This window comes from Hordeum vulgare, chromosome 4H (genome assembly GCF_904849725.1).
Source record: "Hordeum vulgare subsp. vulgare chromosome 4H, MorexV3_pseudomolecules_assembly, whole genome shotgun sequence".
Taxonomy (NCBI): Eukaryota; Viridiplantae; Streptophyta; class Magnoliopsida; order Poales; family Poaceae; genus Hordeum; species Hordeum vulgare.
This window is the reverse complement of record NC_058521.1, coordinates 572,509,153-572,580,007: the sequence shown is the minus strand read 5'-3', so window position 1 is coordinate 572,580,007 and position 70,855 is coordinate 572,509,153. Positions and strand designations below refer to the sequence as shown.

Below are 70,855 nucleotides of genomic sequence, written 5' to 3'. Positions count from 1 at the left end.
CCGCGCGCCTCTGTCACGGGTACTCACCGTGGAGGAGCGCCGCATCCAGGCGAGGTGGGATCGTCGCCTTCTCATCGCCGAGATGGACGAGCAGGCCATGGAGCCATGGAGCCAGCGCTTCCCACAGGACGTCGACGAGCCTGAGTTCTGGGAACGACAGAGGACGATGCCGCGGAGTGGACGAAAAGGCATGAGCGAAAGGCTGCAGCGCTAGCGCAGTACGACCTGGGGGAGGTGTCGACATGAAGCAACAACGATGGTCTATGGGATGACGCCTTCCTCACGCCGGACTACCCCACCGAGGAGAGCGATGAGGAGGAGTAGTTTATCTAGCTTATCGTTTTCGTTCATATCGTTTGGACTTAATCTATCTTAACAATGATATGAATTTTTTATCGCTAATTTATTATTGTGTTTTTATCTTCAAAAAGTAAAAATTATGTTTGTGTTTGGCGGGTGCGTTTTAAATTTGCAGCGCGTGCTGGAACGGCAGCGCCGGGCCGCATTTCGCGGTGCCTGCTGAAGCGGGCACGCTACCGCATGCAAAAAAGGTATTTCGGCGTTGCAAACAAAAATTAGCGCACTATGCCGTAGCATCGCTTGTTGAAGGTGCTCTTAAAAAGACCTATATTTAAGAGCATAGAGAGTATAATTTTTTCTTGAAAAAAGAGGATTACCTCGTCTCTACATCTGAGTGATACATGCAGCCATTTCATTAATTATTCACAAAGACCTTCCAAAATAGTACATCAGGTATTGTGAAGTCACCATCTTATCAAAAAATGTTGTTAATCCTATCCACTTGATGAAGGGATGCCGATAGTCCGAGCCGGATACGAAACAAACATCACACGAAAGCCTACATCTAAAGTTCGAGGCCCCAACCAAGCCACATACTAGGTTTGTGATACAAACCGGTCTGACGCACCCTCATGTGTCGTCGCGTCTTCCAGGAATCCATCTTCAGAGCAGAAACAAACGCATCCACTTTGTCACGCCTTTGTGCCATTGACGCCACCATGACGCCAGACAATGTCCTCCTCGTGCCTGAGTCCATTTTCGTGCATCGAATGTCGAGTCACCACTGCGCCAAGTCGTCGAGATCCACCATCATCAATATGTAAGATGAAGCACCGCTCCACCAAAGAAGTCGTCCACTGGTCCCTCGAGGCCGTGTACACCTCCAAGAATGACACCCCCAAAGGGGAAACAACACCAGAGCACCGTCGTCATCCGATCTACCGATCTAGGGTTTCCCGAGAGGTAGCAAAAAGAGTTCTGGAGCTTCTCCACGGTGATGCATTCAAGAAGGTAACAACAAAAAAGAGTGTTGCATCGCCGGTCTTGGCAACAAGCCGAGGACGAACTTTTCACCGGGATCTGCTCAACGAACCTCCATCAAGCGTTGTGTGCACGGGTCACCACCGCTCTTAGCTATCGTGCAACGAGCAGGCTGCACCAGCCAGATCAGATCTATCCGGAGGCCAGACCACTCATGGCACTCACCCGTCCACCAGGTCCTCCATGCCGTCACCATCGACCAGAGGTCAGATGGTCCGTCGTCATCGCCAAACACAACCAATGTCGCAAGGTCAGTCGTTGCGCCCGTAGGCATTGCCACCGGAGGCATAGTCAGACCCCACTCAAGGCATGGACGCCAGTCGTGCCGCCAAGGCCGGATCGGCCGCGCCTCCTCACGATGCACGGCTTTGCACCATCTCCATGGCGCATGATAGAGGGAGGCCCCCGCCACCACCGTCGGCCCCATGGCTATAGGCAACCGGTGTCCTTCGACGGCAGTGGGGGGAAGAGGGAAGAAAGGAGAGTCCCCGACGGCTAGGGTTTCGTCCCTGCCCGAGTAACCCGAACGGGGGTGACGCTGGGGCTTTTTTTCTCTCGGTCAGAGGGAGTATGTGGCATGGCAAAAGTTCCAATGGTGGCATGGCAAAAGCTATATTGAAGGCCTGGCAAAAGATACAATTTGCCATGATCCCGTTGAAAATGAAAAGTTCCGATGAAATATGAAGTATAATTTGCCATGGATGTAAAGTAACAAATCGCCATGGCATTAAAAGTAAATTTGTCAAGGCCCATAGAAAGTGAAGTTGTCATGACATTTTTTTAACACGAGTGATTATATTGACATCTATGTAAAAGTAAATTTGCCAAGCCAATACAATATTTTTCCATGGCAAATAAAAAGCAAAATTTGCCATGATAATAAAAGTAAAATAATTTCTCAAGAAGGTATAGGTAAAGTTGCCATGTCATAAAGGTAAATTTGCAATGGAAAAAAGAAAAGGTAAATTGTGCCATGCTAATAAAAAATGCCATGCTACAAAGTAAATCATCCATATACTTAAAAGGTAAAATGTTATGATGACCAAAATTTCATACATCTATTGTGTGACTATTTCAAAAGATGTTTCAAATCGAAAAGTGCTCTTCTACACCCGAGCTCGTAAAATATTTTAAAAATGTTAAAAAAACTGAATTTTTTTACAACAAATTTGACAAATGTTTTAGTAGCTTGCAAAATTTCAATATGAAATAACACTTTTTGAAGTCGTGGCAAAAAAACAAAATTAGTGCTCCAAAATGCTTTTGAAAGTAGCATTTTTAGAGTTTTCGATTTTTTTTTGCCATGAATTCCAAAAATATGATTTCATGATGAAATTTGACGAGCACTTAGAACATTTGTCAAAGTTTGCCTAATTTGTTTTAGAATTTTTTGAACATTTTTGTAATATTTTTTGAATTTACTGTTCACCCGAGCTCATATGAGCCCGGGTGCAAAAACATCACGTCCAAATCGGAAAGTGCTCTTCTATACGTATGAGATACACTTTTTAAACAATTATTTTTTTGCCTTGTGAGCAAAAGCATGAATTGTTGGAACGGGGGCATACATGCCAAAGTTAGACATTGCAAAAATGGTAGATCCCTAAGCTAAAAAAACACATGGCAAAAAATATTGTAGGAATGCATTTGGACTTGCCATGAGTGCAAACTGGGATTTGGCCATCACAACTAGATATTGTGAATTGGCCTAGTGTGTACATGTGTTTTGTAACTCACGATTTCCTATATGTAGTACTGTAGTAGTGTATACCATCGGGGTGTGAATGTTTTTGCCTAGTATGTCAAATTGCTTGTTTATTAGCAAAAGGATTTCTATGTGTGAGACAAATCATTTTTAAAAATAATTCTCCATTTTGTTGGCCCCATAAATGATATTTTTTGTGAAGGTAATGCCTCAAATAAGTTTGGAAATTGGGATTTTCTTTTTCGTCAAAAGTAGGACACATCAGATGGTCAATGACCAAGTTTCCATAATTTCAGAATATAATTTCTATATTCCATCTATTTAGTGGACTTGTAGTGAATTTCGATAAATTGTTCAAATTTGAACTACAAGTATGATGTAGTTTAGCCCAGAATTTTTATAAAAAAATATTATGCTCTAATATTGGTGGTTGATCCACTTGGGACAACATAAGTTCAAATTCATAACCATTTGGTATGAATGGTCAATACTGTAAATTTCACCCAATTTGGAAAAAAAATCAAAGAAAGTGAAAAAAGCATAAAATTAAAATGCATTTGCATTGATGCATTCTATGTTACCTAGTTCTTGAGAAAATCCTAAACTTGCAATACAACCATTTTTATTCTTTTTACAAATTTGGACTATGTAGTATGAACTTGAGTGGATTTCAAGGCATATGACCATGGCCATGGCCAAATCCATGGCATAGTTCATTATAACATGTCGAAATTTAGCACATCTATGATATTACCATTGTGAACAATGTTTCCATAGGAATTATGAATATATTTTTAATAAAAACATAATTTCCCATTTTGTTGGTCCTAGAAATGACTTTGTTTGTGAATTGAGTGCCTCAAATAAGTTTGAAAATTAGGCCTTTTCATTTTTCATCAAAAGTAGGACACATTGGATGGTGAGTGACCCAGTTTCAATAATTTTAGAGTATTGTTGCTATATTCTATCTATTTAGTGGATCTATAGTGAATTGTAAAAAATTGTTCAAAATTTAACTACAAGTATGATGTAGTTTGGTCGTGGATTAAAACAACATTGTATGCTCTAATTTTAGTGCTTGATCCATTTCAACAATAAAAGTCCAAATTCGTATCCATTTGGTATGAATGGTCAACACTCAAGTTTGACTCCAATTTGGAAAGGCTAAAAAAAACTTGATATGCATTTGCATTGAGCCATCCCATGTACCCTCGCTTGTGAGAACAAACATAAATTTGCAATATAGCTAGTTTGGAAAACAAACTTCATAAATCCTAAATATAGCTAGTTTGGACTATCTGTGTGAATTTTTTTGCATTGTTTGATTGAAAACACCTAATTAATGAAATGTGGGTCACCGCTTGTCACATACATGCAAACATGACATAAATTGGACATTCAAACATGCAAGCAGGCTAAATTTCATCCAAAGCTTATAATTTTTTACAGTCATAAATCCTAAACATAGCCACTAACAAAATAACACTAGTTCATAAACCTAATCTATTGATCGTCGTTGTCCATGTCGGAGCCGTTGCCGAGGCCTAAGGAGTCGTCCTCGTTGTCCTTCTCATCCACCTTTAATACGTCTCAAATGTATCTACTTTTTCCAAACACTTCTGCTCTTGTTTTGTACACTAATTTGCATGAATTGAATGAAACTAACCCAAACTGACGCTTTTTCAGTAGAACTGTCATGGTGTTGTTTTTGTGAAGAAATAAAAGTTTTCGGAATCGGATTAAACTTTCTATGGATTTTTTCGAGAAAATAAAAGAACTATTGGAGCGAAGACCTACCAAAGGGGGCATGTGTTAGTGCCAAGACAACGGGACACGCCCACTCCCGTAGGGTGCGTCCTGATGGCTTGGGGCCACCTCATGGCTCCTCCGACCCTAATTCCAGTCCTATAAATTCACAGTTATGGAGAGAGAAAATATGAGAGAAGTTTTTATCGTGTTTTGTGAGATGGAGCCACCAACAGCTCCTGTTCTTCCTTGGAAGGACTGGTCTGCAGTCCATTTGGGGCTTTGGAGAGGGGAATTCGTCACCGTCGTCATCACCAACCCTTCTCCATCAACACCGTTATGAAGCACCACCAGAGTGAGTAATTCCTTTGTAGGCTCATTGAACGACGATGGGATTGGATGAGATTGAGCATGTAATCGAGTTATTTTGATAGGGATTGATCCCTAGTATCCATTATGTTTTGAGATTGATGTTTGTTTGACTTTGCTATGCTTAATGCTTGTCACTAGGGCCCGAGTGCAATTATTTAGAAAATGAACCTATCATTTTATGTGTGAATATGAAAGTGTTTGGATCTTGTCCTGCAAGTTGTATGCACTTATTACATGTCATGATCCGTATACCCCAATGTGACAATAATTGGGATTCTTTCTCGTGATTGTCGTAGTTTGAAGAATTCATATATTCACCATGTGTCAATGCTTTATTTCGGTTCTCTATTAAAAGGAAGCCTTAATATCCGTTAGATTTCCTTATGGGCCCCACAACCATGGGAGGGTAGGACAAAAGATGTCATACAAATTCTTATCGCAAGCACGTATGATTATATATGGAATACATGCCCACATTACATCGATGAATTTGAGCTAGTTCTGTGTCGCTCTAGTGTGTAATTTTTACAGGATTAATGTCATCTAAATCATTATCCATCATCGATCAATATGCCTACACTTTTCATATACTGAATCTTGCTAAGTTACTATTGTTCTTGCTACTCTTACATTCACTACAAAATTGTTGATGTTACCGTTGTTACTACTATTTTGCTGTGCTATTAAAATCTTCGCTGCAGAAAGATATCACAGTTGTGCTTGAATTGATAACTCAACTGATAAGATCAATAAATATTCTTTGGCTCCCCTTGCGTCGAATCAATAAATTAGGATGTAATACTACCCGCGAAGACTTCATGATCCCCTATAGTTGTGGGTTATCAACCTCCAACTTGTCGTTATCGCTAATCTCGCTCACTAGGTCAATGATGACGTCCCCCACCGAGGCTACGACCACCTGTTGCAGCCCCGATGTGTCAACTGGGTGTTTTTTTTTGCCCCATCATCGATTCGTGCAATGCCAGGAGGAAGCTTGACACATCTGCAGGGTTGCCGAGCCCGTTAACCACAACCCCCTGTACTCAGGATTTTTTTCACTGTTTTGATCCTTAAGGCGTAAGTTCATCATGTAACGAACTCGGTTCGAAAGTATTTCACGTTTTGACCCTTTTGGAAACGCCACATTCCGTGGCGTTGCAGCCCTGTTATGAAACGCCAGTCTACTGGACGTTGCGGGCCTCGTGTGCAACGCCAGTCTACTGGACATTGCGGCCCTTCCCAGAAACGCCAAGGTGGCTGGCGTTGCAGGCCTCATAAGTAACTGCCCCGCGGCCCCTTCGTCCACCTCCACTTCTTTCTTCTTCCTCTTCCACGAAAAAGCTCTCCCTCCTCCTCCAGATCCCCCCCTTCGATCTCCCTCCTCCCCCAATCGTTTTGTTGGTTCTTTGGGGCAAATAGAAGAGGCCGGTAAGCTCCTCCAATCCCTCCAATTCGTTTTTGCAATGATTTTGTATTTGTGTAGATTTCTTTTGCACTAGGTGTACGTATGTTTTGAAGTAAAATTTATTTTGTGATTGTTAATAGGTGTAGTTTTGTGATTGTTAATAGGTGTCTAGGTGTAGTTTTTGGTGGCTATATGTATAACCTAGCTTTTGTTCATATTATCCGCATTAGGTTTATGCCTAGGTTTAGTTCATATTATTCGAAGAGGCCGGTAATAATTTTCTTCTTATTATGTAGGATGTTTCGCCCGATCAATATCCAGGTCTTGATGACTACTATGAGCAGAAGCATCGTGCGGTGCTAGTTGAAAGAGGAGAGGTAATTATGATTTTGTTGATGATTATTTTTATATACTCCATGATTTGTATATTTTGACAAGTTGAGTCAATTAACAAATTATGCCTTTGTTTGTTTGTTCCTCCACTACTTCGTTTGAGGGGGCACAACCCCAATGAAGCTCTTGTATATGACCCTCGTTACGAGCCATATTTTAGAAGAATGGATCTTCTTCAATTTGTGCTCAACTTTAAAGGCACACCACCATGGTTGAACGACACTGCCCTAACAGCACTTACGGATCGATCGAGGCCGGAGACGCACTCTTTTCACCTTCCTCTTGGTGAGATGAGCATAACCTTGGAGGATATTGCTATGATCTCCGGGCTTCCTATCGAGGGCAGGGCTCTTACAGGGAAGGTTAGGGCGGCCGGGTGGCGACAACGGGTTGCAGCATTGGTTGGTGTTGAACCCGAGCCATGGACTGATGAAACTAGGAAGGATCCTAGGCCATCCGGTGTGTTGTTTTCTTGGATACAGAGACATTTTCACAGATGCCCAAGGGATGCTAGTCCGCTTGTTGTGGAGAGGTTCGCGAGAGCTTATCTCAATCTTTTGACCCAAGTGGTCTTTCCTGATGGCACTGGGGACACAGCCTCATGGATGTTCTTGGATCCGCTTCGTGACTGGGATGTGAAGTGGAGTTGGGGTTCGGCGGCACTAGCCTTCTTGTACCGTCAGGTATGGCTGGATATCATGCATTTCCATTTTATTCAATGGGATATGATGCATTTTCATTTTATTAAATCTGTAGTTGGATGGAGCATGCATGAGGAGTAAGCCGACGTCTTGTCTTGGAGGTTTCGTCTGGGCCCTACAGGTTTGGATGTGGGAGCGTATCCCTGTTGGCCGGAACTTCAGCCTTGCTCCGGAAGAACCCTGGAAGTACCCGTTTGACGGGGACGAGGAGCGATACCCCACTATCGCACACACATGGGCTAATGTCCAATGGACGAGTATCGCGGCTATGGGGCGGTATAAGGCATACATAAGCGAGCTTGACATGCTAACTTACGAACAGGTAAATGCTTTATCAAATTTGCTGATTTTTTTCATGGATGGTTGAGTGACTTGTTGTTATGTAGGTTAATTGGAGGCCGTACAAGGTACTTAGGCAGTATCCTCTGAGCAACATGTGCCTTCGTGACCAGCATCTTTGGCGTGTGCGGTGCCCGATGATATGCTTTTATGCGATGGAGTGGCATCTTCCTCATCGTGTTTCTAAGCAGTTCGGGGTACAACAACGCACCCCGCCGGATTACGTCGAGACAAGTGTGAAGCTACATAAGTAAGTCTTTTGTATCACGTGTTTCTCCTGTTGATCAATGTCTAACATGAAAAAATGTAACTGATGTAGTATTCTAATGCTTTGTAGGACAAAACGGCAAAGCAATAAGACTGTAATCAATTGGGAGGAGCACCACATTACTTGGGTGGACATGTGGAATGCTCAGAGACAACATCGAGTTGAAAATGATGAAACACCCGACACTGACGAGGCGGCATACTTAAGGCATTTGGAGTGGATGCGTACAGAGTACAGAGTTATCCATAAGGTTGCCTGGACTCGTTCCGATTGCTTGGACTTACTGCCGAGTGAGGTTGCTGATGCTGCATTCAACAATTCAATTAGGGAGACAGTTGGAGCGCATCTTGACTATGGTCCTCTCCATGACCGAGTGGTACGTCCCTCCTTTAAAATATAAACAAGTTTCATTTATTCGTGGATGGTATGTCACATGTGTTTTATCCAGGGCACGGAGCTATGGAGATGTATCAACGAGAGTAACGTGGTCCTTGCCCGTGCCCCATGTCCACAAACGGACGGACTTGTTAGAACTACTTTGCAGGTTGGATTCCTTGTTAACCTCTGTTTCGTCGTACCTTTGTTAGCATATAGACATGTCATTATCTTTTCGTTGCGCAGAAGGTCGCCAATTGGTGCCGCACACTAGCGGCTTTACTTTCTTGCCACGGTGTTTCGTCCACCGATGTGAGGGCACGTGCGCAGTACACGATGGATGTGCAGTCTTCCGCTGGTCCGTCTGCCAGCCGGCCACGGGCCTCTTCCGCTTGTCCGTCTTCGAGTCGAGCACATGTTTCTTCTAGCCGAGCACATGAAGAGGAGATTGAAGAAGAAGTTGAGTCCGACAACGAGGCTGCGGATCCGGACTTCATTGAGTTTGGGGCTTCGCAGATGGACGATGCTCCTCAGCCAAGTCAACCCACTCAGCCAACGGAAGAAACACGTCGAGCTAGCTCAAGGAACATCAGACGTCCTGGCTGGCAGAACACTCCAGAGGGCTACGTTACTAAGGGCAAGATGGCTGCGAAGAGAGGGAGGAAGTGAAGTGTTATGACCTATGTTATGATGTTGTCCTATGAAATATGATGTCTGTTGAACTATGTTTGTTTTCTGTTGAACTATGTTTGTTGAACTATGTTGAACTATGTTGAACTATGTTTTCTGTTGAACTATGTTTGTTGAACTATGTTGAACTATGTTGAACTATGGTGTTATGCTGTGAATTATGGTCTTAAACTATGTTTGTTGAACTATGTTGAACTATGGTGTTATGCTGTTGAACTATGTTTGTTGAACTATGTTGAACTATGAAATATGTATGTTGATAAAAACAGTGACAAACTCCTGTTTTGGGGTACTGGACTAAGGAAACGCCACGCTCCCTCGCGTTTTAGTTTGGGTCTGCAACGCCAGCACCTCTGGCGTTTCAGCTCTGGGTGCAACGCTGGCCAGGACCCCAGCACCGCGGTACTGGACTAAGGAAACGCCAGGCTCCCTGGCATTCCTGGTATGGTCTGCAACGCCAGCACCTCTGGCGTTTCAGCTCTGGGTGCAACGCTGGCCAGGACCCCAGCACCGCGGTACTGGACTAAGGAAACGCCAGGCTCCCTGGCGTTCCTCGTATGGTCTGCAACGCCAGCACCTCTGGCGTTTCAGCTCTGGCTTGGCGTTTCTCTCTTTTTATTTTTCTCAGACAACACTTTCACACACACATCATACATAGCTCATTTAGCACATTCACACAAACTTATCTCATTTAGCACTTTCACACACACATCATACATAGCTCATATGCAATACACATCATACATAGCCCATTTAAAGTTCACGTCGATAGATGCATAATAGGTTCTTAAAGTACATAATAGTGGATTTCATAGTTAAATAGCACGCAAGGGAACAAGGTTCAACATATAGGGTTCAAACATGAAAGCGTGCATGACAAATAGAAGCCTCCCGCTCTACTGCGTCGAGCAAGGCCCCTTCCCCTTTTTCTTCTTCCTCTCTTCCTCCTCTTTGTCTTCCCTTTTGCGCATTTTTGAAGCCTCTTCCAGCACCCTCTCCATGAAGAGTTCCTCCTCCCGCTCTCTCTTTGCTACACCCTCTGCGTAAGCAATCTTAAATTTAGCTGCCCATTCATTGTGACGTTGCTCCAGCGCCTTCTTGTCTTTGTCCGCCATCCTTTTCTCATAAGCCTTGTGCTCAAGAAACATTTTGAGGTCCTCCTTCCTTCGTGTTGTGTCCTCTTCGTACTGGCGCTCCCTCTCCATCTTCTTTGCTTCGGCTGCGTCCTGCTCTCTCAACTTCTTTGCAGCCCTCTCCATCAACCGCTGCTCCTCACTGGCTGCATCCTTCTCCGCCCCCCACTCCATTTTCTCCTTGTTGGGTTGATACGCCGCCATACCTACATAAAAACATCAAGGTTCACGGTTAATACAACAACATAGAAAGTTACGGAAATGATCGTCGTAGGTAATAACATCAAAACACCTAGGCATGAAAAACATGATAGATTAACTTACGGAAATTCTCCTCGTAGGTAACCGAACATTCCTCTACCACCACCCGAACCTCTACCCATAAAACCAGCACGTCTACCACCGCCGGATCCTCGTCCCATATAAAGGCCACCACGTCTACCACCGTCGGATCCTCGTCCCATAGAAAGGCCACCACGTCTACCACCGCCGGATCCACGTTTTCGGCGTCTTGCTTCTAAGCCATCAAGTATCTTGCACTGAACTATCGTGCAGTCATCAGTAACGTGTATGTCGGATGTTCATAGCATCCACAGACGACGCTCGAGGTGCAGCACACCGAGTGGTGCATTAAGGACATAAGCCTTCTGCGTAGCAACGAGGACAATCCTCGGTTTTACAGACTCAGTCTGCAAAGGTTGCTACTATCAATTTTCAACTAAATTTTCTCTAGGAACATATAAAAACAGTAGAGCTATAGCGCAAGCTACATCGTAATTCGCAAAGACCATTAGACTATGTTCATGACAATTAGTTCCATTAATCATATTACTTAAGAACTCCCACTCAAAAAGTACATCTCTCTAGTCATTTGAGTGGTACATGATCCAAATCCGCTATCTCAAGTCCGATCATCACGTGAGTCGAGAATAGTTTCAGTGGTAAGCATCCCTATGCTAATCATATCAACTATACGATTCATGCTCGACCTTTCGGTCTCATGTGTTCCGAGGCCATGTCTGCACATGCTAGGCTCGTCAAGCTTAACCCGAGTGTTCTGCGTGTGCAACTGTTTTGCACCCGTTGTATGTGAACGTTGAGTCTATCACACCCGATCATCACGTGGTGTCTCGAAACGAAGAACTGTCGCAACGGTGCACAGTCGGGGAGAACACAATTTCGTCTTGAAATTTTAGTGAGAGATCACCTCATAATGCTACCGTCGTTCTAAGCAAAATAAGGTGCATAAAAGGATTAACATCACATGCAATTCATAAGTGACATGATATGGCCATCATCACGTGCTTCTTGATCTCCATCACCAAAGCACCGACACGATCTTCTTGTCACCGGCGCCACACCATGATCATCCATCAACGTGTTGCCATCGGGGTTGTCGTGCTACTTATGCTATTACTACTAAAGCTACATCCTAGCAAAATAGTAAACGCATCTGCAAGCACAAACGTTAGTATAAAGACAACCCTATGGCTCCTGCCGGTTGCCGTACCATCGACGTGCAAGTCGATATTTCTATTACAACATGATCATCTCATACATCCAATATATCACATCACATCGTTGGCCATATCACATCACAATCATACCCTGCAAAAACAAGTTAGACGTCCTCTAATTTTGTTGTTGCATGTTTTACGTGGTGACCGAGGGTATCTAGTAGGATCGCATCTTACTTACGCAAACACCACAACGGAGATATATGAGTTGCTATTTAACCTCATCCAAGGACCTCCTCGGTCAAATCCGATTCAACTAAAGTTGGAGAAACAGTCACTTGCCAGTCATCTTTGAGCAAAGGGGGTTACTCGTAACGATGAAACCAGTCTCTCGTAAGCGTACGAGTAATGTCGGTCCAAGCCGCTTCAATCCAACAATACCGCGGAATCAAGAAAAGACTAAGGAGGGCAGCAAAACGCACATCACCGCCCACAAAAACTTTTGTGTTCTACTCGAGAAGACATCTACGCATGAACCTAGCTCATGATGCCACTGTTGGGGAACGTCGCAAGGGAAACAAAAATTTTCCTACGCGCACGAAGACCTATCATGGTGATGTCCATCTACGAGAGGGGATGAGTGATCTACGTACCCTTGTAGATCGTACAGCAGAAGCGTTAGTGAACGCGGTTGATGTAGTGGAACGTCCTCACGTCCCTCGATCCGCCCCGCGAACAATCCCGCGATCAGTCCCACGATCTAGTACCGAACGGACGGCACCTCCGCGTTCAGCACACGTACAACTCGACGATGATCTCGGCCTTCTTGATCCAGCAAGAGAGACGGAGAGGTAGAAGAGTTCTCCGGCAGCGTGACGGCGCTCCGGAGGTTGGTGATGATCTTGTCTCAGCAGGGCTCCGCCCGAGCTCCGCAGAAACGCGATCTAGAGGAAAAACTATGGAGGTATGTGGTCGGGCAGCCGTGAGAAAGTCGTCTCAAATCAGCCCTAAAACCTCCGTATATATAGGTGGGAGGGAGGGGAGGAGGCAGCCTCAAAACCTAAAGGTTTGGCCGAAATTGGAGGTGGAGGAGTCCTACTCCAATCCTACTTGGAGTAGGATTCCACCTTCCCACTTGGAAACTCTTTCCACCTTGTGTTTTTTCCTTCTCAAACCTTATGGGCCTTAGTGGGAACTTATTCCAGCCCACTAGGGGCTGGTTTATATCTTCCCATAGCCCATGAGACCCCTTGGGGCGTGACACCCCTCCCGATGGCCCCCGGCACCCCTCCCGGCACTCCCGGTACACTACCGATGAGCCCGAAACTTTTCCGGTAATGCACGAAAACCTTCCGGTAACCAAATGAGGTCATCCTATATATCAATCTTCGTTTCCGGACCATTCCGGAAACCCTCGTGACGTCCGTGATCTCATTCGGGACTCCGAACAACATTCGGTAACCAACCATATAACTCAAATACGCATAAAACAACGTCGAACCTTAAGTGTGCAGACCCTGCGGGTTCGAGAACTATGTAGACATGACCCGAGAGACTCCTCGGTCAATATCCAATAGCGGGACCTGGATGCCCATATTGGATCCTACATATTCTACGAAGATCTTATCGTTTGAACCTCAGTGCCAAGGATTCATATAATCCCGTATGTCATTCCCTTTGTCCTTCGGTATGTTACTTGCCCGAGATTCGATCGTCAGTATCCGTATACCTATTTCAATCTCGTTTACTGGCAAGTCTCTTTACTCGTTCCGTAATACAAGATCCCGCAACTTACATTAAGTTACATTGCTTGCAAGGCTTGTGTGTGATGTTGTATTACCGAGTGGGCCCCGAGATACCTCTCCGTCACACGGAGTGACAAATCCCAGTCTCGATCTATACTAACTCAACGAACACCTTCGGAGATACCTGTAGAGCATCTTTATAGTCACCCAGTTACGTTGCGACGTTTGATACACACAAAGCATTCCTCCGGTGTCCGTGAGTTATATGATCTCATGGTCATAGGAACAAATACTTGACACGCAGAAAACAGTAGCAACAAAATGACACGATCAACATGCTACGTCTATTAGTTTGGGTCTAGTCCATCACATGATTCTCCTAATGATGTGATCCCGTTATCAAGTGACAACACTTGCCTATGGCCAGGAAACCTTGACCATCTTTGATCAACGAGCTAGTCAACTAGAGGCTTACTAGGGACAGTGTTTTGTCTATGTATCCACACAAGTATTGTGTTTCCAATCAATACAATTATAGCATGGATAATAAACGATTATCATGAACTAAGAAATATAATAATAACTAATTTATTATTGCCTCTAGGGCATATTTCCAACAGTCTCCCACTTGCACTAGAGTCAATAATCTAGTTCACATCACCATGTGATTCCAACGAATCCAACACCCATATAGTTATGGGGTATGATCACGTCTTGCTCGTGAGAGAGGTTTTAGTCAACGGTTCTGAAACTTTCAGATTCGTGCGTTCTTTACAAATCTTTATGTCATCTTATAGATGCTGCTACTACGTGCTATTCGGAAATGCTCCAAATATCTACTCTACTATACGAATCCGTTTCACTACTCATAGTTACCCGGATTAGTGTCAAAGCTTGCATTGACGTAACCCTTTACGACAAACTCTTTAACCACCTCCAGAATCGAGAAAAATTCCTTAGTCCATTAGTTACTAAGGATAAATTTCGACCGCTGCTAGTGATTCAATCATGGATCACTCTGTGTACCTCTCAACATACTTTGAGTCAAGGCACACTTCAGGTGCGGTACACAGCATGGCATACTTTAGATTCTACGGCTAAGGCATAGAAGACGACCTTCGTCTATTCTCTTTATTCTGCCGCGGTCGGGTTTTGAGTCTTACTCAAATTCACACCTCACAACGCAACCAAGCACTCCTTCTTTGCTGGTCTATTTTGAACTCTTTCAAAAACTTGTCAAGGCATGCATCTTGTTGAAACTTCTATTAAGCGCCTTCGATCTATCTCCATAGATCTTTGATGCTCAACGTTCAAGTAGCGTAATCCAGGTACTCCTTTGAAAACTTCTTTCAAACAACCTTGTATGCTTTACAGAAATTCTACATTACTTCTGATCCACAATATGTCAACCACATATACCTATCAGAAATTCTATAGTGCTCCCACTCACTTCTTTGGAAATACAAGTTTCTCATAAACCTTGTACACACCCAAAATCTTTGATCATCTCATCAAAGTGTATATTCCAACTCCGAGATGCTTGCACCAGTCCATTGAAGGATCACTGGAGCTTGCATACTTGCTAGTATCTTTTAGGATCGACAAAATCTTCTGGTTGTATCACATACAATGTTTGCTCAAGGAAACCGTCGAGGAAACAATGTTTTGACATCCTACGTGCAATATTTCATAAATAATGCATCAACAACTAACATAATTCTAACAGACCTTTAGCATCGCTACGAGTGAGAAAGTCTCATCATAGTCAACTGTTTGATCTTGTCGAAAACATCTTTGCGACAAGTCGAGCTTTTCTTAATAGTGACTTATCACCATCATTGTCTGTCTTCTTTTAAAGATCCATCTTTACTCAATAGTCCTATGACCATCAAGTAGTTCTTCCAAAGTCTACACTTTGTTTTCACACATGGATCCTCTCTCGGATTTCATGGCTTCCAGCCATTTGTCGGAATCTGGGCCCACCATCGCTTTCTCCATAACTCGTGGGTTCACTGTTGCTCAACAACATGACCTCCAAGACAGGGTTACCATACTACTCTGCAGCAGTACGCGACCTTGTCGACCTACGAGGTTTGTAGTAACTTGATTCGAAGCTCAATGATCATCATCATCAGCTTCCACTTCAATTGGTGTAGGCGCCACATGAACAACTTCCTGCGCCCTGCTACACATTGGTTGAAGTGATGGTTCAATAACCTCATCAAGTTCTACTACCCTCCCACTCAATTCTTTCGAGAGAAACCTTTCCTCGAGAAAGGATCCGTTTCTAGAAACAAACACTTTGCTTTCGGATCTGAGATAGGAGATGTACCCAACTGTTTTGGATATCCTATGAAGATGCATTTATCCGCTTTGGGTTCGAGCTTATTAGACTGAAACTTTTTCACATAAGTGTCGAAGCCCCAAACTTTCAAGAAACGACAGTTTAGATTTCTCTAAACCTCAGTCTATACTGTGTCATCTCAACGGAAATACGCGGTGCCCTATTTATAGTGAGTGCGGTTGTCTCTAATGCATAACCCATAAACGATAGTGGTAATCCGATAAGAGACATCATAGTATGCACTATACCAAATAGTGCGTGGCTATGACGTTCAGACACATCATCACACTATGATGTTCCAGGTGGCATGAACTGCGAAACAATTTCCACATTGTCTTAACTGCGTACCAAAACTCGTAACTCAGATATTCATTTCCATGATCATATCGTAGACAGTTTATCCTCTTGTTACGACGAACTTCACTCTGAAACGGAATTGAACTTTTCAACATTTTAGACTTGTGTTCATTAAGTAAATACTCATGTATCTACTCAAATCGTCAGTGAAGTAAGAACATAATGATATCCACTGCGTGCCTCAGCACCCATTGGATTGCATACATCAGAATGTATCACTTCCAACAAGTTACTATCTTATTTCATCTCAATGAAAACAAGGCCTTGCTCATGTGGTATGATTTGCATGTCACTAGTGATTCGAAATCAGGTGAGTACAAAGATCCATCAGCATGGAGCCTCTTCATGCAATTTATACTAACATGACTCAAGCGACAGTGCCACAAGTAAGTGGTACTATCATTATTAACTCGTATCTTTTGGCACCAATGTGTAACACTACAATCGAGATTCAATAAACCATTGAAGGTGATTATTCAAGCAAATAGAGTAACCATTATTCTCTTTGAATGAATAATCGTATTGCAATAAACACGATCCAATCATGTTCACGCTTAACGCAAACACCAAATAACAATTATTTAGGTTCAACACCAATCCCGATGGTAGAGGGAGCGTGTGACGTTTGATTATATCAACCTTGGAAACACTTCCAACACGTATCGTCACCTCGCCTTTAGCTAGTCTCCGTTTATGCCGTAGCTTTCATTTCGCGTTACTAATCACTTAGCAACCGAACCGGTATCCAATACCCTCGTGCTACTAGGAGTACTAGTAAAGTACACATCAACATTATGTATATCACATATATACTTCTCTCGACTTTTGCCATCCTTCTTATCCACCAAGTATCTAGAGTTGCTCCGCCTCAGTGACTGTTCCCCTTATTACAGAAGCACTTAGTCTCGGGTTTGGGTTTAATCTTGGGTCTCTTCATTAGTGCAGCAACTGTTTTGCCGTTTCACGAAGTATCCCTTCTAGCCCTTGCCTTTCTTGAAACTTAGTGGTTTTACTAACCATCAACTATTGATGCTCCTTCTTGATTTCTACTTTCGCAGTGTCAAACATCGCGAATCACTCAAAGATCATAGTATATATCCTTGATATGTTATAGTTCATCACGAAGCTCTCATAGCTTGGTGGCAGTGACTTTGGAGAACCATCACTATCTCATCTGGAAGATCAACTCCCACTTGATTCAAGCGATTGTCGTACTCAGACAATCTGAGCACACGCTCAACGATTGAGCTTTTCTCCTTTACTTTGTGGACAAAGAATCTTGTTTGGAGGTCTCGTACCTCTTAACAAGGGCACAAGCATGAAATCACAATTTCATCTCTTCGGAACATCACTTATGTTCCGTGACGTTTTACAACGTTTTCGGCGTCTTGCTTCTAAGCCATCAAGTATCTTGCACTGAACTATCGTGCAGTCATCAGTAACGTGTATGTCGGATGTTCATAGCATCCACAGACGACGCTCGAGGTGCAGCACACCGAGTGGTGCATTAAGGACATAAGCCTTCTGCGTAGCAACGAGGACAATCCTCGGTTTTACAGACTCAGTCTGCAAAGGTTGCTACTATCAATTTTCAACTAAATTTTCTCTAGGAACATATAAAAACAGTAGAGCTATAGCGCAAGCTACATCGTAATTCGCAAAGACCATTAGACTATGTTCATGACAATTAGTTCCATTAATCATATTACTTAAGAACTCCCACTCAAAAAGTACATCTCTCTAGTCATTTGAGTGGTACATGATCCAAATCCGCTATCTCAAGTCCGATCATCACGTGAGTCGAGAATAGTTTCAGTGGTAAGCATCCCTATGCTAATCATATCAACTATACGATTCATGCTCGACCTTTCGGTCTCATGTGTTCCGAGGCCATGTCTGCACATGCTAGGCTCGTCAAGCTTAACCCGAGTGTTCTGCGTGTGCAACTGTTTTGCACCCGTTGTATGTGAACGTTGAGTCTATCACACCCGATCATCACGTGGTGTCTCGAAACGAAGAACTGTCGCAACGGTGCACAGTCGGGGAGAACACAATTTCGTCTTGAAATTTTAGTGAGAGATCACCTCATAATGCTACCGTCGTTCTAAGCAAAATAAGGTGCATAAAAGGATTAACATCACATGCAATTCATAAGTGACATGATATGGCCATCATCACGTGCTTCTTGATCTCCATCACCAAAGCACCGACACGATCTTCTTGTCACCGGCGCCACACCATGATCATCCATCAACGTGTTGCCATCGGGGTTGTCGTGCTACTTATGCTATTACTACTAAAGCTACATCCTAGCAAAATAGTAAACGCATCTGCAAGCACAAACGTTAGTATAAAGACAACCCTATGGCTCCTGCCGGTTGCCGTACCATCGACGTGCAAGTCGATATTTCTATTACAACATGATCATCTCATACATCCAATATATCACATCACATCGTTGGCCATATCACATCACAATCATACCCTGCAAAAACAAGTTAGACGTCCTCTAATTTTGTTGTTGCATGTTTTACGTGGTGACCGAGGGTATCTAGTAGGATCGCATCTTACTTACGCAAACACCACAACGGAGATATATGAGTTGCTATTTAACCTCATCCAAGGACCTCCTCGGTCAAATCCGATTCAACTAAAGTTGGAGAAACAGTCACTTGCCAGTCATCTTTGAGCAAAGGGGGTTACTCGTAACGATGAAACCAGTCTCTCGTAAGCGTACGAGTAATGTCGGTCCAAGCCGCTTCAATCCAACAATACCGCGGAATCAAGAAAAGACTAAGGAGGGCAGCAAAACGCACATCACCGCCCACAAAAACTTTTGTGTTCTACTCGAGAAGACATCTACGCATGAACCTAGCTCATGATGCCACTGTTGGGGAACGTCGCAAGGGAAACAAAAATTTTCCTACGCGCACGAAGACCTATCATGGTGATGTCCATCTACGAGAGGGGATGAGTGATCTACGTACCCTTGTAGATCGTACAGCAGAAGCGTTAGTGAACGCGGTTGATGTAGTGGAACGTCCTCACGTCCCTCGATCCGCCCCGCGAACAATCCCGCGATCAGTCCCACGATCTAGTACCGAACGGACGGCACCTCCGCGTTCAGCACACGTACAACTCGACGATGATCTCGGCCTTCTTGATCCAGCAAGAGAGACGGAGAGGTAGAAGAGTTCTCCGGCAGCGTGACGGCGCTCCGGAGGTTGGTGATGATCTTGTCTCAGCAGGGCTCCGCCCGAGCTCCGCAGAAACGCGATCTAGAGGAAAAACTATGGAGGTATGTGGTCGGGCAGCCGTGAGAAAGTCGTCTCAAATCAGCCCTAAAACCTCCGTATATATAGGTGGGAGGGAGGGGAGGAGGCAGCCTCAAAACCTAAAGGTTTGGCCGAAATTGGAGGTGGAGGAGTCCTACTCCAATCCTACTTGGAGTAGGATTCCACCTTCCCACTTGGAAACTCTTTCCACCTTGTGTTTTTTCCTTCTCAAACCTTATGGGCCTTAGTGGGAACTTATTCCAGCCCACTAGGGGCTGGTTTATATCTTCCCATAGCCCATGAGACCCCTTGGGGCGTGACACCCCTCCCGATGGCCCCCGGCACCCCTCCCGGCACTCCCGGTACACTACCGATGAGCCCGAAACTTTTCCGGTAATGCACGAAAACCTTCCGGTAACCAAATGAGGTCATCCTATATATCAATCTTCGTTTCCGGACCATTCCGGAAACCCTCGTGACGTCCGTGATCTCATTCGGGACTCCGAACAACATTCGGTAACCAACCATATAACTCAAATACGCATAAAACAACGTCGAACCTTAAGTGTGCAGACCCTGCGGGTTCGAGAACTATGTAGACATGACCCGAGAGACTCCTCGGTCAATATCCAATAGCGGGACCTGGATGCCCATATTGGATCCTACATATTCTACGAAGATCTTATCGTTTGAACCTCAGTGCCAAGGATTCATATAATCCCGTATGTCATTCCCTTTGTCCTTCGGTATGTTACTTGCCCGAGATTCGATCGTCAGTATCCGTATACCTATTTCAATCTCGTTTACTGGCAAGTCTCTTTACTCGTTCCGTAATACAAGATCCCGCAACTTACATTAAGTTACATTGCTTGCAAGGCTTGTGTGTGATGTTGTATTACCGAGTGGGCCCCGAGATACCTCTCCGTCACACGGAGTGACAAATCCCAGTCTCGATCTATACTAACTCAACGAACACCTTCGGAGATACCTGTAGAGCATCTTTATAGTCACCCAGTTACGTTGCGACGTTTGATACACACAAAGCATTCCTCCGGTGTCCGTGAGTTATATGATCTCATGGTCATAGGAACAAATACTTGACACGCAGAAAACAGTAGCAACAAAATGACACGATCAACATGCTACGTCTATTAGTTTGGGTCTAGTCCATCACATGATTCTCCTAATGATGTGATCCCGTTATCAAGTGACAACACTTGCCTATGGCCAGGAAACCTTGACCATCTTTGATCAACGAGCTAGTCAACTAGAGGCTTACTAGGGACAGTGTTTTGTCTATGTATCCACACAAGTATTGTGTTTCCAATCAATACAATTATAGCATGGATAATAAACGATTATCATGAACTAAGAAATATAATAATAACTAATTTATTATTGCCTCTAGGGCATATTTCCAACAGTCTACCACCGCCAGCACTTGAACCACCTCTGCCCCCCACATCACTAGTAGATGCGTTGTTTGTTTTGCAAGTCCTCCTATTATGTGTCGTTTCATTGCAATCACCACATTGTTGCCTATCACGTGGCTCCATGAAATGTCCATTACCAAACTCTCTGGTGCTCATCAGGTCATCCATTTCATTCCTGTATCGTTTTGTTCTCCTTCTACCCTTCGGTTGAACCATCATCTCTGGATCCGGCCTAATATTAGGGCCGTGATACTCGGGCCACTGTGATGGGTCAAGAAAAGGGTGGAATCTCGACGCCCATGTTAACTGATGAGTCTGCAAGTTGAATTCATGCAACCTCACAACTACACCATCAGAGAAGGGCAAATTCCTCATGCGACATGCCGTCATCATGTGTGAGCATGTCCAGTGGTACATACTAGGACGCTCACAAGTGCAATGCCGCGTCTGAAGGGAAACAATAAATGAGCGACCACCATATGATTGCCCATCTCTTGTTGTACTGTCTGGCTCATCCACTTGGTATTTCATTTCAGCGTTATCGAAACAAGTGGCTCACTGCATTGCTGACTTCTCCTTTTGAAACTCTAGCCACTCAGCAACCTTCTTCGGATAGATCTCATTGGGAGGCTTCTCACTCTCACCAATCAACTTGCCAATTTCTTCCGAGTGCTTAAGAAAATACTCATTTAGCTTGTAAAAGATATATTCAGCTATTGCCGTGACCGGCAACTGACGTGCCCCCTTCAAGACAAAGTTGAAGCACTCAACAAGATTGCTTGTCATGTCGCCATATCTCATGCCTCCTTCGTCACATGCCCGTGACCACTTATGTCTCTCATCTATATTCCTTTGTAGGAATTCTTTCCCACCTTCATTTGCCTTCTCATATATTTTGTTCAATCGCTTAGTGAACGACTCAACGGAGAAGGCCACACATGCGGAGTTAAGATCCTTCGCCAGATCTTTGTTCTTACAAGCCCTGTAAAAGTTTGCAACGAAGTGCCTCATGCACCATCGATGGTGAAGCCTCGCAAGCCCTGGAATGTGAACATCCACGACCTTCAATATGCCTTGGTGCCGATCGGATATGATGCATACCTCCCTATTGGGAGGAATCACCGTGCTTCTCACAAGTCTCATGAACCATTCCCAGTTGTCTTGGTTCTCCGCTGACACCAAAGCAAATGCCACAGGCAACACCTGATCATTAGCATCATGTGCCATTGCTATCATTAGTGTGCCCTTGTATTTGCCAGTCAGGAATGTTCCATCTATAGACAAAACCGGACGACAATGCTCAAAAGCTGCAATGCATGGGCCAAACGTCCAAAAGGCACGACGGAACACTCCTTCAATATCTTGGACATAGTGGTACATTCCGGGGTTTCTATAGGCCATCGCGCCCAGCAACCGGGGTAGCATGTTGTACGCCTCTTCCCATCCACCGTACAACATTCTAAAAGCGACCTGTTTGGCCTTCCATGTTTTCCCGTACTTGACCTTATATCCAAATCTCTCGAAAACCCAACTCATCAACAACTTCACTTTAATGGTTGGATCCTCAGCTATATGTTTCTGGTATTTATAACCGATGAAATCCGAGGTTAACTGACGGTGTGTCTCTGGTGCTTCATCTGTCGGCGGTGTGCATTGGTGAGTTGCAATGCAACTACTTATCTTCCACATACCATCTTTCATGAGTCTTGAATTGACTTTCCATTTGCATTTTTCTACCTCACATTTCACGGTGTATCGCTTGTGACAGTCCGAGTAAGCAACTCTGAAAGGCCTGTAGTGCTTGACGGCATACTCACACAACCACATCTTCAATTCTAGAATGTCCTCGAACATCAAACCTTTCTTTAGGTAAGACGTTGAGATAGCGTTGGGTGTGCTACTTGGGAACATTCTAGCCTCAATTGTCTTGCTCATGCCACCGTCGACTAAAGCCTTATCTGCAAGGCTAACATCACAAAACAAGGGAACTTTGTGATCCCCCCGGTGATTTTTGTATACCACTCTGCTTCTTTCTCGGTGAAGCCATCCTCATCCAACTCATTCTCTGGGCCTTCATCATCCGACTCGTCCACACAAGCACGTTGATAAACAATGTCAGGATCCATGTCATCACGCCTTACTTGAGCCTCTACATCACCAACAATGTTGTGTTGCCTCTCATACTCTTCGTCGGACTCACGACCATCATCTTTGATCGGTGCACTACCTCCAAACTCATATTGGGGATACTCATTCACTTGCACTTCTACTTTATGCTCAACAATAGGTGCCACAACATTATACGGGCTCAAATCATCTACTATGGGTTGGTTCAAGTCAACATGAAGAGGAGCATTGACCACCGTACTAGCAAACACTTCAAGTGACTTGTCTATCGAGGATGCAACATCCTTCTTGTATGCAACCCAATGCAAATTAGACTTGATAGGCATTGTCTTCATTCGACACTTGTGTGCCGACCCAACATCATATATTCCTAATAATTCTACTTGGTCACTTGGATCAACCCACTTCAATCTTATCCGAGTTTCTGCCACAACCTCTTCATAAGTAGGACTATCAAGAAATGTCAACACTTCCTCATATTTGTCAACAATAGCAACATTCATGAATGCCTCTTTGTCAACATAATGAATATTCACAATCTTGTCCATCTAAAAAAGGGGACAAAATTACCAATTCTAAGTATAACAAAACAACTAACAAAACAACTAACCATTTGCATCCAAATTAGGCATTAACACAAACCCTAACCCTAAACATTGTCCATCAAAATTAGGCATAACCCAAAACCTAACACTAACCCTAACCCTTGTCCAACCAAACTAGGCATAACCCTAACCAAAACCTAACACTAAATCTACTCAATAATAAGAAACCAACCAATACAATGCAACATAAATAGAACACCTAGTGCAAAAGAAATCTACACAAATACAAAATCATTGCAAAAACTAATTGGAGGGATTGGAGGAGCTTACCGGCCTCTTCGATTTGCCCCAAAGAACCTACTAAAAGGTTGAGGGAGGAGGGAGATCGAAGGGGGGGGGGTGAGGAGGAGGGAGAGCTTTTTCGGGCTAACAAGAACAAGAGGAGAGGAGAAATGGTGGTTGGTGGGCGAGGGGGTCGGGGTGGCAGAATATAAAGGCAAGAAACGCCATAGCCCCTGGCGTTTCACCTCATGTCTGCAACGCCAGCCAACTTGGCGTTTCTGGGAAGGCCCGCAACGTCCAGTAGACTGGCGTTGCACACGAGGCCCGCAACGTCCAGTAGACTGATGTTTCATAACAGGGTTGCAACGCCACGGAATGTGGCGTTCCCAAAAGGGTCAAACGTGAAATACTTTCGAACCGAGTTCATTACGTGATGAACTTACGCCTTAAGGATCAAAACAGTGAAAAAATCCATGTACTCACAGTAGCGGCGACTCTAGCTTCTGCTTCGGCATGCGCAGGCGGCCACCGAAGCACGTCCCAGGCTCAGACTTTGGCATGAGCTGGGGGGCCTACGAGCTCATCCCCGGCTCGGGCTTTGGGACTAGCAGGGGACCGCCACACGGTTTTGAGCCAGGCTCCAGGTTTGTCATGGAGGCTGTCGCTACGCACTGGAGAGCTCGTCCCTAGCGTCCCCGTCTCCCTCTTAGGCCGATTGTGCTAAGCATATTAAATAGTTTAGCAACTAAAGTTCCCAATGCATAGTTGCTAAGCTTATTGTAGCCAAGCCTCCTTATTTAATGCTTTTGTAACTAAAGTTGTGCATGCATTGGTGCATTTCCTTCATTTAATTGTTTTACCTAGGTTCACGCGCTTAGTATTGTTTCTTCCTCGGGTTACCACACTCATCTCTCTCCTATTAATTAGCATGCCACATCAGATTTTTTTCCCTATGTGGCATCCTTAGCACCTGTACAAGGTGGAGCATTGGGAGTAGCCTTAGGAATGCGGAGCCCCCTGCTGCAGCTGGCACCGTTGTCGTCTCCTGCAGATGTGGCATGGATCGCGGTGGTGAAACATGGTCGTCCTCATCCATGCCGATTTGCACGTTGCACGCAACCATGACATCGGTGAAGTTCTTCCCTTCCCAAAAGGTGTATCGCTCATCGATGTTGTTGCGCGACCCCGGGTAGTGAACGACGTAGAGCTGGACGCGGGCGGTGTTGTCGTGCGTGAGGATCTGCGACCACCATCATCTGCTTGGCGTGTAGTCCGAATTTGACAACCCCTCCGATGACAGGCTCTTTTGAAATGTGCCTATTGCACATGACCTGGCCGACGTGCCAACAGTGGGGACCTGCTCCACTGCGAGCCCCCAGTGCTCACGTGACATTCGATCGACAAGTGCGTGTTCGACGGCCGTGATGCCGCACCGGGCGAGGAGCGAGCCTTCATCGACCTGGAGGATGCATGGCATGCCAGGAATGCACGCCACGGGGTGTCGTCCGCTACCGCCATGGCTGGGCATGGCTGCGGGGGAGGCGGCTAGGGTTTGGTGCAGGCACATGACAAAGAAGGTTGTGGGTAGCGAGGGAAGGGGACATGATTGGACAGTAGCGATTGACGTGCAACTATTAAAATTCATTAGTAGGGCCCTGACGGGCATATATGCGACATGGCTCTCCATATGGGAAAACTATGCAATGCATACTCCACGCCCCTGTATGAAAGCGTTAACGTGACCACGATGTGACTACTCATGCATGCGGACACGAACATGACCGATTGTGAGAGCTCCATGTGGCACGATGTGTCCCGCTCCTCAGTAGCAGGGGAGGCTGACGATCAACCCCATTAACCAACGATAAACCCTCGTTTGGGAATTAGTGAGGCTGGGTGGCGCGGTGAAGGGGAAAAGTGAGCGAAAATAGTTGGTGTGGGCAAAACCGAGGAGGACTAAGCTTTGAGGGGCACGAAAATAAAAAACCTAAGCTCAATGCTTGGTTCCGGTGTAAGGACATTAATTGTGGAGAATACCACTTTGTGGCAACGTAGAAGCAGGACCATACAATGGAATTCTGCCTACCGAACAAACATATCAAGCACTATATTCATGATACAAGATAACTGCTATTGCCTTGGTCATGACACACTTATACCATGAACTGACTTCTCTCCGCGTATAACCTCTCCATTTGCAGAAAACACAACTCCATTTCCATCTTTATTTATGTTCTTTACTTTCAAGTGTTATTAGCTCGTTACTACAAACTCGTTATTTGCATCACTCTGGTTTATTTACCTCTTAGGACAATAACAATATTTGCAGAATCACAAACATTTACTTCACATAAGAATCGTGACAATTTGTGTGTGACATAAGAGCTCCTATAAATACTCTCATCTGCTCTTAGTTAAGATGATAAGTAATTGATATATTTTCACGAAAGTACTACACCACCATACGTGTCTTGCAAGCCCTCACAACGTTAGGTAGGGCCTCATGGGCACGACTTTGTCTCAGATCATTTATTAAGGGATACTTCTTGCAAAGGTCATAAATGTTGCACTGCATGTACGTCACTTGTTGTAATATGGCAATTGTGCATTTTTTCATCGATTTTGTTTATTTAAAACATTTTATCTTTTAAACCTTTTGTCCAAATCCCAAATCATTTTGACCGTTGGATTTATCACGTCGAGATCTTTGAAATTAGATCACATGTTAATGGGTTTCAACGAACGTTTTTTACCATAAAAATCCGGAAGAACAAAATCCAAGTCGGAAGCAATATTTTTTTCTTCCCTTTCTTCCCTTTCCGAAAGGCACGATCTATGGCTCCCAGAGAAGAAAATATGTGCATTTTGTGGAAGCAAAAAAAAAAAAACAAGTTTGTTTTCCTTTCTGAGACGTCCATCTGTACCTCTCGCAAAAGTAAATATAAATCCTCCACAAGAAGCAAATATGTGCTTCCCGTGAAAGTAAAAAAGAACTCAATTTTACTTTTACAAGAAGCACAAATGTGTCTCTCGTGAAAGCAAATTTATGCCTTTCAAAATAAAAAGAGGCACATGTTTTTTTTGAGGGGCGTAGTTGTGCCTTCCATAAAAACAAATCCGTACCTTCCATGAAAAAATACATGTTTTTTTAAAGACAGATTTGTGCCTTTCGTGAAAGCATATCTGTGTCTCCCATTGAAAAAAAGGAAATTCGTGCATTTGTTTTTCTCCAAAACCTATAAAAATCTGTTAAAACTCAAAAGCCAAAACAAACTTAATAAACCCGAAACGCGTACAAAAAAAATTCCTGAGAAAGCAACCAGTATACGACACATGGCGATGAGTGAGAGCATGCTCTCAACACATCAAAATGACCCTTGCGTAGACTCCCCCAAAGGATATCCTTGATTAGTTCCGTGAACAAAATGGTTAATGTATATTCAAAAAAGTTTGAAATATGTATTTAAAAAATTCTATCATGTATTTGAAAAATATTGAATGTGCATATAAGTATGTTCATATGCATACGGAAAATGTAGAACGTGTGCTAAAAACTCGAAAGAAAATCCATAAAGAAACACATAAACCTCTAAATCGATGATTTTTTTTTTCCATTCGGAAGCTTCTAATACCTGCCATAGAAGCTTTCTAAAACCCCTAGAACCCATATTGGTCGAGGCTATCAAGCAACCGCCTACTTCGAGGCAAAGTAGGCGAGATATATCTCCCACATGGCGTCATCGCCCCACAAACCTCGCAGCCTCGCCGGTGCTCCTCCGCCGGGGAATTGTATTACTGTTGTGAGGCCCAACAAAACCGTCTCGCCAGCCCGGCCCACGAAGCCAGGCCGTTTCCCGCGAGGCCGCGATAATAGGCAACGAAGCGCGGGAAAGTAAATTGACACCGAGCATTAAACCGCCTGTGCCCCTTCCCCGTCCTCAATCCTGGCGGCGGCGGCGGCGGCGGCGGGAGAAGACGAAGCGAGTTCCTATGGCCCCGAGAGGCGGTCAAGCGGCGGCGAGCTCCGGCTCCGAAGACGAGGAGGAGGAGGCGGAGGCGGGCTTCTCCAGGAGCTATTTCCTCGCCAAGGAGAAGGAGCCCTCCTCCGCCAAGAAACGCGCCCGCGCCGCCGCCGCCGGCAAGCTCTCCGACCTCAACCTCGTCGACGAGCAGGTCTGCCAATCGGCCTATCCTCGGAACCCTCCGGCGACCCCTTCGCTTCTCGGCCCCCCATTAGTTTTGCTGCGATTTGTTGATCTGGGATCTGCGCAGGTGTTGCGAGCATCCCTCGCCGAGATACCCCCGAAGCACGAGAAGGAGGTGGAGGCCCTCACGAGGAGCTACAAGGAGCAGTACCGCAACTGGCTTTTCGAGCTGAGGTCTGCCCTTGTTCCGATGCTGATAAGGCCACACATATTTCATTTCTGCTTCCACTAGCGATAGTGTTGATCGAAATGAATGGTTGCGCTGTCCTGTCGCAGGTGCGGTTTCGGCCTGCTGATGTATGGCTTTGGGTCTAAGAAGCTGTTGCTGGAGGATTTTGCCTCCACGACCTTGACTGATTTCACTGTCATTGTGGTCAATGGTTATCTTCCGTCAATCAACCTGAAGCAAGTATGGCCTTCTGCCTGATATTCACCTCTTGCCTGTGTAATTGCTTGCCTCTCTACTCTCTTTTAAATGCTCAGAATACTGTTAAACATGTATCATGGGTAGCTGTCTTGAACTTTCAGTCTATATGGCCAAACAAACCAAAGACTGGAGAGATCAGTTCATCGTACAATATTAAGTTAAAGCTTGGTTTCTATAAAAAAAAATGCTCACATCCATGAATTGGATTTAACCTTTGTTAGCTAACAGGTTTGGGAATTAGAAGTAGTTGAAACAACCACATGAAACAGGGGTGAACTTTTGCGTATTAAAATCTACCACTTGAATTGCTATGAAAAACTTGCTCTTATAGTTGTATTGTAATGAACACCCAGAGGAAGTTTCTGTGTGATCTTGGTTTGCACACCCAGATTGTCAAATTTGATGCCTTAAGGTAACGGAAATGCAGCTGCATTTGATTGCTAGATGAGTAACACCAATGCTCTTTGAAGTACCAACCCTATCTCTCTTAATCTCTCATTTCAGGTCATAGCAACAATAGCTGAAATGTTTTGGGAGCAGACAAAATTTAAGCGGAAACGCCAGTCAGCAACAAGGTCCCAACCATCACAAACTTTTGCATCCCAATCAATGGATGATATCATCTCGTTTTTGAACAACCAGACATCAGAAGACGGTGTTGATGGCGTGTGCCTTCTTATTCACAATATAGATGGACCTGCATTGCGTGATGCTGAATCACAGCAGTGTCTAGCACAAGTTTCTTGCTGTCCACAAATCCACATTGTTGCATCAGTGGATCATGTCAATGCACCTTTATGTAAGTTCCTGGCATCTTGAGCTTCTTGCTTTTCTAATGCCTTCATTGTTTAAGGTATCCTAAACTGGCAATTACTGTCTTACTGTAGTGTGGGACAAGAAGATGGTGCACACACAGTTCAAGTGGAGTTGGTACCATGTCCCAACATTTGCACCTTACAAAGTTGAATGCGTGTTCTATCCATTGATACTTGCCAGTGGCGGGCATGCACAAACCACAAAAACTGCCCTTGTTGTTCTTCAGAGTCTGACACCAAATGCACAAAGTGTCTTTAGAGTTCTTGCTGAATATCAGTTAGCAAATGAAAAAGACGAAGGTAAGTAATGTGGTGTTTTTTCTTGAGAAGCACAGGGCAGCCTGTTTTATCGAACTTATTTTCCCTGTAAGAGTTTCCATATTTTGTACACTAAATCACATTTGCGATGCTTGTCAGGTATGCCTGTCAGCAGCTTGTATACCAAATGCCGTGAGCGTTTCCTGGTGAGCAGTCAAGTGACATTGAACTCCCACCTGACAGAATTTAAAGATCATGATCTTATAAAGATCAAAAAGCACTCTGATGGCCAAGATTGCCTCCACATCCCCCTTGTTCCTGATGCGCTGGGGAAATTGCTGCAAGAATTGTCCTGATATTCAGACTATTTACATTTTCAGTTGATTATTTGATTCAGCAAAACTCTTCCAAAGGAGAGGATTTATCTGCTACATGTAGTGTTGCCATTGAAATAGCTCAGTTGAGTATTCCATACTGTTGTACATTGTTTATTGAGCACTTCGCTTTATGAAATGGCTGAATGTTGCATGTTACTCATTTTATTGTCTTATGTTGTGAGTTTCAATATGGCATTGGGTAATTTCAATAGGGAACTGTATTCAGAAGGCCACGTTTAATACCTTGATCAAAGCATGGATCACTCCAAAAGACCCGACATAAGAATTTCAGATTTTTGGGTGCATTTGTTTTCAACTTTTGGATTTGTCTTTGTTTCAATAATACTCCAGAAGCAACTACTCATGCAATTGCAGCCTGCATAGAATCAACCAGTATCATATTGTTTCTTCCTTTCTCTGAATATGGTGGACTAAGTACTATACATCATTACTACATCTCAACTTGATGCAACAAGATAGTGGCTATACATGTCGATGATTTTAGTACAGAAACATCATGTTCTACATGAAGCGTGAAATGTAACGGAAGCAATAACAGGGTAGGACACTAAAATTTGATCAGTTTCTCGTTCTTGAGCCATAAAAGCATCTCAGCTAGGCCTTCAGTCAAGTTTCTTGGATTGTAGCCCAGTTCCCTCTTCGCTTTATCACATGAATACGCCCATTGATGCCTAATAACACGCACCGTCTGCAATCCACAGCATGGAGACACTATTAAACACAGAAGTATGGACTATGTGCAAACAATGAAGTTAAATGCTCAGGATAAAAAAAGATACTGGGACATACGGGGTAGCTGATAAGAGGGAGCTTTCCAGTGATGCGAGAAATGAAAACTGAAATCCACCCATATATTTCAATCAACCAGAGTGGTACATGGAAGTATGGGGCCTTTGTGTTTGTGATATTGGCAGCCATATTGAAAATGTGCATGAATGACAAGTTTTCGCCGGTGAGCAGATATCTTTCCCCAACCCTGCCCTTCTCCATAGCTGCTATGTGCCCACTAACAACATCGTCGACATGGCAAAATGATTCTCTATCATACCCATCTCCAATGTAGCCAGGTAGACGGCCATTAAACCTTTCAATTAACTGCGAAAAATCACCAATGTTTAGTTTCTGGTCACGACTATTTGTCAAGGCGCTGTATTTTATGAATCATGCACAAATGTGTGATAAATAACTACTCCACCCGTTCCTAAATATAAGTCTTTTTAGAGATTTCACTAGGGGGCTACATACGGAGCAAAATGGGTGAATCTATACTCTAAAATATGTCTATATACATCCGTATGTAGTCCCCTAGTGAAACCTTAAAAAAGACTTATATTTAGAAACGGAGGGAGTATATATGACTTATTCATGGGCAAGAAGGTTCTCATACAATGCGGGAAACAAGGTTTCCAGTTGTAAGTTTTCCAGGACCATAGATGACTCCTGGATAGACAATGGTTATTGGCACCCCGTCTGCTGCTGCCTGCAGTGCGATTCTATCCGCAAGAACCTTTGATTTCTCATACTCCGTGCAAAACGTTTTCCCCTTGTGCATCTGCAATTTAGAACAATTTAACTGTTTTACAACTTGCAGCGTTTGCACAAAAGCCCTGTGTAAATGTAGATAGGAGTAACTCAAATCACTCAATACCCCAATTTTAATACGTACCAGAGTAGCAGAAATGTTCTTGGAAATAGCACCAGTGACCAAAACAATCAGGTTTCAAGGTTTGACCATTGCAGGATATCTATCTACCCTTGCAGTCTGATGGAATCAAGTATAGAACAAGTAAATATCTGTATGCCCTTGTGCAAACCAATGTGGTAGCTAACAAACAGCGTTGACAATGCATACCCGTGCCTAGAACAGAACTAACCAAGTACCAACCAAGCTGTTGCTCAAAAATCATTCATGATGAAATGACATCATTTATGTTTACAGAAACTAGCAAGATTGACAATGAAAAAACCCAACAATACAGTTGAGTAATACCACGATTTTACCTGTGTCTCATCTGCGACATAACCGTCTGTTGGGCCAAGCGCAAAGAAGGACGATGTATATATTATCTTCTTTACTGTCGGTGTTGTCTTGGCCGCTTTTAACACATTCTCAAGCCCTCTCACATTGACCTGATAATGACAGCAGGAAACACACATGTTCAATAATATGCTCTTGTTTCACTTGGTGTCTTTCTAAGTTGCTATCATCCAGCTTGGTGCCTTGTAATTATTACTGTACTGGCAAAATTTTACCCCGCGGCAGCATGGATAGTTGACAAAAGATTAGGTTTATGGTGATCGTACAACCAAATCGAAGAAGCAAGCATCAATCAAGCATCATGATTGACCGTCAAGGCGTAGTCAACTTTGGAACACCGGTCACTACCAGAGCAGGAGCCAGACCGCGTAAATTTTGTAGAGCGACCTCTAATCCCTAGAAGAAAGAAAAGATCTGAAAAAGGGGGCGCAACGGAACGGAACACCATTCAGCACCGTTTGCACGTACGGCGGTGAAGACGGAGGGGTTGGGGAGCCACGGCTCGACGGACGCGGCGGCGTGGAAGACGGCGTCGCAGCCGTCGAAGGCGGCCGCGAGGGATCCCGCGTCGCCGACGTCGCCGTAGGCGAGCTCGACGGCGTCCGGCAGGCCGGACGCGTCGCCGGTGCGCCGCACGAACGCCCGCACGCCGTGCCCCGCCGCAGCCAGCGCCGCGCACAGCCGCCCGCCCAGGTACCCCGTCGCGCCCGTCACCACCACCCTCATCCCGCCCAGCGCTGCTCGCCCGGAGGCCGCCGCCGCCGCCGCAGCAGCAGCAGGGCAGCCGATCGATCCAGCCAAGCCAACCAACCACTCTTTCCCGCAGACCGGTCAACCCACCCAGCCACAACGAGCCACCGCTGTACTCGACCGAGCAGACGTTTGGGCCCAATACCAGCCCACCCCTGCCCGGCCCGGCCCGGCCCGGCCCACCGTACCTGACGCGTGGCAGAGTGGCAGACTCCAACGGTCGATTTCCACCGCGCTACGGCCCCGAGGAGGCGCATTGAAAAACCCCCCACACCCTCCCTCCACTCCCCGAAATCTCCGGCTTAAACCCTCGCCTTCCTCCTCCTCCCCCCCAACCTCGGCCGGCAGCCTCCAAGAAACCCGACCCCATCACCGCCTGCCGCTGCTCCGGGACCGAGTGGCCATGGCGGTCGAGAAGAAGGGGATGTCGGCGTACGAGGCGGAGCGGGAGAGGACGGTGGAGGAGAACAAGCGCAAGATGGAGGCGCTCAACCTGCGCCACCTCTCCGCCGCCGTCGCCACCTGCGCCCCCAAGACCCCCTCCCCCATGGTGCCTCCCTCCCTCCCTTTATGCACCCGGCCCGTTGGTCCAATCGGTCGCTCGCTGCCATTAATCGCTTGTTTTCCTTTCTTGTGTTCGCGCATGACTGAGCAGAAGCACAAGAGGCGCAGGATCATCTACGCGGCGACCCCCGTCCCGTCTCCGCCGAGGAGGTCCCGCCGGCTCGCCCACCTCCCCGAGGTCAAGTACGCCGACGCCTGCGCGGAGGTATCCATCCATCCATCCATCCACCGCTTCCTGTTCCCCTTGCCTGATCTGTACCAATCTTTTGGGGGGAAGATGCTTAATGAATAAATGCGCCTGCTTCTTGTGGTTTTTTGCATACATACGTTTCTATTTCGTCCCTTGCGTAGCTATAATCTGTCTTGTGCTGCCAGATGGCATCTGATTTTGTCCATCTTTTGGTGCGAGATGGCAACTGATTTCGCCTTCCGCTCTCTCTTCTTCTTTACTGCCTAGTGCTGCCCATACTGTAACTGCAAGCACACCCTGTTGCGGAAATGAAGATGATGTTTGTTTCACATTTTTATTTGTTGAACTGTCCCACATCATGTCAATTTATTATCAACTAGTAAGAGTTAAAGCAACTAATTTGACTTTTGCTCACTGATTTTACTGTAAAATCTCCTATCCTAAATGAATAGGCTTCAGGCATTGTGAGATGGCAACTGATTTATCCACATTTTGCTGTGAGATAGCAACTAATTTGCTTTTTTACTCAGCTGTTTCTATTGCCTAGTGTTGCTCGTACTGTAATTGCAAGTGCAGCCTGTTGCAAAACTGAAGATGATGTTTACTTCACATTTTTATCAGTTGAACTGTCCCAGGTTATGTCAATATATTACCAACTAGTAAGAGTTAAAGCAACTAATTTGACATTTGCTCACTGTTTTTACTGTCTAGTGCTGCTCATACTGTAAGTACAGCCTGTTGCTGTACTGAAGATGATATTTGCTTCACGTTTTTGTCTGTTGAATGCAAATTTAATATGAACTAGTAAGAGTTAAATCACAAGTGTATGGGTAGCATTAACATAGGTGCTCTAGACCTGCTCTGCTTCTGTTCAGAGGCATCTTGATTCTTTTCTATAAAATCTCCTATCCTAAAAGAAAAAGCTTCAGGCATTGTGAGATGGCAACTGATATATCCACCTTTTGCTGTGAGATGGCAACTGATATATCCACCTTTGCTGTGAGATGGCAACACTAATTTGCTTTTTACTCGCTGTTTTTACTGCCTAGTGCTGCTCATACTGTAATTGCAAGTGCAGCCTGTTGCAGAACTGGAGATGATTTTACTACACTTTTATCTGTTGAACCGTCCCAGATTATGTCAATTTATTATGAAGTAGTAAGAATAAAAACAAGTGTGTTATTCTAAATTTTCCTGGCAACTGCTTCTGCTCAGAGGCACCTTGTATTCTTTTCTGTAAAATCTCGTATCCTTAAGAGAAAGAGATTCAGGCATTGAGCCATTGTAGTATCGTCCCTGCTGTAATCAACTGAATTCCATATTTGCTTCTCTGACAAGTAAGGTTTCTTTTCAATTGACAGGTGGGAGAAGAGAGTGAGAGAGTGGGAAGGTTTGTGAATATGTGCTATCATTATCATAGGAGCTTAAGACCTGTAATCTCTTCCATCGTGTGAAAAAACTTCATCCTATCTATCCATTTCTTCTGCAGGTGGTCTCCAAGAAGACGAAGTGGCAGCATCTACTTAGCAGCAGGTGGACCAATTTCCATGAAAGCCAGGATGGAAGCAGCAAGCAAAGCTGAGGAGTTAGAATCACAACTTGACCCTGAATTTCCATCCTTCATGAAGCGGATGTTACATTCACATGTGGTGCGAGGGTTCTGGTTGGTGAGTATTTCACTGCTATTACCTGTCTTCCAAATTAAATTCATTGCCCAACGATCTTGTATTCTCCTGCGTCCTAATTTTGTTGCATGGCATCAAAAGGGTCTGCCAAGCCATTTCTGTGACACATACCTGCCAAAGAATGACTGCACCATCACTTTGGTGGATGAGAAAGATGAAGAGTTTGAGTCCAAATACCTTGCCTACAAGAAGGGGCTAAGTGGTGGCTGGGCTGGTTTTGCTCTGGATCATGTGATTCGGGATGGAGACTCGACAGTTTTTCAGCTGATCAAGCCTACAACCTTCAAGGTTTGAAAACCTTCTGGACACTAATATCTGAATGAACTTAAGATGGTTTATTTTCGACTACTGTGAATAACTGAATTTCTCTTCAGGTGCATATCATCCGAGCTACTGTTGGTGATGATGATGATGAGGAGGAGGAAGCGGAGTGAGCGCGCCATGCAGCATCACTGCTTAAGAACTAACCTATCAGTAGATTAGATGGTATGTAGGAGTTGGGTATGGCTTAAGCTTTATCTATCTGGAGATTAGATGGTACGTAGGAGTTGGGTATGGCTTAAGCTTTATCTATCTGGAGATTAGATGGTATGTAGGACTTGGGCATGGCTTAAGCTTTATCTATCTGGATCGCCTGTGCGGTTATGCATTTTGATGGAATGTCCACCAGTGGCTTACAAGATGGCAAGTAGGATTTGGGGGCGTGGTGTAGGCTTTTGTGTATCAGGATTACCCGCGCAGCTATGTAATATGTTTCCATGTCCACCAGTACTGATAATGAGATCAAATGGAAAGTAATCAGCTAATTGTGTGTCTGTCTGCGACTACATTTTGCTGTCCTAAATGAAGTCTCTAATGTTAAGAGTACACATTTTGCCTAAATGAAGTCTGTACACATTTTGCCTTAGATAGACCAGGAAATGATTCTCTGGCCTAAAAATTGTACCTAAAGCCCTAAACTAGGAGAAGGCACAATGGCTCAAAAGGATGCCGAATATCATCACATCAATCTTCAGCTCACATATCACATGGTACATCAGTATCATCATCACCATCTTACACTTTCTGAAGCCTTTCACTCTCCTCCCTTCTTCAAATTGTATCTCTTTGTTATACATAAGTGCACCATTAGATTAACAAGTTAGCATCACGATATTTCCTCCTTGCCAGCCTCATTGAAGTTTGTTCCCCTCAGTCCTACCAGAAGTTATTCATGCAAACCATATCATCATGAGGAGAAAGTAAACAACTTAAGCGAAGCGATTTGTTACTCGTGAATCGTCATACCGCATGACAAGTCCAGGCTTGGTTTTCAGGCTTGGTGGTATCAGTCCGGAGAGATTGTTGTTGTTCAGGTACCTGGCGTTGTGCAGTGCAAATGTATCAGGGGGAGAAAGCCAGTAAAAAAACATCAGATAGAGAAATCAAGTTCTTACAACTCCTTGAGACTGGTGATGTTTCCCAGTGACGGGTTGATCGCTCCGCTGAACTGGTTGCCATCAAGATGCCTATTTTTCGAAATGTCGAATGTTAGCATCAATGAAAATAATCCTATTGATGTTCAAGAAATAGCCAGGTATGCATTGAGCTTACAATACAGTTAAGTTCTGCATGCTGCTTAAGTCAGGTATGGGTCCTGAGAGTTTGTTGCCACTGAGAGAACTGCAGGGAGGGAGAATCAAATGCAAGATTAGAAGGAGTATTGTTTTTGTCCATTTGACCCACAAGATTTGATTATTGTACAGCTTACATGGTATTCATCCCTGTCAAATTTCCAATGCTGTCTGGAAGAGATCCTGAAAGACTACGATTTTTTAGATCCCTGTAGTACAAAACAGGGGTCATATTATTACAGAAATGGTCAGCACAGTTTACTGAATCTAAGTTTCATCTTTTTTCAGCCACATGGTGTCACAGTTCCACTGGGCAAATTCGATCAAATTGATTTCAGCATGAGTTTGTGTAATCTGAATGAAGGATACTTACAGTGACAAGACGCGCACGGGCGAGGCGTCGGAGCAACCGACCCCGGTCCACGAGTTCTGCCGCGGCAGGCAGGGGTCGCCGGCCCAGTCGGGCGGCGGGTTCTTGAAGCTCCTCGCGAGATCTTCCATTGCACCCACTGCACAATGTAGAAGAAGCCTGAACTTTTTTATCACCCAAAACATTAATAATCCCACAAACCAAAGGGAAAAACCATTTCTGCATATATATGGACGAACAGTCTGAGTGCATCCGTACCATCTCTGGTGGCGGTCCTGCCGCCGACGGGCACGATCTGGTAGATCTCGGCGGCGTTGATGAGCGGGCCGACGGGGCAGGTCCCGTTGGGCGTGAGCAGGATCTCCGTCTTCCCGGCGAGCTGCATCATGTTGGAGTAGACCATGACGCCGGCGGCGGAGGCGTTGAGCCCCCGGAAGAAGTCCTTGCCGTTCATGGCGACGTCGAAGACGCGCCAGCTGTAGGGGCTGGCCGTGCGCGGGTCCTGGAAGTAGAGCGCCACGTAGTAGCTGGCGAAGGGCAGCTCCAGGGGCGGCCACTGCACGGTCAGCTTCTTCCCCCGGCTCGTGGTGATCCCGCCCTTGAGCGCCTTGGCCGGCGGCAGGTTCCAGAAGTCCGCCGGCGCGATCGACGAGTGGCTCTCCGTCGTCGGGTTGCCGTCCATGAACGGCGCCCAGTACCGGTTGTACTGGTCATCTGGATAGCTAGAATTGGCAACGCCAAGCAGCAGCACGTCACGTTAGGATCGATCTCCATGGCATTGGCATTGGCATTGGCATGCATGCGCATCGATCAGAGACGTGCAGCGACGGTGCGTACCTGATGATCTCGCCCTTGGCGCCCATGGCGCTGCGCGTGACGGTGCTGAGGACGTACTTGCCGAAGTCGGTGGTGTTGTACATGGAGTCCTCGAGGTTGACGAGCTCCAGGGAGGAGATGAAGGGGCTGGACTTGGTGTCGGGGCGGCGCGCCAGGCAGACGCTCATGGACTTGCCCTGCGCCTGCGCCACCATCTCGAAGTAGGTGGACATGCCGCGGCGGGCGCTGTCGGCGGTGTTGACGGCGCTCCATAGGGTGCCGTCGATGATCTGGTCGAACACGGCGGGCTCGGCGCCGCCGTCGAAGCCGCCGTAGAAGTAGGTGGTGCGGACCAGGTAGCGCGAGCCCTTGACGGCGGGGACGGTGTAGCAGTACTTGCGGGCGGTGGCGTCCGGGAAGTGGCGCAGCGTGGCGAGGACCGGGAGGATGTTGGGCTTGTCGACGGCGGAGGCGTTGCCGACGGCGATGAAGCCCGCGTCCGGGACCCACTTGATGCTCCCGACCTGCACCTCCTTGTCCGCCCCGCAGTTTATGTAGAAGCCTCTGGGTTGCGGGACGGCGGCGGGGGCGGGGGAAGGGTCGCCGGCGCGGGAGGTGGCGGCGAGGAGGAGGAAGAAGAGGGGGAGGAGGAGGAAGGCAATGGGGAGTGGCGGCATCGTAATGTCATAATAGGATTGGATGGATGGAGCGCCCGCGAAGGGGAGGCTCCCGAGGAGAAGAGGCCAGGAAAGGGGGCCCCGGAAGGGAGGAGGGAGATGTTTATGGGTACGTCTGGACGAGCGCGCCGTCGCCGGATGCCATTGCCAGCCAGCCAGCCGCACCACCAAACGGAGGTCGATCGCAGGGAGGAGGACGTACGGCTGGTCTTTTTCGTGCATGCATGCAGGGTCACCGCTTAAATATAGCATAAGTGTAAGGTTGAAGGGGTCAACGCAGCGTGCTTGGGGGCCTCATGTCTTGGCCTCTTGGATGCGATCGGAGCGATCGACGGCGCGTTGCGGTGGAGCACGCACGTCCATCTACCGGCCAGCCACACTGGTGCCCGCATTTTCTGGCTTTGTTTTAGTCGTTCTCGCAAAGTTTGTCTAGTGGAAGAAGATGTTTTCTGTTGAAATATGCTTTCGCCCCGTTATATATAGCAACCACCAAATACAATTTTCCCGATCAACGCTGGGACGGACAGCACAAGCATGTCTAAAAGAAAATACAAAAGAAAATAAGAGAAAAAATGCGTCGGATCAACGAAAGCTACGGCTCCCCGCGATCGCTGTGCCCACCGAAGATAACCACCACGCTCCGAAGCCACCGATTTGTCGTGTACTAAGCACCACCTTCAAGAAGGAATGCGACGATGTCGACGCTGCTGTCCGGAGGAATCTTAGGATTTCTTCCGGTACACGGAGGGTGGTGGGGTGAGAGGGTCACCCGACGCCCTTCAAGAAGGATGGCGGCACCCGCATGCGTCACCTCGTTGGTGCCGGCAAGACCCGACAGGGATTTCTCCCGACCCCTCGCACCAGCCACCCAAGACCAACCTTCGGCTCCACCACACCCGCTGTCCACCAACATGCACCAACACAGTCACGAGGACACCGTCGTCGTCTCACCACGGCCAACGAAGCGAGACCGGTCAGATCCAAACAAGACACCCGTAAACACGGACCGACAACACCGCAGCCACGAGGGAGGGAACAACCTCCACCGGCTTAGGCGGTAGCAGACCTGACATAGCAGCAGAGGCACACCAGACCAAATGTCCAGCCGAGCCCGTAACGGGCCCGTGAAGCTCCACCGCCACGCTGCAACAGTCTCAGCAGCCGCCGTCCCTGTCGCGAGGAGCTCGCCAGAGCCACCGGAGAACAACCCACCGCAACCCCCCAGTAGGCCCGCCCCGACCCAGATCGGGCCCCTAGGGCCTAGATCTGAGCCAGCCGGGCGTCGCCGGCCTCCGCAGGCCATGGGCCATCACCGCCGCCAAGGGGCAACGCCTCCGCACTGCCGCTGTCCAGATCCGCGCCGGAGCACCGCCGGCCGAAGGGATCCGCCGCCAGGACCGCATGCCCGAGCCGGGATCCAGTGACGGGGAAGAAGGGGGGCCGCCACCGCCGGACTGCGGGGCGCCACGCGGGCAATGCCCGTCCGTGCCCGTCTTCGGCAGCGGCGAGGGGGAAGGGCGGCGGCGGCTCGCGGGGAGGGGAAGGAGTGGGGAGCCGCCCCGGTCGCCTCGCTCGGGGAGGGTGACGCGGGGGGCCTCGGGAGTTTTTTTCCTGGTTCCAGTGTGTGTTCCAACTACAACATGGTTCTTCATCAAACTACATCACTTCTTCATCAAACTACATCAATTCTTTATACTACTACTAGGAGGGGGGATCTGCGGGCCGTGCAGTGTACCCGAGCCAATGCTAACGGATCTTGTCCTGCTCGGCCTTCAGGACATGCAGGTTTGTCTCCTTGGACGCGCTCGCCTGCGACGCTGTGACCCCTTACTCGAGGAAGATCTGTTCGATCTCGAGCTTGCGGCGGTTGCGTGGGGTGTTCTCCGCCACCTCCCTCACCGAGCGCTCCATGATGGCGCACATGAGGTGATCCTCCTGCCCCGGGGGGAGGTAGTCCTCGGGGCCGATGACCCCTCCACGCAGCTGGCCAACGTCGTCCTCGAGCTTGACGACGAGCGGCCCGAGCTCCTCTGCCCTCCTCTTCACCGGAGTGACGGTCCGCGAGGATGAGGTGCCCGCGGACGAACTCCGAGTAGCAGAGGAACCGGAGGATTCGATGCGTCGAGCCACGAGCTCGCGGTTGTACTCGTCGACCATGCGGCATTTGAAAGCCGACGGCAGCCGGAGGCCATACTTCAGCCACCTTCGTGATCCCCGCTTGTGTGCGGTGTCGAAGGCGCGACGACGACGATGATGGTGCTCGGCATCATCCCCTCCATTTCCATGGCCGTCCATGGCCGGGATGGCCCGCTGGTGGTTTTTTTGTCTCAACGACGGCTAGAAATTAGGGCGGAGTGGGAGTTAAATCGCGACGGAACTACGACGAAGAGGATAGGGTTTGACCCATAAAAGCGCTGTGAAACCGCATATATGCCGGCTGGAGGGGTCGTTTTGCGGGCCGCGGTAAAAAATTTACGAACCGGATGCGCGATATGGGGTCTGTTCTGGCCATTAATGGTCAAACCTGTATGCTCGTCGAAAATTTACGGATTCAGCCCTTTTATGGTGTGTGCTAGAGATGCTCTAAGATCGTGTGTGATAGTACCGTACTCAAAAAAGAAGAAGAAGAAAAGTGATGTTGCACGCCACATGTCAACATGTAAATATAACAATGGTGTATGGTGCTAGAGATTAGGGAAAATGGCTGCTCGTAGACGGAGACGCACGTAGTTGTGGCCTGCAGGAGGAGGAAGGAGTATGCGCTCAGATATTTGGAATTAGGGTAACTCTAGCAGATCATAAAATCACCAACAAATTCCATGGAAAAAACAAATCGCCTGCAAATGTTCCGATGTCCAGACCATAACATCTTCTGAATTTTGATAAATGTAGTGCTAATCTCTTCGGCAGCCTACTTCCCCACAAGTCTAATCTTAATCTAACGATGGTTGTCAAATTTTTTTAGACTGGTCCGGATGTTTAAAATCCCGCAAAATGAAAAAAAACTAGTGGTGGTTTAGGGAGTCGGACGTAGGACTCCGACACCACTCGCACCTCCTCCCTGTGTTGTTCGAGCACCAATGCTTGTATTCTCGTGTGTGCATATACCATTTTTTTATAGAATAAGTCGTGGGGTGCCTAACCATGATCTAGTTATTATTATTATTATTCAAAGAGGTGGTCATTGCGCAACATAGATAATATTATCCGTAATTGCTCAACATATGAATAATATTATCCAAGGAGTATTATCCAAGGAGGTGCTCATTTCTTAACATACAGATAATATTATCTATGTTGAGCAATGGCCACCTCTTTAGATAATAGTAATAAAAACCACAACACATTACTCTCGCAGCATTATCCAAGGCTAAAGTCTGAATTGCAATGCGTTACTCTCGCGGCATTACATTACTCAAGCCTTTAGTCGGCGCAAAAAACCACAACTTGTACTCATCTTTAATTCTAGCAACAATAACCCCCACGACACCGCGGTGTTCTTGAAGACACGAGCATTTCTTTCAGTCCAAATTTCTCATGAAACTAGCATCATAAGAAAGAGTGTCGGCCGACACGATTGTGATATGCTGGATGCAATTAGTTTCTACCAAGACTTCATCGAATCCATAGCCATCCAAGCCAAAGGGTGCACATCCATCAGGCCGAGCCAAGATTTGATTATAACCCAAACTCGAACAGTACATGTGTAGCAGCATTGGAAGAAAATGTGTGCGGCGGATTCTGGCACTTGCTTACAAAGGGGGCAAAGATCGCAATATGACCAACCACGTCGGTGAAGCCTATTGTCCATCCAAATCCTATTGTTGTTAACTAGCCAGGCAAAAAAAAATGCACTTGAAGGGAGCATAATTCTTTCATACGTACTGTAGCATGTTAGTGTTGAGTAAGTAGGCAATTTTTCGAGTATATTAATCCACGAGATAATAACTAGCATGTCATTGACTAGACTAATGACATAATGATCTTGAGATAACCTAGCACATACTACGCATATAGCAGAAACATCTATGCAGACAAGCAGTACTGCTAGGATAAATACGAACATGAGGATAAGCGAGTCATACCCTCCAATCGGCCAGTTGGCCGTAGCAGCAGCGGCGGCGGCGGCAGTATCCTCTGCCGTCTTCTTCTCGGCTTCCTCGCGGAGACGATCAGCTTCGCTTGGTGAAGACATGGCGATGACGAGGGCGACGCGGACGTAAATGAAGCAGACGGACGGAGGCGAGCAGTCGCGTGATCGCTCCCCAAAAACCTAATCGCCCCTCTCCCGTACAGGAACCGGAGAGGCGAGGTTTCGGAGGCCTGCTCTCCCGTCGACCGTGTACGCGGTAAACGGGACGGAGTCGCCGGCGGCAGCAGCAATTCAAGGAACGAACGCGTGAGGCAGATGTGATCTGATTTTCGTGACGGCTAGGGTAGGCGATCGCGTGCTTATAAAGGCGGCTGGGTGGAGAGACGTGGGCCAAGCCCACATCCGAGTCGGTAACAGTCACGATCCGACGTCTCGGATCGTGCCTTGTCCGTTACGTATTCTCCGTTCCTGACCGGCAAAAATAAGCGCGTAGGTATGAGCTCGGCTCATTCCCGCAACCCGCGGCGCGTCGTAACGAGGCGTGGCGAGGCGGGCGGCGGAGGAGGAGTGCGCGAGGGCACCTTATCTTCTCACTCTCCAATAGCATGTGGAAGAGAGACCCTTATAAAGGGGTCCAAACTCTACTCCACTAGCGGGGTGGGACTAAACTCCCACCACCTTGTCATGCCACCACCTACATGGGCCCTTGGATATTTTTCTGAAATTCTCTAATGGGCCTAAAGCCCACCTCCAAATTTCAACAATCCCCCACCAGATCTCAAGGGCACATCGTGTTCCCTCGTTTCAATCACTGTTTTAATATACCAGCATTTCAATGAAGACCTATTAAGGTTGAGCTTCACCTAGAACAAGTAGCTACACTCCTTTACAACTGAACAGTGGACTATGCCTTGAATTGTCAGTTTGGCGTAAAGGAGCTTCACCACAAGTCTTACTAGTACTAGACTGCCGAAGGTGACCCCTCGGATGGAGCATATTAGTCACACTCCTCGCCTATTCATGAGTTTACTAGAGATCACCCAAATCTCCTACTTCACGGGATCTCCGATCATATAGGTTGGGTTACTACCATGGCAACTCATGTGGGTCTCATACCCATCTCCCTCGATGCACTATCTATCACAACACGTGATAGCCCTTTAGTAAAGGGATCTGCCAGATTCTTGTATGTTTGTTGGACTTCATTAGTGAAGCCCGTGGTTGACAGTACCTTTCAAGTAGCGCATAATTCTTTCAACAGCACGCCAATGAACATCGCCCGGATTTGCAACAAACCGACTAAGTTTGCTCACAGCAAACGCGATGCCAGGCCTCGTTGCGCTAGCTAGGTACATAAGTGAACCGAGGCGTGGCGAGGCGGGCGGCGGAGGAGGAGTGCGCAAGGACACCTTCTCTTCTCACTCTCCAATAGCATGTGGAAGAGAGACCCTTATAAAGGGGTCCAAACTCTCCTCCACTAGCGGGGTGGGACTAAACTCCCACCACCTTGTCATGCCACCACCTACATGGGCACTTGAAGATTTTTCTGAAATTCTCTAATGGGCCTAAAGCCCACCTCCAAATTTCAACAGTTAGTGTCAACCAAGCCAAGGAACCGAGCTTTATAAGACGACACCGTGGAATACAAGCCATCATTAGTGAGTTTCCATGAGATAGTGTCAACCTCATCTGGTTTGAGCTGAACAACCGAAGATTTTCTCCAAAGGTTGAACTGAGCGAGCTGGCTAGCAAAGAAGATACCATCAGTGTTAACTTGGGAGACCCAGGAGTTGTTGTGCAAAGCCTTATTATGCAAGCAGCTCCTTCTGTTGGAAATTTTAAATATCTTTGGGTCTGATACCATCAAGTCAATCAAATTCCCAAAGGACGCATGGAGACCATCACCAACTAAAACCTTGGTGGCAGCCGCAAAAATGTCTTTATCTCTCTTATCGCAAGGGTCTTCGATCACACCCAAGGCTTCACCAGATTTAAGATGCCTAGTCTTTTTATCAAGTCTACATATACGAATTGTGTCTATACAACATTCAAATGTTAACACTGAGATGTTTACTTTAATGTCATCTATGCTATTTATTAACTTTAAAGAGTATATGTATGTTTTTAAGGCAGTTATAAAATGTAGAAAGTTCCGTAGCAATTCGTGGGATATCTTCTGGTTTCAGTAGTGCCTGCAAGTGCAACTAGTACGTGATTTCCTCAACTGAATGACTAGTCATTATTCAACCAAAGTTTGTGCAACGGCCACATGCATGCTTATGTATACTCGTATCGTATGTATGTATTATATGGACAAAAAGAAAGAATAGAGAAACCGAAACTCAAAATGCGGCGAGCCCGGTCAGCTGCCGCCGCCGCCGCCGCCGCTCCGTCCCGGCGCGGCCAAATTAGACGTTCGATCGTGTCCACGGAGACCCGCCGTCGCGTGGTGCTAGCTACTCCCACTTTCTGGGGTCGGTGATGTTGATCTTCCAGTGCTGGTCGTCGTAGCCGATCTCCTGCGCGACGTGCCTGTCCCACGCGATCTCGATCTTCCTCCGCTCCGACAGCGCGCACGGCCCCCGCATCACCTCCCCCATCTGGTCGTACACCTGCCACCACCGCCGGTGCGCCTCGTCGCTGGCGTACACCCGCTGGTCGTCGATGTTCCAGTTGCAGTCGTAGTCCCTGTAGCACCGCCACGGCTTGAGCCCCAGGTAGTGGATGGACCACACCTCCGCCGGCTCCGCCCCGAACAGCCGCTCCTTGAGCGCCCTCTCCCCGGTCGTGTTGGCCCAGAAGTTCTTGAGGTAGTTCACCCGCCGCGGCAGCCGGTGCCACCACACGAACACCTCGTTCAGGTACCCCTGGTCGCCGCCGTTGTAGGACCGGATGGTGCGCCGCCCGCGGACCAGCGCCTCGAACGTGCACGCCGACGGCTCGATCACCATGATCCCGGAGTTGAAGAGGGACCCGTCGTTGCCCACCGCCGAGATCTGCGGGAACCGGAACAGCGCGTCCAGGGAGCGGAGGACGAGGATGTCGGCGTCGATGAAGACCACGCGGAAGTACTCCGTCAGCTGCCACAGCCGGAACTTGCTGTAGTTGTACTCGTTGTAGGAGCCCCGCTCCGCGCGCGGGTTGCGGATGCGGCGGATCCTGCGCGGGATCCACCCGGCGGCGACCAGCGCGCGGAGGGCCGGCTTCGACACCGTGTGGTCGTGGAGGAGGACCATGTCGCGGGTCGACCCCGACCGCCGGATGCTCTGCGCCAGCACGATGGCTCCGCAAAGGTACCTGTCCGACGAGTGCAGCACCGTCGCGTAAGCCTCGCGCCGTGGGTTGCCGGCGTTCACCGCCGTCAGCTGGTCCGACGAGTTGAGCACCTCGTGGATGCCTGTGCACGTAGGGGTTGCAAATGCATGGTTAGTTAATGTCTAGATTGAAGTTGATCTAGGATTGTCATAAGTCAAACTTTTTAAGTTTGAGCAAGTCCATACAAAACTCCATAAAAATCCACAACATCAAGTATATATAACATGAAATATAACGAATATTGCTTTTGGCTCCCGAGCTCACTGGAGGCCTTTAAATTCAAACTTCAAATTCAGTCAAAATTTGTATTTTAATGTTTCAAAAAATTCTGAAAAAAAAACATAGATAAATGAAGGTATAATACACAAGTGTGTAAATTTTAAGAACAAAATACGTTGAAATGAGGGCTGTGCAAAAAAGACAAATCTGAGGCTGTTTAACACATGTTACTATTCATCATTTCAGACCATGAATTTATCTTTTTTGTACAGATCACGTTTTAAAGTATTTTGATCTGAAATTTTACACACATGTCGGTTACATCCTTACATACATGCATATTTTTTCAGAATTTTTTGAACCATAAAAATTTGAATATGAATTTTTCAAAAATAAAGGCCTCCATGGCTCCCGGGAGCCAAAACGCCATTCTCGAAATATAATTCATATAATGAATCAAATCTAGTGCCGTACTCCCTCCGTCCCAAAATCCTTGTCTTAAATTTGTTTAGATGTGAATGTATCTAGTCAAGTTTTAGTATTTAGATACATCCATTTCTAAACAAAGTTAAGACAAGAATTTTGAAACGAAGGAAAGATGTTTACATACTTTTAATAGACTTGGTTAAACTTAATGAAAATTTGACACATGACAAACCTAGAACTTCAATTATTTTAAAACGAATGGAGTAGTCGATCTTTATATGTTTTCTTGTTTTTGTTTGTCGGTTTTTATACTAACTGGGGTGCGAAGTCATCATCACATCATTGTTAACATCGTTTTCGATGTTGGAAATTGAAAATCGTTGGAAAATGATAACGCTGACACGTGTGATAGTTTTACATTTCGTTCACACGCCTCTGTTCACGTTGTTACTGTTTTGCATGTATCTTAAAAAAATATGTTAGAATTTCAGTGCCACGTAGACATCATTGTGTGTGTAGGTGTTGGAGAGTTCGTCCATGCGATCCATAACGTGCGGTTGTCAGCTGCACCGTGTGAGCGAACCAGTTTCTGCCCACACAGTCATCACCTAGTGCACGCGCGTGTGGGCGAACTCCTCTTCGCCAACACGACGCTCGTATGTTACTAGCTGGCAACTGCAGTTGCGCGTACGTGGCAACTACCTTAACACACATGGCAACTATGATTCGTTGGTAGATGGCAAATGTAGTTGCGCGTTTGTGGCAACACGTAAACACACATAACAACTACAATTAACCATACATGACAACTATGATTGGACTACACGCGGCAACTAGATAGACACACATGACAACTATCCCCGGATAACTAAAGTGTCATCTCGTGGGTAACTATAGTTAACCAAAATAGAGAGTTGCCATGCTTTTACAACTATATTTGTCATCCTGTGTAACTAGAGTTGTCATCTCCGGGGTAATTAAAGTGTCATCCTGCAGGTAACTAACGTAGCTACGCGAGAACGTGTGGTCAGATTTGCTTCGTGCCACACACACACGTGGGAATGAGCAGTACTTGTTGTGCGTGTGGCACGAAGTAGCTGTGCCCACACGTGTGGACAATTCTATTGTTCGACCACACACATCCGGGTGGGCTGCCTCCTATATATGCCACACATGATGTATGGGGGATGTCTATTATGTCACACATGTGATAATATCGGAACCAAATCCTTACGTTTTATAACCTTGGTTTTGATACTTGGGAGATCAAGATTTTATAATGCTAGAGTCAAGGCACCAATCCTGAACTTTAATAATACTTGTGGGATCAAACGTGCACTTTTTCTTCTCTGAACCATAAGCAAGTTGTATAACCACGCAATGCGCTACCCCGTCATTCTAAGAAACATGCACACGTGCACATGCGCACTTTCAGAACGCCATCCATCAACCGTAGCCTAGCTTGAAACAAACTACAAGCCAGTGCCGGACATTGGAGAGGTCAAAACCACCACCACACCAGCACCAACGCCAACAACAAAAAGCAGATCGAATCATATATATATATAAGTATAACCGACGGTGCTTTTGCGTTCTTGGACGTTGCGTACGTTTGGTGTGGATTGGCCATCCGCCCCGTCGTCGATCCATCCACGCCACCGCGCGCGTAGCTAGAGTGTAGTAGCATGCAATGCAAGTATTATCACCTGACTGACGACCTTGGTGCACGCACAAGCCAGCCAGCTAATCGGACAAGCTACCCCTGTACGTCGCACCAACCGAATCTAAGTTCAATCCGACGTGTCGACGGTGCCTCGTGTCGATCGATATATCGACGCACACACATCCGCCGCCGCCACAGTGCTCCCCTCGGCCGACCGAGATCGATCGACATGGACGGAGGTGGTCGATCGAGGGACTTGCAACCAGAAGCTAGCGTTAGGTGCAGAGGCCCCAGCCGGGTCATTTCTCAAGCTTCACTTCAAATTCTCTTATCTTCTTCGTCGTCTTACCATTACCATGTTCAGTGATCAGGAGTTGGGGCCTGATCGAAGCAATCAATGAAGTGGCATCCTTTTCCGACGATCTTGTCTGAGCAACAGGAAGAGGACACAGTGAACTGATCGGATCAGTTGGGAATATGTAGCTAGCTTGGGATGGAGCCACACCCACATCTACCTAGATCTATCTATCGTCTATCTGCTTGCTGCGAGGACAGATCTTGGGTCGCTTTTGGGCAGCACTGGTGACAGGAACGCTGATGGCTCCATCATCACCAACAGAAGTTTCCATTCTGATGGTGGGATATATGCTTTCGATCGTGCTGGTTTATGCTACCTATGTTAGGGTATAAGGCTAGCTAGAATGTGTACGTAGGACAAACGTGGAACGCATATGGCACGTACGTACGTACGTACTTGGGAACCTGTTTAACTAACGGTTGCAAATAAATGCACGGCCACATGTGGTTGCCAAACGTTAACAGACGGTACCGTAGTACGTGCCTTATGCTGTATGCATGCATGCGCCCTGATTGTATTCAGAAACGGACGTTAATTACCAGTACACGGTACTCTGTAAGAATGGAGTGATCATCACGCTGTGTGATCAGTGAGGCGATTAAGCCAGTGATTGGAAGCCTTTTGGTATATATGAAGCTTCCTTCGTACGTAGGCCCGATAAGATTCTTGAGTTTGTTGGGAATGAATGGGGGCTACGGAACATTGTTTTTTAGCTCAGAGGACAGTCGAGTGATGATAAGAATCGATGCATTATTATCAGCTCCATCTATCGATCGTACGCAGCATTTCCAGACCAGATTCCTGCGTATGTTCTCCCAGATGGCTTGTCCTACACATATGCCCAATTGATTAATTGGTCTGCTCTGGACCCTACGATCATATATCATGTATCGCATTACCAAGGGCAAAAGAGAGAGGAAGGAAAAGAAGCAACTGTCACCACAATTGCATTAGTTAGGTGGTGTGTTATGTCCTTACAACACAGCTGTATAACACACACCGATGCGTGCAGTGCAGGGGATCCGATGCTAATCTAATTTTTCGGTAGCTTTTTTCTAGGGGAATATTGTCCTTATTAATTAGCACTGTCATGCATGTTTTCTCCAAAGACTTGCTTCAGAACTTGATATGTAAATCTTTTCTCTCTCAAAAAAAAAAAAGCAAATCTCCAACAAAACAGCAGTATAAAATCATAATGCTACGAAAAAAAACCAGGTGCATGACTCAAATATAAATATGGCGGACAGATCCCCCCTCCCCTTTTAAATGGTGTTTTCTGGTTTTGATGTCAATTGGCATTCTTTGCTCTTTTTGCTTTTTTGTCCTTGTGATGTCAATCGGCATTCTTTAAGTATTTCGCCCATATGTGTGTGTTTCCTTTTGCTGCATGCATGCTATCTACTCCTATCTCAGTTTTCTTTCGATTTCTAGAAGAAGCATCACCGTCTCCATATATCTGCCTATCTTACCACTATATTGGTTGTTAGCATGGGTGCAACTGCACGCTTGACTTACATTACGCATGTGTGCGCGCGCGCGGTGCAACCGCAACAAGACCAACACGAGAGAGCAAATTATGCGCACGTATACGTGATCCAAAAACTTAGTAGGAGCACGCACCTGTTGGTCCCCAGAGCGGCAGCGCGAGGTTGCAGGAGCCGACGGGCAGCCGGAGCTTCTCCTCCAACCGCGGCGCGTCGACGTTGTACATCCACCAGTCCCCCTCCCGCCCCACGGACTCGTCGCACCGGAACAGGTCCATCATGGGCTCGCACGCGCTCCGCAGCACCACGCGCACCCGGCCGCCGCCGTCGCGCCGGCCCTTCCGCGCCGCCACCTGCGCCGCCACCAGGTGCACCTGCAGCCTGAACACGTCGCGGTTCCACCCCTGCGGCGCCGTCCGGTTGCACGGCAGGGCCGCCACCACCACGTCCACCTCGCCGTCGTCGTACCGGGAGAAGTCCGGCATGGGGATCTCCGGGCACGACGGCACCCCGTCCTCCTCCTCCTCGTCGATCCACTCCGGGAACAGGTCCGACCACCGGAACACGTCCGACACGCGGTCGAAGCCCACCGCCACCGCGTCGCCCTCCACGCCCAGCGCCAGCAGCTCATCCCGGCCGATGTTCACCAGGCCCATCCGCAGCCGGCCGCGCAGCTCGCTGAACATGGTCGGCGCCCGCCCCGCGTTCACGATCCGCTCCGTCGCCACCACCGCCTTGTTCGCCGACGCCGACGCCGACGACCTTCCCCCCTGTTCGCATGCATTTGAACGCGTTAGTTAGTTAATCGAGAACGTGCGTATATATGCTCCTCGATCGGTGTCGGTGGCGAGGCGAGGCCGGCCGGCCGGTATTAATGTCGTGCGGGGACGGCAAGGCAAGAACCCCACCGGTGGCAGCGGTCGGGGCTCACGCTCACGTACCTTACCTTCCGTGGGAGCTGGGACGCGGACGGGCAGGCGTCGCGGAAGGTGCAGCGGACGAGGGAGGAGGCGCCGCGGTCGAGGATGTGGGAGTAGTTGGGGTGGAGCAGGAGGGCCATGTAGACGAGGAAGAAGAAGGCGAGGAAGGCGGCGTTGAGCTTCACGATGGCCCCGGCCCGCAGCCCGGCCACCGGCGACTTGACCGCATCACCGGCGCCGGTCTTCATGGTGACCCGGCCCGGCCCGGCGACGGCGCACGTACGCTACGGCGCTCTCAGGTATGCCGTACCGTGCCTCTGCGCGGGCGGGCGGGCGGGCGGGCGGCGGCGCGGAGGGAGGTCGGTGGGTCGGCGGATGGAGCTGCAGCCTAAGCCGAGACGCCGCTGCATGCGCGGGATATATAGGCGGCACGGAGCTCTTCTCTGTGGGATGGGAGTCGATCGGAGGTGTGAGTGAGCGGGAAGACTGCGGGGCGGGGGCTGGCTGGCTGCGGCGGCCAATGGGCGGTGGTTGGGGACGGTGAGCTAGGTGTAGGAGAGGGACGGATGAAAGGACGGGCCCAACGAATTTAGGGGCCACGCGTCCGTCCAGCTCCATTCCGCGATCGAGTTTGGTTTGGTTCGGTTCGCGCGCACTTCTCAGCGAACGAGCTCAGGCAGTGAGTATGCTTAGGAATAATATGGGACACACATAGACACAATGCAGCTGCACTTTTAAGCCTTCCATGCGTTTTAAGTGTCCGATTGTGTAGACTCATCTCGAATTTCACGCGCATGCATTTATTTGAGTTTCTTAATCCTTTTTAAATTCATAACTTTTGACTCTAACGTTGCATTTCAAATTCGTTTTTACCATTATGTTTGGTATTTCAAAACTAGATCCCATATGAATAGGTTCCGACAAACTTTTTTTTTGAGCAACTTTGGGGTGACATTGAGCAACTTTAGTGCTAAAAAAAACAACTTTTTATTATTGTTCGTAGTATGATCGTCTATTAACGAAAATTCCTTCAAAGTTCCCTATCATGACTAGAAGGTTAACTAACTTCACCCTTTGGCAATCACGTGACAGATGTCGTTAGCTATTTCCAAACTGAAATAGTTGAATTACGCGTTGGATGTGCATACTCGTCTTCTCATGCGTTTGATGTGCATTAATTTATGTAAGGAAAATATTCAAAAAGCTAAACCGTGTGTCGGAATTATATATGTTTTCATCGTTAGGTTTCTCGTGACGAGCTCTTCAAAATGAGATGCCATATGAATATGTTTTGAAGAATTCTTTTTCAAAAGCAACTTCAATGTTAGATGAGGCAACCTTAGTGTTAAACATAAGCAACTTTGATGCTAGATGAATTGCATAGTGTGTATACACATGAGTTTCTTGTTGAATGCACTGAAGTTGCGCAAAAACACACGAAAAGTTGCTAACTTTTTTATGATACTCGAGTGCAATTATGACAACTATTTACAAATAGCAGGCAACTTAGCATCAATGGTAGTCAACTGAACATCACTGTATGCAATTGATTATCAGTAATAGGCAACTGAGCATCAAATTGAGCAATTTCACAATATTTATAGTCAAATCAGCATCAACCATAAGCAATTCATCATTAATAGGCAACTAGGCAACAATGTTTGACAATTTTATAGTATTTGTAGGCAATTAAGCATCAACAGCATGCAATTACTTGTACATAGCAATAAATGTGCCTTACATTTTGTGTGATTTTCTCATTTTTATAAAAATCAACCAAATAGATAGTCGAGCTAGGCCGAAAAATAAGTTGCTTTCCTTTAACACTAAAGTTGCCTCAATATCACCTAAAGTTGTCATATTTTTTTTTGTCAAAACCTATCCGTATGGAATCTACTTTTGAAGAGCTCGTCGTAAGAAAGCTAGTCGTGAAAACGGATCTCAATTCTAACTTTCGGTTCAAAAGATACAACTTTTTGAAAAAAACCCTGAACATAATTAAGTACGTTGAAGGAGGCAACGAGGTGCGTTCTAAGCAACTAACCAGCGCAGCGGCGCTCCCTAGCCACATCCTATAAATAAAGCCATCAGCTAAAATTAATACAACACAGATCATGATAGACAGTATAAACCAACATAGATAGATAGTGCAAAGGAAAGACGGCACACGGGCCAAACATCAATTGCTCGGAGGCCAGCAAACAACAAACGTCAGCTGATTTTTTTAAAGTCGTTGGATGAAAAATGAACAACCAGATCTCTTTCTTCAACCTCTAGCCGAAATCTCCCGTTCATCTACTTGCTCAAACCGCCTATTGCTGCCGCCGACTCGTGCGTGCATCGTCGCTCCGCCCTCGCCTCAACGACCCAACGACCCCCCCCCCCCTCGGCCATCCCTCTAACCCCGACGACGTGCGTATGTTGTGATGGGCCTTTTTCTATGCACGTTGCATGCCGAGATGACATGTTTGCATGTTGAGAAAAATATGCTAATGAGGTAGCTACTTAGATATAGACGTCAAGTACATGAAGTAGAGTACCCTTTCACTCCTAATGCAAGGGCACCCGACGATAGGCTTTCCCCTGTCTCAACGCTTTCGTCAACATGTCTCATTTGTGGCTTTAGGGTCATGGAGACGTGGTGGATCCCGACCTTTACCGGCAGTAGGGCAATGCTTTTAGGTGTTTGCTTTATTTTTGTTAGGATTTGTGTCCTACTCAAAAAGGTGAGGCGGTGACGGCGACTCCTTGAAGATGGAATAAGGTTCTCCCCACCTAGGCCCCCTGTCGGTGGTGCTTCTAGCACCGTAGGAGGACGTGTGGAGGTTTGTCTCCAACGAATCTGACGAGATTCGGTCAGAGATAGTCTTTGATGGATCCATTTGGATCCGGTCTTTGTTCGTCTGTGTTCGTATGTCTACATGTTTGCTCTTTTCAATCTAAGCTTCTCTTCATCACCGTCGCTTGCTGTTATGGTGCACTAATCCTATGGGCCCTTATCAAAACGACTTATCGACTGTCTACTACTACAACGAAGATTTTGTCTCCGGCGAGGGGGGGGGGGGGGGGGGGGCAATGACCTCGTGCTAGATGGTCTACAGACCTGGATGTAACTTTTACGTCTGATGTTTTTTCTACTACCTTGACAATCGATGAATAGTAGATCGAAAGTTTTTCTACTACCTTGATAGAAAATGTCCTTTTTTTGAAAATAATACATAGAAAGCGATATCAAGGCCATCCAATTATGGTGCGTTTGACAATTGCCCATGTTTCCCTTGTATTGCTGGTTTTCTTGAATGTGCATAGGTCAGTGTTTTCCTTCTCTTTTGTTTTATTGCTAGTACGTCGTCTAAGCTTCGGTTGCATTGCAATAATGAAATGAATGACCAATTAACCAATTTAAAGTCGGCCGAAATGTAGCTTGAAGCATGACACACCCCTCCTACCTTACTACATACTCCAGTATGCGTCAGTATTAAATCATGCACAGTGACCTGGATAGAGACGATCCAATCTGCACAATTTATTGGTGTTGGATCAAGACGGGAGCAAGAACAACCACACACACACACACAAGACACATTTGCTATAGACTATAGTACACAGGAGGCGTCTGGTATGATCTGTACGTCGGTTGAGGACTCTATAGTACTGCAATTCTAACATTCTGCAGGATTAGGATGGTGATCTGATCGCGCGCTAATTCTTGGTTCCTCTTTTTGACATGGACTCGTCAGGCTGAGATATGGTTTGCTGATGTGGTGTCGATCGCCATTTGTACACCGCTGGTACGGTCTGGTTGCCCCGGCACCATCAGGGGCTCTGGACCAGCTATCAAGGACACATGAACGTACAGTTGGTGCAGACTTCACAGAAACACAGAAGATGGCCGGATCGGATCAGAACTATGGGCATCCCTAATAACACCAAAACTCAAAACCCCTCCAATCGTTTGGACCATGTGGTCTGGACGCGTTTGTCATTCAACACGGTCTTGCGTCTGTTTGTTCGACGATCCAAACATATTTCTTTTTGCAAAAAGATGACAAACTTTGAGGAAGGATGCGAGCGTCGCGTCCGCTGTCACGTTCGCGTATCATAAAAATGGCCCATAAAAAATCCCTCTCCCGCGCTCCTGCGCTTTTTGGCCCAAAGCTAGCCGCCCGCATCATGCCGGCCCAAAGTGCCGCCCGCCCGAAGCTAGCTGTCCGCTCACTTAAGCCAACATTGAAGCGGCTCGCTGGCTGAGAGCGCCGTCTGCTGGTCTCCGCTCTCTCCATCTCCTCCTTGTATAACACCCGACATGGCCTCCGACAAGCAGAAGGCGTTCTCCGACGAGCAGATGAAGGAGTTCTCTGGCATTGCAGCGGTCTGGGTTGCTCGGCGAGCCAGTCCGATACAGTTTGGCTTGTCGGCAATCCCTTTGGATCTGGCGTGAGCCCCTCCTCGTCAGTCCAAACTGGCCAACATCGTCTCCCGATGGAGATCCGATGCGACCGGCATAGACTAGGTTTATCCGACTCCGATATAATCCGATATAGCTTAATTAAAATATGTCTAAAATATAAATGTTTTTGTCTTGTTTGAATGAGCAGCACTCGGTTTGTATGCAATTCATCCGTTTACTTTAAAGATGTTTCGAAGTATATGCGGATATCATTGAAAGACCGACTTTCATATCTATGTCCGCGGATTGATTCCCTGTTTGTGTACGATTTCTAGGAACGTTTGGGGAGATGAAGAGGATCGACCGACACACTTCACAGATAGCCACTCAATTAGTGGTGGGGCGCGCCTGATTTGAACCCCCTAATTGTCCTCGACATGCACGTCTCTAATCTTAATCTAATCTAATCTATGTGGCCGCAACGGAATTGAACATGATCCATCCATCCGTATGCACAGCCATGCATCTCCACCTGTAGCGATCACAATTAAAGACTAATCCATCCTCATTAATGCGATCACAATTAAAAACATACCCCCCCTGATAATACAGCGCCCATCCGTCCATCCATCCATCCATCCAGCCAGCAATGATCGATATGGAATTGCAACGTTTCATCTGAATCACAGGCTAACTACCAACCTGATTTTGATTTTGATTTGATTTGCTGTGTCCCTCCCTCCCTTGCCTTCCAAGGATCCCATGCCCAGATCGGCATGCATGCCAGAGTGCCATGGCGCTAGAAGCGCCTGCAATTGTAAACAACATGCAAAATGCCGAATGTCTGATCCTCTAGCGGCTCCCAGCGCAAAAGCTAGAGAAGCTTTAGTTTAGGTGTCATTTTTAATGGCGATCTTGGTTCTTCCCGGCCGCACTCAATGACCGATCAACGCGTGCGCGGCCATTGACTGGAGAATAAAATCATCATTGATCCAAGTGTGCCCGACACAAAAGGACCTATACGCTGCAAGGAATAAAATCATCCGATCTCTCTTACAATATTGCCGTCTGATCAGCCGCCCCCATCCGGAGCATGCGGTCGACCTGTGGACGGATGGATCGGAGGATGCGTTTTGCCGGGCCGGCCGTACGCCGGCGTCGCGCTCAGTCGAGTGCCGCGTGGTTTTCACACGTGGAAAGACCGGCCGGCGATCGATCGACGCGCAGAGACTCAGCCCGAAACCCACATTTTGATTAGCGGATGCATATGCGCGCGGAAAAGCAGATGCATTGGTTGGGACGAACGCCTCAGCCAGCGTGTTCTTGAGGTTTCCCGGCCTTTTCTCCGTAGCTTTGGCCTCGTTTTCTACTTTCCTTTCGGTATCCGGCGCCACTTTCAGAAGCTTTACTCCACTGTAATGGAGTAGCAGCCAGCCAGGGATTCCTCAGAGATATACCTACATATATGTGCTTATCTGACGCCGGGCCGGGGAATTACTGATGCCTACACCTCACCTGCAAAAAGGGTGGCTGATCAAGTGGTGATCCGGAGAACAGAACAAGGAGAAGCTCCAGATGAAATGAGATGAGGTCTGCAGTGCTAGGTAGGTGCTATGTAGTCTCGTAAAAAATAAAAAACTCGCTTGCACACCAATTTATCCCTATGTCTTTTCACCCAAGGAGAAGGAGTGGCACTGTGTCAAAATTAGCATCTCTTGCCCTGCAATTCATGCCGTTCTTCTTCCTTATCCCCTCCTCTGTCTGCGTTCTGCATATATGGTGTTTGATTGTTCCCTAATGTTTCTATATCGGTTTTGTGGCACTGTTCCTGTTGTCCATCGGTGAGCAAGCTACGTACATGGCCGACAATGTCTTTTGGAAAAGTATGTGTCAAGGAAAAGAACCCTAGCTTATCGGCTTCTTTTTTCCCTTTCCCTCGAATGCTAAAGCCTAGCTTACTAGCTACTAGCTAGTAGCCTCCAGGTGGACTTCAGAATAGTGTTGGATCGAGCCTAACATGTCTGCTTCACTAGCTTTGTTAATGATTAGTGCTTGGCCAAAGATTTAATCATGTGTTGTTGAAGACATGGCACTGCCTGCATTTGGAATTATCAGGCCCAAGTTCCTTTTTTGACAGAGAGTGAGCTGCCACAGAGTTGCTCCGTGGCATGTACGATGAAAACGCGATAAAACACGGTGGGTTGGGCAGTCATTCGTTCAGATGCCTCCACAGCTCTAGAGCACACAAGATTAAGCAACAAAAGTTAGATCAAAAGCTGAGCGTGTCTCTCTCTTCAGAAGAAAAGAAGGAAGAAAGATGAAAAAAAGGCGAGCGCTTGAGATGGATGCGCATATATTCCCAGGAGGGCAGCAGCAACCACAGGGTTGGGTTACATGCACAGATTACAGAGCCTTCAAGGCAACTCCTTGCCCGAACCTGACCTGACCTACCACGGCCGATCGAGCTCGATGTGGCTCCATGGCGGATCCATTCCGTCCGTCACTTGGAGATGGGTTGTTTCTTTTTCTCACCAAATCTCGGATGGATTCCTTTGTCGTTCAGTTAAGAAAGCTGGGATGGAAAGCTCGCGCCTGGTTGCATTCCAACGTGTGGTGGATGGAGCGCCTGACCTACTGCTGCAAGCCTTGGCTAGGAGGGATCGTGATCGTCTTGAGGCTCTCTTTGGTAGTGGGGATCTAGGTGTAGGCAGCTCAGCATGCCGCTCATCGCATCGCACCTCATCTGACCTGAAGGCTGAAGAAGAACATGCAGCGGCAGCAGTGCTCGCGCACCGCATGCATGTCCACATTGGCCGTGATTCAGGCGAGAATAACAATGCTTGTGCAATCTGTCTCGGATCAAACTGTCCATATGTTCAAGATTCAGATAGTCTGCTGAAATGCTTGCAAGAATTTTCCATGCAATGTTCAAACGTTTGTGGGTGATGGAGGGGTTCACTGTCCGACGGCGGCAGATGGATTGATCGATCGAATTGGGTGCAGCGCTCGGCGGTCGCTTTCGGCATCTTCTCGCGGGGGCCGGCGCGATCTCATGATTGGGGCGACGGATGGATGCGGCGAGCCAATCCCATCTCGCCGACGGCGCACCTGCCGCGCTAGCGCTAGCGCTCGAGCTCGAGCTCATCCGACCGACCGCTCGAGGATGGTGTGCGTAGTGGCTACTGATTTCATTTTTTTTGATCGGTCAAGTCCTGCCATGCAACTACGCGGTGCGGTCGGTCAGCCAATGTGTCGGATCAGGGGCAGGCTGTAGAATTTGGGCGCATTTTTCACATGTCAACTATCCAATGGCGGGGAACCAGTCCGTGGTTGGATGGTGAGAGGACGGTGGCTTCGTAAATCCTAAAATGATATGCCGGCTTAGTTTTTGAGAGATGCTCATAAAAATATGATGTGTGTATTTATAAAAATAAGTGTATACGTGTGTGTATGAGGACTTACGTTTATACTGTATTAAAAAAAGCCTATTCTACCAGGTGCTCCTTCTAACGTGAACTGAAGGTAACTCAGATAATTAGGTTTCTTGTAGTGAAGCAGCCCATTTAAGACAGTAAAACTGGGCCTATTTCCTGCCCTCTCAGCGATTTGCATCTCAAGCCGTCCATTTTTATGATCTGTCCGTTTCTGACCGTTCAATCTTATGTGTACTGGTATATGTCCCGCATGTGTAAGTAGTGGCCCAGCTGTCCTAATGGATTGCTACTCCAGAGGCCGAAACGCAGCCCTGTGGCAAACTGGGCCGCTTCGCGAGTCCACTTAGTTAACCCACGGCGGTCCAAAACGATGTGACGTTATGCTTCCCTCACGTTTGCCAAAAAAGAGTGTTGCACAGAAGAGGAGCGGATCGCCCGACGTTAGATATGGAGGAGCAGATCCGTCACCGGTGACAGAGGGGTTGGAGGCTCACGTGATGCGGGCGACACGGTCAATCGGTCCTGCCGACGCGGGTGATCGTCTGCGAGTGGATCCAGTAGTCGCACGAGAGGGATCCAGCAGATGCAAACATTGTGGGTGATTCAGGGTCCGTTCGATCCAGCCGACGCCGTCGGCCGGGTTGCAACCTGCGAGAGCGGAAGTGAGGGGACGCGGGCAATGAAGACTAACGCCTCAGCTTATCAAAACTGCTCCGCTGAGACTTGATAGACACAATCATACTTCAGTTTCTGAGCGCACATTCATGGCGGGTGATGTGTCGACCCTTTCCGCTGCCGAGGGGTATAGGTACGCCTATATAGGCTTCCTACCCTACCTCTCTCCGCTCGCCCTCTGCACTCTCAGCGGCAAAACATCTTTCAGCATGATTCTTGGGTAGGTTTCCTCTTTTCAGTTCATGTATGCTGGTGGTTGTACTCGACTGATTTATTTGGGCATATCTTGGAGCTTGGTACTAGGAATTTTTTGGCCGGCAGTTCATGTTTTGACATGTAATTACACCAAACCTTATGCTTGCACATTTTACCATCCATGTTTTTACGCTGCACAGTTGGCGTGATGATTGCGGATCACTCGATCCAGCCGATGTAAGTGATAGGTTTGCAAGGGAGAATGCAGGGGATCCAGAATCACTATGCGGGATTACTCTATCCTACCAACGCCGGCGATCGATCTTTGAGGGACTAAGGAGGGGATCCAGCTTGCCCGAAATTGCTCCACCTGGATTTCAAGGACACTATCATAGTGCAGCTTCTGTGCACATGTACGTGTACAGATGTAATATGTTACCTCCCCTACCACGTTTGCCGAGCAGGTTCATTCACCTGCACCCACCAACTTTCTATATCACAGGAATTTTGAACCGGAAGTTTTCAAACTTGGATCCATTCTCCCCTGGTGCTAATCCAAGTTCTACCCATGGATTCGGCCCAACTCTCTAATTCCCCTCTGTTTTTTGGCTTGCAGGTCAGCACGAACAGGAAGCGGATAGCCTTCTCCTGCAGCGGCGGGGCCGATTGGGATGGAGCTGCTGCCGCCACCATTCCGCGCCACGCTGGTTCCCCCAACAACTTCGCAAGTCCGTGGTATTTCTCCACACCCGATGCCTCATTGTTTCTCTCAGCCACGATTTCTAGGTGTTGTGCGCGTACTCTCCTGATGATTTTGAGGAAGAATCTCCACTGCTTGACAAAGTATGACGTGGTTGAATCAAGAAGTTTAATATTTTTGGTCCAATCTATCATTATGGTTCTTGATCCACCCACCCAAGAGAGCATAGGGGATGGCTGGGTAATGAAAGGGATTATGAGCAAATGAGTGTGATCCTTACACCTCTCGCGTGGATGGATCCGTGTTGATCTATTTGTCTGTGGTTTTCCACTCCACCATCCTCTCGGGCATGAGTCCTTGCTAGGGCTTAGTGTTTTTCCTAGATTCAGATGAAAGGAATGCCAAAGGAGGATTTAGTAAACTATTGTGGTAGTCACGAGGACATCAGGCAAGAGGTAACCGGGTGCAAGTGCAATTTATTAGAATGTATTTTTTTTTCCAAACCAAATACATATTGTTATAAAGACCAAGAAAAATGATGGCATCATAGATAGACGATTGTTGGGTAAAGTAAGGAATCATGAATAGACTACCAACTTCTTCTATATGCAGTACAAATAAACACGAGAGGAGATCTATGAAGCGTATAGAGCAAATCAAATATATGATAGAAACTACGAAGAAACGAAACTTTGGAAATATCTGACAGTCCATAGAAAAAACATAAGAAGATAGATTATGCCTTTAACTTGGACCATGTAGCAACACAAAAACTTGCTCTATATCTTTCTGGGTGCTTGCCTTTTCTTCAGGTGATGTCGTCATACATAACACAGTTGGCTTGTGTTCTGTTAGAAACAGGGCGACGATAAACCAAATGATTTAAGAAGGACTATAAAAAGAAGTATTGAGCATAAAAAGGTAATCTACTGTAGTGGTAATGCTTTTCCTAGACCTAGAGTGGGAGATATGTTTTTCTTCTTAGGACCTACTGTAGTGTAATGCCATGAGAATGCATGTAAAAAATATATCATAATATACTCTTTATATTACATCATTGGTTTAGTGCTCACTTTCTGTGTTTTTCAATCAGATTTAGTTGAAGATCGATGATGATTGCTATGCATCCGTTGAAATAACTAAATTTTCTATTGATTCAGTAGCTGATGCCATGGCAAGAACCATTACGCGGTGCATTTCTTTCACATAATTGAGTTTGTAATGTATAAGCAAGTGTGGCTCCATTTACCTTCTGCCATCCTTATTATGTTGTAGAATTACGAAGAAGGAAGGGGGCTCTCAGTCAGCATTGGCTCGCCGATCCTGTTGTCTTCTTTCTCAAAGCAACCGACTGACTGAATCTTGTGAACTCTTCTTGACCGCTCCAAAGTTTCCTCTAGAGAAGCAGTTTTGTAGAGCTTCTGGCAAAGGAATCAGAAAATAATGTGGTGCGGACCGAATTAGACATGACATCTTACAATTGTAATATACTCCCTCCGTCCCAAAATAAGCGACTCAAAAATGACTCAGCTTTGCACTAACTTTAGTACAAAATTGAGTCATTTTTGAGTCACTTATTTTGAGAAGGAGGGAGTAGATGGTTGTGTTAGAGGCCTTGGAAGAGGTGTGGCTGCATAGGCTTGGCCTGGTCGCAGCGGTCGGAACACTAGGATAACCTGAGAAATATAGAAGGAAGGCATCATGTATGATCAGTAACTCATTTGAGTATGTGAAATGAAGTAGAAGTCAAGTGTTCCACTGAAAATAGAAATGAAATAATTCTATGCTTATTTAGAGATATTTCTACCATTCTACCAAATTCTATCGAAGCTAAGGTGTTCTATTTAGCTGACTCGTCCCTACAGCTGCTTGTATGGTATTTGTATATCATTTATTTCATTTCCTAACTAATTGAAATCCTTGTTAGAACTCTTCTCCATGAATGTGATGCACTCCACAAAAAATGCCTAGGTGCATCGAGCTTGCCTAATTCTTCTTTGTTGCTGAAGATGGTGGCCCTTTGGGTAGAGAGTCCTTCTAAGATTTCATTAATGCACCATCTATTCAATCTATAACGATAGTTATCTCTCCTGCTACATGTTTATCCCTGATGTTGCTTGTCTTGGCTGATTAATTTGTTGTATTTACAGTGTAGTGCTACATTGTTGAGTATGTTCTCATACGAAGCCAATTTGATATGCAAATCTTGCTTTTTCCTGAATATATATGATATTTTATTGATGATTGACTAATATAAGGTTATGTTTGGACAACTTTAATATGTTTAGTGTGTTCATATATTTATAAACCACTTATCTTTTAATGTATGAATAGACGGACGTGGCAACGCGCGTCATCAATGATTTAGTTAGGTGTTAAGTCCCAAACTTGACTCACGTTCTCACATTTTCTGAATTTATTTTAATCCTTTTAAGCGATGTTCGTTCAGTGGGGTGGAACTTCTTTTTTTGATTATGAAACTTCTGTGTTGATTTTGTCAATCTTAAAATGTTGTGTTGGTTCGGTATCTTGGAAAAGATATAATGTGTGTATGTTCGCCGGGATGTACTATTCAAAATAAATGTTTATAATTGATTTCTTTTGCGGAGAAAAGGATCTTCTTACTTTTATTCCAAAAACACAAGTTGCCTTATTCAACTTCACTTTTACATAGAAGATGCTGCAAAATAGAGAAAAACACAACCCCTAACTCCGAGTTCGCCACAACCCACATACTCCCTCCATCTCAAAATTCTTGTCTTAGCTTTGTTTAGAAATGGATGTATCCAAATACTAAAACTTGATAGATACATTCATATCTAAACAAATCTAAGACAAGAATTTTGGGACGGAGGAAGTATAAAATAATTTTACATTTTTTTGTGTCAGTTTTAATATTTTTTGAGACATAGAAAAGAACTTCACATCGAGTGCTTATTCGTCGCAGGCCATGTCAGAAAGAGTTCTACATGGGCCGCACTTGTTATGGCCCATTAAGCAGGTACATTTTTTAATAAATCTTATGAAAACATGTTTATACCTGAACTTTTTTAAGATATCTATTTTAAAATTTACAAATCGGTCTATTAAAAGAATTTTCTATGTAAGATTCAAGTCTATAAAAACCATTTCCATATTACCAAATATGTGTTTGTGCATTTTCATAACTTATCATGTGAATTTTAAAAAAATATTCATGTGTCTAAATATAAAATATGTTTATGTATTTTAAAAAAGGGTCATAGATTTTGAAAATTTCTTCACACGCGTTAGAACATATGTTCATGTAAAACTTAAAAAATATTTACTTCTCCTAAAAATTAAAGAACGAAATTTCGAAACATAAATAAATAAAATAAAAGATGAGCAGAAAGACAGCGGTAGAAATAAAGGAAAAAAGGTGCAAGGGATTGCAGCACGAAGGAGACATATAAGGTCAAGGCTATGAAAGGAGTGAGTAGAGGGGAAGGCAGTGTATGTAAGGAAACGACGAGCGCGTATCATGACCACAAAAGGGTTATGCACTCCTGCATCTGCATCTGCCTCTCAAAACCAACAATATTGCACTGGTTTCTCTCCCCGAATGGATTCCAACCTCCTAATCTCGTCGGCTCCCAACCTTGAGGTCACATCTACTGCACAAGGCCTAGCTACACAACGGCCCTTTGAAATGTGCTCATGGTTTGTTTGGATCTCCAGTGCCTGGCCTTTACTTTCTAGCTCTTCTCCAATGTTGGCATGGCATCGGTCTTTTTTTACGTGAATCCAACACCCTCCATCGACAGCGAAATAATCTACACGCGCAGGAGGTCCTATTCAACGCGTAATTGTTGAAGGACGATCAAACGTACAAGCCCCGTTACACTCGCTTCACTTCACTAGCGAGTCACCCTACTGGGCCTCGACCCATATGAAGAAGCCAAGGAGAAAAACAAATAGGAATGAAAACTGAAAAAAGAGAGTATATAAAACGTTCATTGATTTTAAGAAAAGCATTGTCAAAAATAAAATGTTCATGAATTTTTAAAACATGTACGGATTTGAAGAAATGTTCATGAACAAAATTTTGTTCGAATTTTTTAAAAATGTCCCTCAGTTTCTAAAAATGTTCTCCAAAATTAAGGGATCTTCGTGAATCTTAAATATGTTCGTGAATTCAGAAAATGTCCCCGAATTTCCAAAGAAGTTCCTCAAATTTCAAGGGTGTTCATGAATTTTAGAAATCTTTACGAATTTATAGATTTATCAATTAATCAACGTACGAGCCCCCCTCCCGCGCGCGCACGAATATAGGCCCAACCACAAACCACAACAGATCTATTCCCTAACATATGAGGTCATGCGATTCTAAAAAGAAAAATGAGGTCATGCATGCACAAAATTTCCTTGATGCACCAGGAGGCTTTGTTTCTAGGGAGCTTAGTAATTTGAGAGATTCATTCCAGATAGAGGCGTCCCATTTTGTCCCCGGAGTAGAGGCCTTGGACAGCTTAAACCGACCTAGAAGCGTGAAAGCAACCAGCACATCAGATGGCTAGGAACTATTTTACTATTAAGATATAAAATCTCCATGACGTCTCAATATTTGTTTATGGCCCTTTTTTGCGATCATGTTTATGGCCTTTTTGATTCAACGGTTTCAAAAACAAAAATAGGACAAACATAGAAATACGATAGGATCGCATGTGCAAAATGCAGTATTGTGGAAGACAAAAATCCACAGGAGGAGTGTTTGGTTCGTAGTAGTAGGAAAAACAGAGGAATCCCAAAAATCATACTCGAAATAAGGTTACACAACATATCTAAAGGTAAGATCAACTGTGAGTCCAAGAATTTTATTGGTCAATTGACCAAGACAATTATCACTAGACTTTAATATTTCAGTACATGTGCTATTTTGTTCAGTTTGAGCTGTAATTTATCCCCCTCCCTTCTCCCCTCCCGCGACCCGCGCCGCCCCTCCGGCGGTCGGGCCGCGCCCCCCACCCTCCTGCCCGCTCGCCCCTCCCTTCCCTCCCTCCTCCTGCCGTCGCCGGTGCGCCGCGCCGGCCCTTGGTCGGGCGGCCCCGGTGGCGGCGGGACACCGGCCTTTCCCCTCCTGGCTCGGGTGGCGCGTGGCAGCTCGGGGCGTGCTGGTGCGTCTCGGCGGCACCGGCCCAGCGCGGCGGCGGGCTCCCCCTGGTGCGACGTGGATGGTCTCGGTGGCGGTGGTGCTGCCGTTGGTGGCTGGGTAGCGGTGGCAGCGATCCGGCCCTTCAGGCCCAGATCTGGACCCCCGGGCCCGATCTGGGTCTGGTCGGGCCTGCCTCGTCGCCTCTGGTTGGTTTGCGGCGCGGCTCGCGGCGGGATGACAACGTTGACATCGCACTGCTGCAGCGTGATGATGAGAGCTTCACGAGCTTGTCCATGCCCGGCTGAGCTTTTGGGCTGCATGAGGGTAGCGGCGGTGGCGGCCTACGTGCAGCAGCACGGCAACAGGGACTTTACGAGCCCCGGGACTTGGCCGGCGCTCGGCCGGGCCTTCTTGGCCTGGTGTGTCCTGGCTGCTGTGTTCGGTCGACACTCGCCGATGGTGGTGGAGGACTCCCTCCGGGTGGCTGCGCTGCTGCTGCCCTCCGGTTCCAATGGTTCGGTGTGCTCTCGTCGTCGTGTCCGGACGGCGACCGTCTTGGACGGTGGAGGTAGTCCCCTCCTGTGTGGTTGTCCCCCTGTCAGATCGTGTCTTCGGGTGGTTCGCCTCAGACTGACCAGCCTTGCTACGTTGACCATGGTGAGACGACGATGATGATTGCAAGACTGAGGTGGCGTTTGTTGGTGGATGGCATGCTTAGTGGTGCGTCTCTGATTGTCCGGGGGGTGGTGGCTTGGGGGTCGGGAGAAATCCTTGTCTTTTGACACCGACACGGTGACGCTTGAGAGTGTCACCCTTCCTTCCTGAAGGGTCTTGGGTGTGCCTCCTCCCCACGCCTCGGAGCGTACCGGGGGAAACCCTAGGACCTGTCCGGGCAGCAGTGTGGTCGTCGTCATTATCCTTCGTGAAGGTGCTGCTTGGTACGCGATGGATCAAGATGCTTGAATCCTGGTGGGAATATTTTGGAGGAGACGCAGCGGTTGCGGGTCATTATTGTTTTCGTTAAGCCGTCGGTGTTGACATTATTTTCTCTTTTTTTTGGCGTGGATGTGCTGTTTTGCCCCATCAGTGGTTTCATGTTGTATCATGTGGTTGCTATATATATAGCGGGGCGAAAGCCTATTTTAAGAGAGATAATTTAATGATTTGAGGGTTTCCTCAAGTGCTTGCCGATTACTGCTACTATCTTCGCTTTTATAACTTTTTTGGTGCTCCACCTAGGTTTGGAACCAAATTTTGATTCTTGATTGATGTTGTTTATTGTAGTAAAAAAATGAGTTTTTAAAACTTGATTTTTTTTTAAAGTTCCAAATTTTTTTCAAGCAGGATTTTTTTTGAAATTACACGAACTATTTTGAAAATTCCACAACATTTTATTAATTTGTGAATAAATTTTTGAACACGGGATCACGCCAGGATCAAAGCATGCCTGGAGTGGCCGACGTCCTGTGACCATAGGTACTTGAGCACCACGACGCCGCCCCGAAGAGGGTGACAACGCAACCCATCGTCGTCGCCGAGCCCAAGAAGCCGAACTAGGGTTTTCACCCGGAGCCCTTACATGAAGAGGGGACTCACAACAATGCCCCTAAAAGGGCTGTGTCATCCACATGCATCACTGGCGCCGCAGCACGGGAGCTTTCGCTCGGAGCCTCATCCGTGTCACACGAGGTACCACCTAACTCAAACGAGGATCACCGCTGCCAACTCGAGGCCTCCAGTCTCCAGATTAAGACCAGGGTGGCGCCACCATCGACGCCCCGACAACACCACGAGCCACCGATGGCCCCTCCCCTCGCTATCCACACGAAGGAGAGTGCGGCCACCGTTACAACGTTGCTCATCACAGAGCCAATCGCATATTGATAGAGTGGCTATGAGAAGAATCGCAGAGCCAAATTCCGTACTTATTATCTTGTTCATCCGCAAATAATTTTCAGTGGTCCTTCATTTTACTTCCGAATTTTATTGGATTCAGCTCATATAATTTACACTCATGTAAAGCTTGATCAAACCAAGCAACTTTTGTCCTAGATAGAAACCCCACAAACAGAGTAAGATCCGGCTTTTATTCAAGGGTACCAAATACAGAGTACACACCAAGAAGGGTGGACATCGATCAATGCAACAACACAAATAAAGCCTTATTCTCTAATGAACACGGAAGAGCCGTGGCTTCCATTCATTAAGACAAAAGGTCTGAAGAATTACAAGGGAGGGGGAGGGGTATTTACAACAGCAATGGCATGTAGGTTCAACACTTCTTTTACAAGGGCCAACTCTTAGTTATCGATTGTGCTACTACTCTTGCCTGCTGCCAGGAACAAAGTTCTTCAGTGATCTTGTCGCAGACAACACGCACGTTCCAGGCCACAGACCTTGTTGAATGGTTGTGCAAGAACTAGCATTCGAATTCTCCATAGTTTGCGACCCCTGCCTCTGTACATTTCAGTATTACATGGCAAGCAAAGAGTGTTAATGCAGATTAGGAAAATAAGGGCAAAGGAAACACCAAACCTTTTGTGATAAACTTCCACATGATGGAACCTTCTACGAGGTTCATTTCCAGAGCACAAATCAGGATTTCATCATCACCGGCACAAACACCGACCGACTACATCAAGAAACACCAAACAAACACTCGATAAACCGAGGAACAAACTGTTCTCTTTGCCTCAGCAAGATAGCGCAGTTTTCCATGGCCGAATGGGTAGACCCATTGGCACGAAATTGATAACTCTTTTCTACTTTCACATCACCGGCTCTGCAAGTTTGTCATCGCAGCTGGAGTACATGATATAACGGAGAACAATAGGAAAGAGAAACAGAAAGAGCAGAAAAGCCATAGTGGATCTAAGGACAGAGCAACTTGCATGCACCTCCGGCCTGTCGACTGTACTTCAGAATTACAGATACTAAATTATTCGGAAGAAGAATAGTTTGGGACCTTTGCCTCAGCAAGAACAATGTGTATTTAAATCTAACAAAAGGAAACCAAATTACAAAGAGGCTGCTGGAAAACTTAGGCATTTGAAATGTTAATTCTCTAGACATTTAGCCATCCTCGGAAATCGATTTGCTCTTGTCATCTGCGCACATATAGCACACATCTGAAAAGCCATCGATGTGTCGTCATTGGCCTAATCAAAATCGAAGAACCCGTCTGAGAAGGAACCACAGGAAGAAATTGCTAGCTAATTGCAGAAATCGCCAAAGACGAAAGGTGCACGGATCAAAGAGAGGTAGGAAAAGACAACAGGCAGATCGAAGAGAAAATGCTCCCTAGATATATGGCATGGCACATTGGCATTGCCGCGCCTCGGATACTCGATAATTTGCTCGTCATTTAGTTGTTATCTGAAAAGCAAGCAATGTCATCATCGGCGCACGTCACCAAAATCAAAGAAGCACCAAATTAAGGCTAGCGAGGAACTCATCCAAGACAACAACTACTACTTCATCCGGATCAACAAACATACTGTAAAACAGTATATGTCTCGAAGATTAGCTCATATATGAGATTTTCTCAGATTAAAGGTTGAATAGGTGTCACAAAACAAATTAGAGGTAGGTCCTGGCGTCTCAGAGTCTGGTTAATTTGCTCGTCATTTCATCCTCAAATTTTTTTTTTGCTTGCCATTAACAATATCAGAAAAGCAAGCAGTGTCATCACCGGCGCCATGACCCAAAATCAAATACTCCCTCCGTCTGAAAATATTTGTCATAGGAATGGATGTATCTAGTTCTAGATACATCCATTTTTATACATTTGTGCCACAAGTAATTTCGGATTGAGGGAGTAACACAGACGCGCAGATGAAAAGCACACGACCGGATCGGGAGCGGGGTGAAAAGGAAAAGCAGAGATTAAGGTATAGCAGCTTTTCAGAAACGCGCTGCCTGGCTGGAAGAAACCAACCAAAGTACAGCAGCTAGTCAACAAAATCGAAAGACCAGTGCATGCATGCATGAAGGTATCTTTCAAGGCTACGTACGGATTGGGGGACACAAGAACGCCCGCAGACCTTGTGGGTTCGTCCAGATCCAAGAACTGGAAGATCAATTACTTTGAAGAAATTGATTTGGTCTTGTCATCTGTGCATGCATAGCACATCACAAAAGCCATCGTTTGGTTCATCACCGGCCAAACCTTGTAAAAATCGAGTAACAAACGCATGCAGTGAATAAAAACAAGTAGCGCCTCTGGTAAATAATGCGGTTGAACCATCACATTTTTTTTCGAAAAGGAGGCATCGCCCCGGCCTCTGCATCGAGTGATGCATGCAGCCATATTATTAATAAAAAAGAGGTAGTCTGAGTGAAATACAAAGCAGTCCAAGAAGATAAAGAAAGAAGAAAACAAGAAAAGGAGTTACACGGCGATCAACGCCTCTACCGACGATATCCATCAGCAAACAAGTACTATGGTCCAATCCTATTAGCATGCCGCCATCCATATCGGTTGAAGATAACCTGAGCTACCATCTCCCATCGGACACACCCAGTAACCAAGGGCTCCCTGGTTGCCGCAGGAGTGAGTAAGGACCACATGCGGATCAAGGCGGTAGCCCTGAAGATAATCTGCAGAAAGTTAATATAATTCATTCTGTTAAAAACCAGATCATTTCTGCAGTTCCATATAGCCCACAGAATAGCACAAGTTCCAACTCGAATTAGTTTGGCGTAAAGTACATTAACCCCATCCAGCCACGTCCCAAATAACATGTGAATGCTAGTAGGCGGTGTAATATTAAAAGTAATTTGGATTGAACGCCATAATAATTTAGCCATCGGGCAGTCCAGAAAGAGGTGTTTAATCGTCTCATGTGTCTGACAGAAGCTACATCTTTTATTTCCCTTCCATTGTCTTTTAGCCAAGTTATCCTTAGTTAAAACAACTCCTTTGTGAACAAACCACATAAAGATTTTTATCTTAAGGGGAACCTTGACCTTCCATATATTCATGGATTTTGGAATAGGTGATGTATCAATAATATGGTCATACATCGATTT

The 70,855-nt window shown here is 46.4% G+C and overlaps 5 protein-coding genes across 6 annotated transcripts; 2 read left to right on the top strand and 3 right to left on the bottom strand.

The window, feature by feature from the left end:
- The first annotated feature begins 27,933 nt into the window (after positions 1–27,933).
- On the top strand, positions 27,934–30,275 carry LOC123449643 (origin of replication complex subunit 2). Its single transcript, XM_045126930.1, has 6 exons — positions 27,934–28,206; positions 28,306–28,412; positions 28,515–28,647; positions 29,170–29,464; positions 29,553–29,780; positions 29,898–30,275. Exons 1-6 carry the CDS (start codon positions 28,024–28,026, stop codon positions 30,092–30,094), a joined length of 1,143 nt encoding a protein of 380 aa, XP_044982865.1. The 5' UTR covers positions 27,934–28,023; the 3' UTR covers positions 30,095–30,275.
- A 223-nt stretch (positions 30,276–30,498) lies between these two features.
- LOC123449644 (putative dihydroflavonol 4-reductase) lies at positions 30,499–32,981 on the bottom strand. Its single transcript, XM_045126932.1, has 5 exons — positions 32,643–32,981; positions 32,138–32,266; positions 31,524–31,688; positions 30,926–31,231; positions 30,499–30,824 (listed from the first exon to the last, which is right to left on the bottom strand). Exons 1-5 carry the CDS (start codon positions 32,898–32,900, stop codon positions 30,684–30,686), a joined length of 999 nt encoding a protein of 332 aa, XP_044982867.1. The 5' UTR covers positions 32,901–32,981; the 3' UTR covers positions 30,499–30,683.
- Positions 32,982–33,209: 228 nt separating this feature from the next.
- On the top strand, positions 33,210–36,169 carry LOC123449646 (B3 domain-containing protein Os03g0184500-like). Its single transcript, XM_045126933.1, has 6 exons — positions 33,210–33,474; positions 33,580–33,693; positions 35,040–35,068; positions 35,168–35,345; positions 35,445–35,651; positions 35,738–36,169. Exons 1-6 carry the CDS (start codon positions 33,328–33,330, stop codon positions 35,795–35,797), a joined length of 735 nt encoding a protein of 244 aa, XP_044982868.1. The 5' UTR covers positions 33,210–33,327; the 3' UTR covers positions 35,798–36,169.
- Positions 36,019–38,992, bottom strand: LOC123449642 (probable leucine-rich repeat receptor-like protein kinase At2g28990). Its single transcript, XM_045126929.1, has 8 exons — positions 38,184–38,992; positions 37,605–38,068; positions 37,350–37,485; positions 37,114–37,185; positions 36,957–37,025; positions 36,800–36,871; positions 36,651–36,722; positions 36,019–36,560 (listed from the first exon to the last, which is right to left on the bottom strand). The coding sequence occupies exons 1-8, from the start codon at positions 38,837–38,839 to the stop codon at positions 36,536–36,538; spliced, it is 1,566 nt and encodes a 521-aa protein (XP_044982864.1). The 5' UTR covers positions 38,840–38,992; the 3' UTR covers positions 36,019–36,535.
- A 6,155-nt stretch (positions 38,993–45,147) lies between these two features.
- Positions 45,148–51,841, bottom strand: LOC123449640 (UDP-glucuronate:xylan alpha-glucuronosyltransferase 2). 2 transcript variants are annotated; one of them, XM_045126927.1, is made up of 3 exons: positions 51,344–51,841; positions 50,534–51,167; positions 45,148–46,329 (listed from the first exon to the last, which is right to left on the bottom strand). In XM_045126927.1, exons 1-3 carry the CDS (start codon positions 51,563–51,565, stop codon positions 45,389–45,391), a joined length of 1,797 nt encoding a protein of 598 aa, XP_044982862.1. In that variant the 5' UTR covers positions 51,566–51,841; the 3' UTR covers positions 45,148–45,388. The 2 variants fall into 2 exon arrangements, with proteins under 2 accessions (XP_044982862.1, XP_044982863.1); XM_045126928.1 differs by having other exon boundaries at positions 51,339–51,421.
- Positions 51,842–70,855: the final 19,014 nt, after the last annotated feature.

Coding starts and splice junctions, on each gene's coding strand:
- LOC123449643 (XM_045126930.1), top strand. CDS start 28,024: ATGGCCCCGAGAGGCGGTCAAGCGGCGGCGAGCTCCGGCTCCGAAGAC. Junction 28,207..28,305: donor TCAACCTCGTCGACGAGCAG/GTCTGCCAATCG, acceptor GGATCTGCGCAG/GTGTTGCGAGCATCCCTCGC. Junction 28,413..28,514: donor AACTGGCTTTTCGAGCTGAG/GTCTGCCCTTGT, acceptor GTCCTGTCGCAG/GTGCGGTTTCGGCCTGCTGA.
- LOC123449644 (XM_045126932.1), bottom strand. CDS start 32,900: ATGAGGGTGGTGGTGACGGGCGCGACGGGGTACCTGGGCGGGCGGCTG. Junction 31,232..31,523: donor GAAACCTTGTTTCCCGCATT/GTATGAGAACCT, acceptor GATTTTTCGCAG/TTAATTGAAAGGTTTAATGG. Junction 30,825..30,925: donor TCCCTCTTATCAGCTACCCC/GTATGTCCCAGT, acceptor TGTGGATTGCAG/ACGGTGCGTGTTATTAGGCA.
- LOC123449646 (XM_045126933.1), top strand. CDS start 33,328: ATGGCGGTCGAGAAGAAGGGGATGTCGGCGTACGAGGCGGAGCGGGAG. Junction 33,694..35,039: donor ACGCCGACGCCTGCGCGGAG/GTATCCATCCAT, acceptor TTCAATTGACAG/GTGGGAGAAGAGAGTGAGAG. Junction 35,652..35,737: donor TCAAGCCTACAACCTTCAAG/GTTTGAAAACCT, acceptor ATTTCTCTTCAG/GTGCATATCATCCGAGCTAC.
- LOC123449642 (XM_045126929.1), bottom strand. CDS start 38,839: ATGCCGCCACTCCCCATTGCCTTCCTCCTCCTCCCCCTCTTCTTCCTC. Junction 36,723..36,799: donor ATCACCAGTCTCAAGGAGTT/GTAAGAACTTGA, acceptor GCACAACGCCAG/GTACCTGAACAACAACAATC. Junction 36,561..36,650: donor AAGCCTGGACTTGTCATGCG/GTATGACGATTC, acceptor AACTTCTGGTAG/GACTGAGGGGAACAAACTTC.
- LOC123449640 (XM_045126927.1), bottom strand. CDS start 51,565: ATGAAGACCGGCGCCGGTGATGCGGTCAAGTCGCCGGTGGCCGGGCTG. Junction 51,168..51,343: donor CGTCCCAGCTCCCACGGAAG/GTAAGGTACGTG, acceptor GCATGCGAACAG/GGGGGAAGGTCGTCGGCGTC. Junction 46,330..50,533: donor GCCGCTCTGGGGACCAACAG/GTGCGTGCTCCT, acceptor CTACGTGCACAG/GCATCCACGAGGTGCTCAAC.